This window comes from Aquarana catesbeiana, linkage group LG05 (genome assembly GCF_042186555.1).
Source record: "Aquarana catesbeiana isolate 2022-GZ linkage group LG05, ASM4218655v1, whole genome shotgun sequence".
Taxonomy (NCBI): domain Eukaryota; kingdom Metazoa; phylum Chordata; class Amphibia; order Anura; family Ranidae; genus Aquarana; species Aquarana catesbeiana.
This window is the reverse complement of record NC_133328.1, coordinates 372,350,553-372,422,641: the sequence shown is the minus strand read 5'-3', so window position 1 is coordinate 372,422,641 and position 72,089 is coordinate 372,350,553. Positions and strand designations below refer to the sequence as shown.

The following is a 72,089-nucleotide window of genomic DNA, read 5'->3' as shown; positions in this document are numbered from 1 at the left end:
CCAATAAACACCAAGACCCCCCAAATCTCCACACTAAGCAACAAGATCCCCCATTACTCCCCACTAAGCACCAGGACCCCCATCTCTCCCCACTAAGCACCAGGACCCCCATTTCTCCCCACTTAACACCAGGACCCCCCATCTGTCCCCACTAAACACAAGGACCCCCATCTCTCCCCATTAAGCACCAAGACCACCATCTCTCCCCACTAAGCACCAAGACCACCATCTCTCCCCAGTAAGCACCAAGACATCCAATCTCTCCTCACTAATTACCAGGACCCCCTATCTTCCCCCACTAAGCACCAAGACCACCCATCTCTCCCCACTAAGCACCAGGACCCCATCTCTTCCCACTAAGCACCAAGACCCCCCATCTCTCCCCACTAAGCACCAGGACCCCCGATCTACCCCCACTAATTGCCAAGACCCCTACTAAGCACCAGGACCCCCCCCCACTAAGCACCAAGACCCACATCTCTCCCCAAATAAGCACCAAGACCTTCCTATCTCTCCCCACTAAGCACCAAGACTACCCATCTCTCTCGGCTAAGCACCAAGACCTCCCCATCTCTCCCCACTAAGCACCAGGACCCCCATCTCTCCCCACTAAGAACCAGGACCCCCCATCTTTCCCCACTAAGTACCAAGACCAACATCTCTCCCCACTAAGCACCAAGACACCTGATCTCTCCTCACTAAGCACCAGGACCCCCATCTCTCCCCACTTAACACCAGGACCCCCATCTCTCCCCATTAAGCACAAGGACTCCATCTCTTCCCACTAAGTACCAAGACCCCCCATCTCTCCCTACTAAGCACCAGGACCACCCCCACTAAGCACGAAGACCCCCATCTCTCCCCAAATAAGCACCAAGACCTTCCTGTCTCTCCCCACTAAGCACCAAGACTACCCATCTCTCTCCGCTAAGCACCAAGACCTCCCCATCTCTCCCCACTAAGCACCAGGACCCCCATCTCTCGCCACTAAGCACCAAGACCTCCCCATCTCTCCCCACTAAGCACCAAGACCCCCATATCTCCACACTAAGCACCAAGATCCCCCATCTCTCCCCACTAAGCACCAGGAGCCCCATCTCTCCCCACTAAGCACCAGAACTCCCATCTCTCCCCACTAAGCAACAAGACACCCGATCTCTCCTCACTAAGCACCAGAGCCCTCATCTCTCCCCACTAAGCACCAGGGCCCTCATCTCTCCCCACTTAACACCAGGACCCCATCACTCCCCACTAAGCACAAGGACCCCCATCTCTCCCCACTAAGCACCAAGACCACCATCTCTCCCCACTAAGCACCAAGACACCTGATCTCTCCTCACTAAGCACCAGAACCCCATCTCTGCTCGCTAATTAGCAGGACCCCCTATCTCCCCCCACTAAGCACCAAGACCACTCATCTTTCCCCACTAAACACCAGGACCTCATCTCTGCCCACTAAGCACTAAGACCCCCCATCTCTCCCCACTAAGCACCAGGACCCCCTATCAACCCCCACTAATCGCCAAGACCCCTACTAAGCACCAGGACCCCCCCCCCACTAAGCACCAAGACCCCCATCTCTCCCCGAATAAGCACCAAGACCTTCCTATCTCTTCCCACTAAGCACCAAGACTACCCATCTCTCTCCGCTAAGCACCAGGACCTCCCCATCTCTCCCCACTAAGCACCAGGACCCCCATCTCTCGCCACTAAGCACCAGGGCCCCAGTATCTCCCCACTGTGCACCAAGACCCACCATCTCTCCCTACTAAGCACCAGGACCCCCCATATACCCTCACTATGCACCAAGACCCCCCATCTCTCCCCACTAAGCACCATGATCTCCCCATCTCTCCCCACTAAGCACCAATACCCCCATATCTCCCAACTAAGCACCAAAACCTCCCCATCTCTCCCCACTAAGCACTAGGACTCTCATCTCTCCCCACTAAGCACCAAGACCCCCATCTTTCCCTCCTAAGCACCAAGAGCCCCCATCTCTCCCCACTAAGTACCATGACCCCCCCATCTCCCCCCACTATGCACCAAGACCACCATCTCTCCCCACTAAGCACCAATACCCCCATCTCTCCCCACTAAGCACCAGGACCCCCATCTCTCCTCACCTTGAGCCAGGATCTACTATCTCCCCCACTAAGCACAAAGACCCCACATTTCTCCCCACTAGGTACCAAGACCACCTTATCTCCCAACTAAGCACTAAAACCTCCCCATCTCTCCCCACTAAGCACTAGGACTCCCATCTCTCCCCACTAAGCACCAAGACCCCCATCTCTCCCCACTAAGCACCAAGAGCCCTCATCTCTCCCCACTAAGTACCAGGACCCCCATCTCCCCCCACTATGCACCAAGACCACCATCTCTCCCCACTAAGCGCCAATACCCCCATCTCTCCCCACTAAGCACCAGGACCCCCATCTCTCCTCACCTTGAGCCAGGACCCCCTATCTCCCCCCACTAAGCTCCAATACCCCCATCTCTCCCCACTAAGCATCAGGACCCCCCATCTCTCCCCAATAAGCACCAGGACCCCCATCTCTCCCCACTAAGTACCAGGACCCCATCTCTCCCTACTAAGCATCAGGAACTCCCATCTCTCCCCACTAAGCACCGAGACCCCCCATCTCTCTCCACTAAGCACCAATACCCCCATCTCTCCTCACTAAGCACCAGGATCCCCATCTCTCCTCACCTTTAGCCAGGACCCCCTATCTCCCCCCACTTAGCACAAAGACCCCCCATTTCTCCCCACTAAGCACCAAGACCACCCATCTCTCCCCACTATGCTCCAATACCTCATCTCTCCCCACTAAGCATCAGGACCCCCCATCTCTCCTCACTAAGTACCAGGACCCCCCATCTCCCCCACTAAGCACCAGGACCCCCATCTCTTCCCACTAAGTACCAGGACCTCATCTCTCCCTATTAAGCATCAGGACCTCCCATCTCTCATCATTAAGCACCAGGACCCCCCCATCTCTCCCCACTAAGTATCAGGACCCCCCCCCATCTCCCCTGACTGAGCACCAGTGCTCCCCTTTGTCCCCCTGAAAGCAAAGCTTAATTCTTTTAGGCAGGTATGTGGGGTCAGGGGCGGGCTGGGGGCCCCTTCAGGTTGGCTGTAGGGGCCCTATGATTTTTAACATCGGCCCTGCATTTCTTTATTTATCGATGTCTGGGGCCCACTCTTGATCTTGCACATGGGCCCACTCATTTCATGATATGCCCCTGGCTGCTACTAATACAGGCAGACACAGGGCCCTCCCTGGAGCTATTGGCGCTGAGGGTGCTAGCTCCACACCTTCTCTGTTAGTCCGTCACTCTGCCCGCATCCCCCTGAGCTCTTCTCTCCATAGCCGTGCCTCTAATACAGCATCTGCCCCTGTTAATAGACACCGCCTGCCCCATTCTAGGATTCCCAGAGCACTGCCATCACATATAAATGGACCTCGGATGCCTGCAGCATCTCCTTCCCTGGATTCTGTCAGTAAGACACAGCTCCCTGTGCCCTTCAGGGCAGGAACTGATTTACACTGTCAGCTCCCATCCCCTCCAGCATTTCACCCAGCTCCTCTCACTGCCTGTATGAGGGATCAGGTTTCAGTACAGCAGGAGGCTCTCATGATTAAAGTCTGGTACATGCCACTAGTTTTTTTTTTTTGTTCAACCTAGGGGGCTGAATGAAAAAAAACTGACAGCTGTACTAACAATTCAATTTTAATACAGCAATCTCCCCTGCTGTTCTATTGTGTTGTAACAGTGGAAAAGCCCCCCCACCACAACACTCTGGTCAGCACTCTCAGCCATTGGCTGAGAGCATTGATCAGGAGCCGGTCAGCTGCTGGTTTTCCAGCATGCTCATCTAACAGAAGCCGGCTGAACAGCCGGCTTCTGTCGGACTAGCTGCCATACTCATGGGCCGAATGTCAGACGGTTTTTATTGAACTGGCTGATGTTGCCTGACATTCGGCCCATGTGTACTAGGCTTAACTCTTTGTACCCCTACCTCTGCCTTCATTTCGGTCAGCTCTTCTCTTCAACAGCAACAGGTGATTTCAGTGTTACAGCCTCCCCAAGTGACCTTTCCCCAGATTCTCTGACAGGGCTTCTGTGTCACTTGAGGCAGGAGGCTCCTTCCTATTAACCCTGCATGTTTCAGCCCTTCGCTCAGCGCAAGCTCTGACACACAGGGTCAACATCTGGACTTCAGACTCTCCTCCAGCTCTTTCTAAATCAATCGTCCGTCCTCCAACTCGACCTCCACTGGGTGAGTGGTCTGGGGTAGGTCAAATGTAGCTGTTTTAGAGCCACTGATACATTTTTGCAGCAGCCAAATCAATGTTTAGTTCTTTTGGGTGTCACCCCAGCTGTGGCACCCACCCCATCCCCAAGGTCTGGTTCTCATCTGGGTGGCTCTCTATGTTTGATTTTTCCTGTTGATTTGTACTTGAATAAACTTCTTGATCCCCTTCAGTCCGGTTTTCGCCCTCATCATTCCACGGAAACTGCTCTCCTTAAACTCTCAAATGACCTACTAATGGCTAAAGCCAATGGACACTATTCTGTACTACTTCTCCTGTATCTCCCTGCTGCCTTTGACACAGTGGACCACCCCCTCCTCCTCAAAAAACTCCACTCCTTTGGTCTCCGTGACTGCGCTCTTCGCTGGTTCTCATCCTACCTATCCCACCGCTCCTTCAGTGTCACTTACAACTCTACTTCCTCCTCTCCTCTTCCTTTTTCTGTTGGGGTCCCCCAAGGTTCTGTTCTTGGACCTCTCCTTTTCTCAATCTACACCACCTCCTTGGGTCAGTTGATTGCCTCCCACGGCTTTAAATATCATCTCTACGCTGATGACACCCAAATCTATCTCTCCACCCCCCAGCTCTCTCCATCTGTCTCCTCACGCATTACCAACTTACTAGCAGACATATCAGCCTGGATGTCACATCACTTTCTCAAACTCAACCTATCCAAAACCGAGCTCATGATATTTCCTCCCTCAGGCGCCACTTCCCCTGATCTCCCTGTAAAGATCAATGGCTCAACTATCAACCCATCTTCCCACGCCAAGGTCCTAGGTGTAATCCTGGACTCTGAACTAACCTTTCGACCCCACATTCTATCACTATCCAAAGCTTGCCGCCTCAGTCTTCGCAACATCTCCAAGATACGCCCCTTCCTAACCAATGACACCACAAAGCTTCTAATCCACTCCCTGTTCATCTCCCGCCTTGACTACTGCAACTCCCTCCTCATTGGTTTACCTCTAAATAGGCTATCCCCACTTCAGTCCATCATGAACGCTGCTGCCAGGCTCATCCACCACACAAACCGCTCAGCGTCTGCTACACCCCTCTGCCAATCCCTCCATTGGCTGCCACTCAGTCACCGAATTAAATTCAAGATACTAACTATAACTTACAAAGCCATCCACAACCTGACCCCAACTACATCTCTAACCTAGTCACAAAATACCAACCTAATCGTTCTCTTCGCTCCTCCCAAGACCTCCTGCTCTCAAACTCCCTTGTCACCTCATCCCATGCTCGCCTTCAGGACTTCTCCAGAGCCTCCCCCATCCTCTGGAATGCTCTACCCCAATCCGTCCGATTTCCTCCTACTTTATCCACTTTCAGACGATCCCTGAAAACTCATCTCTTCAGAGAAGCCTATCTGGCCCCCACCTAACAACTGTACACTTATCTTCTCAATCAGCACATCACCCACAGTTATTACCTCTTGTATCTCTTGACCGTCCCTCTTAGATTGTAAGCTCTAAGGAGCAGGGCCCTCTGATTCCTACTGTATCAAATTGTATTGTATTTGTACTGTCTACCCTCAAGTTGTAAAGCGCTACGTAAACTGTTGGCGCTATATAAATCCTGTATAATAATAATAATAATAATAATACTTGGCACAGGGGATTAAATATATAAATAAATTTTAAAAATGGCACAGTGAGTTCATGGTCGAACGACCCGTTTGTTCTGATGCTCGCCGAGCGACCGAAAAAACAAAAGTTCGACTGAACTCATGCTCGGGTCGAACCGTTCGCCCATCCCTAGTGTTAACCAAAAAAGAACAAAAACATTTTTCTTTTCCTGCAGTCTTGTCAGCTAATGGTGGTATTAATCAGGAAAAATCCTGGGACCAATACTCAATTTTTGATACAGCCCTTTCTGCCGATGCTTCTACCCTTCTGGTGAAGGCTGATATTGAGTCTGCCTTTCACCTCCTTCCTGTACACCTTGACTGTTCCACCCCAACAACATGGAAGGTCCTGCCCATCTTTTGTCCTTTTGGGCATTGAGATTGATATTGTGGAGATAGTCTGTTGACTTCCTGGGGTTAAATTAGCTTCTGTCCTTGGTTAAATTTGCAAGGGGCTCTGGGAAGCTCTGGCTGTAGCAGCTTTTCACTTTTTTTTTTGGGCCATCTTGTTTTCACATTTCGCGTACTTCTGATGGGTAGCACCTTCTATGGACATCTATTGTGGGCTATGAAATGCGGGGCTTTTCTTCTGCCAGGAACATGGAAGAACGCCGTTCTGGAACCTTTGACAGCCCTCTTCTCCAACCTGTCATGATGTAACACATTAGCCAGTAGAGGAAGTCTTCTGCACAACCCACTTCCTCTACTGGCTTCTCTGTACTAGTGAGCCCAGGTGAGTCGGGTCCCAGCACTGCAGCTGCTTGTGGTGATGAGACGAGAGGCAGCCTGCATCCCCGCCTGACGCTGCTACTCCGATAGTTCTGATAGGCGGAGCTCTGCGATCATCACTGTACTGTGCCAAGTTTAAAAGAAAAGAGCCGTGCATACCATATACTGTACAGCGGTGGTGGCTTTCCAGAAGAGGTAAGGGAGCTGTGAAAGGGGAGGGGGAAGAGCATTCGGGAGAATGAATTTGGGCATAGAGAACTGTGCAATGAAGAGAGCTTGGGGGGGAGGGATTTGTACAGAGGAGAACTGGGAAAGGGGGGATCTGTGCAATAAAAAGAACTGGGGGAGAATTTGTGCAAAGAGGAGACCTGGGGGAAAATTTTTTTTGGGGGGTGATTTTAGCAGGGAAGAGAGCTGGGGGGATTTTAGCAGAGAGCAGAGGTGGGGGGGTTTATTTTAGCAGAGAGGAGAGGTTGGGGGGGGGACTTTAGCAGAGAGAAGAGCTGGGTCGGATTTTAGCAGAGAAGAGGGGGGATTTTAGCAGAGAGGAGAGGTGGGGTGTTATTAGTAGAGAGGAGAGCTGGGGGGGGGGGGGTGTAGCAGAGGGGAGAGGTGGGGGATTTCACCAGAGAGGAGAGTTGGGGGGGCATTTGTTCAGAGAGGAGAGCTAGGGGGATTTTACCAGAGAGGAGAGCTGAGGGGGGTAGCAGAGAGGAGAGCTGGGGGGATTTTAGCAGAGAGGAGAGCTGGGGGGTAATTTGTGCAGAGAGGAGAGCTGGGGGGTAGCAGGCAGGAGAGTGTGTGTGTGGGGAGGGGGGGTTTATGCAGAGAGGGAAGCAGATTGTGCAGCAGAGGTGAGATTTTGACGATGGGGCAAAGGTGAGTTGTGGATGGGGGCGGGGGGGGGGGGGTGCTAAGGTTAAATGTGGATAGGAGTGCAGAGTTGAGCTGTAGATAGGGGGAAAAAAGGTGAGCTGTGAATGGGGGTTGCAGAGGCAAGCTGTGGATGGAGGACACAGAGGTAAGCAAAAAGGTGTGAAATGGTGAGAATTTCATAGTTACTTTGAGGGGAATACTTGAGGGAAGGGTTTGCTTGGGGAAGACCAGGAAAATTTGCTAGGGGACAGTAAAGCATACAGAGTTCAGTGACCAAGAGTATGTAATGTGTGGCACAGCATGCAGGGTACAGTGGTGAGAATTTTGGAACATTCCTTGTATATTACATATCAAAGAACTGCTAGACTCTGTGTGCTGTGCTGTACGTTACATATCTTTTATAATGTAGGTTACATATTAAAGGCCTCTGGATGGTACTCCTGAATGCTGTACTCTCTACTATGGGTTTTGCATTACATACTCCTGAGCCCTGCAATCTGTATGCTGGGTTGTATGTTACATATTCCTGACCCCTGCACTCTGTACATAGGGCTATATGTTGGGTGTGGTTAAGGGCGGGGAGTTGGCCGGGAGGAACAGTTCCTGCACCTATTCTCTGAGAAAAAAAGCCCTGATGAAATGTATATAAAATACACGTCATTACGTACAAATTATTAGACCTATGTGTGATGACTTGGAAGTGTGGTTATCTTTCTTGCCCTTCTCTAATGGCTATTCTTGTTGATAAATGGAGGAATTGCTGAACTCACAGCTGGAGTTTCACATGGATGCATCTGGCTCCTGTAGCTTTGGCATTTTCTTCCAGGGTGACTGGTCTTCTGAACCGTGGCTGGCCTATGGGTCCAACTCAATTTGTTATGTAACATGATGCTGTTAGTGCTCTTTTTTATTGCGGTGATAGTGGAATTATAGGTGGAAAAATTGTAGAATAGGCAAGTGTTTTTTTGGACAGATAATGAGTGTGTTGTGTTACACTATGTGATTTATTATTTTATCATTTCATCTGTGTTGCACTATTTGGTTTGTTATTGTTCTGTGTATTTAAGCTGTGTTCTCTTGTCTAAGCTGAACTCTCTCTCCCACCGTACTTCTGTATATCCCCTCCCCTTTCTTCTCTCTGGTATTATTGCTCAGTATTCCACCATGCTGTAATCCTTTTTCCATGTGGCTAACAACATCAACATTTTTCTACCTATGAATATCCTTCATTAAACTGAACATTTGAAAGGCTTCACCATCTGTCTCCTCAACAGTGAGTTTATACATTGAGTTAAGCTGTCTGAATTGATGCAAGGGATAAAAAAAGGTCACCAGGTCCTATAAGCCCTATATGAAGCTGGAGATAAAGTTTATGGCCTTGTAGTTGAGTCAGAACAGTGTGGTACAAGTTGCTAACTTGCCTCTCTGCAAACTCTCCAACTTTGTTCTCCCTGTTGTGTTTTTCTGGTGCTTGGATGTCTTCATTTGACTGTTTGGTTTCAGGTGTAGCTAATTCTATTGCTTATTTGTCCTCTTGTTCACATTTTGACTGTATCTGCTCTTTGGCTTCGACTGCTGTGGGTCTTCCTTGTCCAAGGTTTTTGTGGACTGTTGCTTCTGACTTCTTTGGACCCCGTCCGTGCCTCCCCTCCCAGAACTCTTGGGTAACCTGCCGGCAAATTTGGAATGTCACTTGGTGATGAGTTCTCCCTTTACTCCCCGCAGGACCTGGCTCTTTTCTCCTACCTCCTCTACCTGCAGGATAAAGTTTCATAGTAGTTAAAGTGATTGTAAAGGCTTGCTTTTTTTTTTTTCTAAATAACAAACACGTTATACTTACCTCCTCTGTGCAGTTGGTTTTGCACAGAGCAGCTCTCATCCTCCTCTCCTCGGGTACCTCTTTGCTGATCCTAGTCCCTCCCTCCTTTGAGTGCCCGCTTAGCCAGCAGCTTGCTACAAGGGGCACCCAAGCCGAGTCAGAGCTCCGTGTATCCATTCAGACTCGAAGCCCCGACCTGGCCCTACACCCTCTCTCCCCTGATTGGCTGACTGACTTTGATTGACAGCCGTGGGAGCCAATGGCACCGCTGCTTTGTCTCAGCCAATCAGGAGGAGAGTCCTGGATGCCTGAGGGAATCATGGACATCAATGGAGAGAGAAGGGGCTCAGGTAGGTAATTAGGGGGTGCTGGGGGGGCTGCTACACACAGAAGGTTTTTTTATCTTAATGCATAGAATGCATTAAGATAAAAAACCTTCTGTCTTTGCAAATCCTTTATGGTTGAATAAAGACAATAGACCATCCAGTTCAACCTGTGTAGGTGTATGTGTGTCAGTATTTATAATCATTTCCTATATGCCTGTTTGTTGTGTTCACTATGATGCATGTCCAAGAGTCTTTTCTATACTCCCCAGTGACACCACCAATTGTGGAAGAGAGAGTTCCACATCCTTATCGCCCTGACAGTGAAAAACGCCCTACGCAGCTTAAGGTTAAACCGCTGCTCCTCCAATCTCATTATGTGGTCCCATTTCCTCTTACACTCCCTGAAACTGAAAAGTTTTTTCCTACACTGGGCTCACTATTGTGGTATCTGTATATCGCTATCATATCTCCTCTCAAGCATCTCTTCTCTAGGGAGAATTAATTTAGTGCTTGTAGTCGTTCCTCGTAATTGAAGTCCTCCAGTCCCCTTATTCATTTTGTTGCCCTTCTCTGGACTCTCTCCAGCTCCAGCACATCCTTCCTGAGGACTGGTGACCAAAACTGGATGGAATACTCCAGATGTGGCTGAACCAGAGTTTTATAAAGTAGCAGGATTATAGTTTTATCTCTGGAGTAAATTCTCTTTTTTATGCAAACTAATAGTCTGCTGGCTTTGCTAGCTGCAGCTTGACATTGCATGCTATTGCTCAGTGTGTCTTCTACCAGGACCCCCAGATTTTTCTCCATCCTTGATTCCCCCAGAGGTTCTCCCCCTAGTGAGTAGTTTGCGTTTGTGTTTTTAGCCCCCCAAGTGCATAACTTTACATTTCTTAACATTAAACCTCATTTGCCATTTAGTTGCCCACCCCATTATTTTTTTAGGTCTTCCTGTAAAATTTCTATATCCTGATCTGAAGTTATTGGCCTGCTTATTTTTGTGTCCTCTGCAAACACTGAGATTGAGCCATTTATACCAACCTCTATATCATTTATGAATAAATTAAACATAATAGGTCCCAAGACGGAGTCTTGGGATATCCCACTTACCACTCCAGAGCAGAGCAGAGTAATCCGTAGTACAGGCAGAGGTCAGGGGTATCAGGCAGAGCAGAGTAATCCGTTGTACAGGCAGAGGTCAGGGGTATCAGGCAGAGCAGAGTAATCCGTTGTACAGGCAGAGGTTCAGCACAGGGTTAACAGGAACTTAAGAGACTTCAGTGGTACAGGGGACAGGACACAGCTGACGACAAACCAGCAACCTGACTGGGTGCTGGAGCCATCAGATGTAGCCTTCCTGGCGAGCGCGCCACGCCAGCGTGACGCACTACCGGGTACCCGCACGGGCCACGGCGCGCACACGGGGACCGCCGTGCACTCGCGCGCGCCGCACCATTGGGCCGCGAACGGGTGTGCGCCGCAGCGCGAGTCCACCGCGCATGCGCCCCGAAGCCCGGCGGACGGAGGCGACCTGCACCTCCTGACAGTGCCCCCCTCCTAAGGGCGAACACTGGACGCCCAGGCTGGACATCTATACCGGATGATCTCGATCGAAGGCTTGAATTAAGCGTGGTGCATGCAGGTTTTTTGCGGGTTCCCAAGAATTGTCCTCAGGTGGGTATCCCTTCCACTGGATCAAGTACTGCAGTTGCCTGCCCTTTTTCCTACAATTAAGGATGAACTCTACCTTGAACTCATTCTCTCCATCCACCCTAATTGGTGGAGGAGGAAATTCTCCTCTTTCTGGAAAAGCGCTGGCCACCACAGGCTTCAACAAGGATACATGGAAGACAGGATGGATCCTGTACGTCTTTGGTAGTGCTAGCTCCATAGCCACAGGGTTGATGATTCTTTTGATAGGGAAAGGACCAATGAACTTGGGTCCCAGTTTCCGAGATGGCACAGGTAATTTAAGATTGGTGGTGGACAACCAGACCTCCTCCCCTATATTAAACGTTGGATTCTCCCTCCTGCCCCGGTCATACTGTTCCTTGTAGTCCTCTTGGGCTTTCTGTAACATGTCCTGGATCTTCTGGAAATTAGATTGCAAAGAGGTTATCCTGTCGTGCACTGCAGGGACTGCTACCTCAGGAACATCGTTAAACAGAAACGTGGGGTGGAATCCGCAATTTGCCCAAAAAGGCGTTTGGTTGGTAGCTGCGTGAACGGAATTGTTATAAGCGAACTCCGCATACGGGTGAAGACTTGCCCAATCATCCTGGGATCCTGAGCAGAAACAACTGAGGTATTGCTCTAGGGTCTGGTTCGTCCTCTCCGTTTGGCCGTTGCTCTAAGGATGGTAAGCTGATGAGAGGCAGACTTTGATATCCAGGGCTTTGCAGAGCTCCCTCCAGAATTTGGACGTAAATTGCACGCCCCTATCCGACACAATACTCTTTGGTACACCATGGAGCCTGATGATTTCTTTCAAAAAAATATTGGCCGTCTCCATGGCAGAAGGGGTGCCCTTCATGGGCAAAAAATGAGCCATCTTGGAGAGACGGTCGACCACGACAAAAATAGTGGTAAAACCCCCCGAGGCTGGCGATGAAATCCATGGACAGGTCGGACCATGGCCGTTCTGGAATGGGCAGGGGTTTGAGCAGACCCCAGGACTTGGCGTTTAGGCCTTTGTTCCGCTGACACAGAGGACAGGAGGCCACATATTCCCTGCAATCCCGTCTCCACCCAGGCCACCAGAAGGAGCGAGAGATCAGCTCAGACGTCTTCCTTATCCCGAAGTGCCCTGCCAGTTTATGGTCATGGCACATTTTAAGGGTTAATGACTGTAACAAGCCCCTTGCTCGCTCGGTTCCACTCTCCCGACACTCCTCCGCAGCTACTGAATCAGATTGCAGATCGCAACGTCTGATGGTTCGGTCATCCAATGCTCCGGGATTAGAACTACAGCTCTGTGCCGTTCTAGTCCAATTGTGATAGCTCAGAACAAACACCAGGCAGGCTGTATGTAAGTTCAAACAGGAATCTATCTTTATTGACAAAATACAGGCTTTTATACACTCAAAGTGGAGGTGCAGACCTCCTGCTCATATTACTCTAACAATACAGCTGTAACCTAATTAACATGAGCTAATTAACTAATCCCTTTAGACAGCCTAGATGACTCAGACATGACTTTTAGGCCAGACTGGCCATCTTGTAGTTCAGAAAATCCAATCAACATTATCACAATCAACATAGACTCTTCTTCACACAATAACAGAGTTAATTAACACAAATAACAATGTGGATCTAATGACTCTTAGATCCCATAGTAGACTTATTTACAATACACATTTTAGCAGACAATAGACAGACAGGTGTTGGAATTTATATCAGCATCTCCTAACAGTATCTGTCCCAGCATTATGAATCAGCCACTATTCCAATATGGCAAATCCAGGGTCCCCAGACATACAGCTCACAAAGAGCACCGTTCCCCCAAATGCAAGGGCCCCCGATCGATCGGCAAGAGGCTAGCATACAGTCCCCTCCAAAAGTCTCTTTCCCGGCTAGGTCTGTCACATTTCTCCCCTTTCGGCAGGAGACTAACACAGGAGGAGACCCCAGACGGGTTGACTCCGAAGTTAGTCAGTAGTTCCAGTCCTCTAATGCCTGTACCCACACAGTACCCCAAACAAATTGTTCTAAACAAAGTATTACTCACCCAGCCAACCTCTGCCTCTCTCAGAGAACATATCTGCCGCTGGGGAGAGGCCTGAACTGGCCCTTCTTCCTGGAGTCCTTTCTGCCGCTGGAGAGAAGATAGGGTGTCTGGGCTCACTCCATCATGCTGTTGGGGATCTGGGCCGACTGCCCAGCATCCCTGGCGTATACAGGTGGAGACTGAAGTCCCATCCACCTTCACAGGACATCCATCCTCTGTTAGTTGAGGGCAGAGTCCAGCAGTACTCGGCCCTGTTGCCAGCCCTTCTGCTGGAAACCCCACACCATCTGCTCCGGCTAACTGTTGGGGAGGGATGACGAACACCTCCTCTCCCTTCGCCCCCTGTATACTGATCTGCTGCTGGGACGTGACCACCTCCTTCTCACCCTGAGCCTCCGGAACCGCCGCAGGTGTAGGGCAGAGATCTTGGACCCTCTGTCCGGTTGGCAGCGCTTCAGCTGGGGAAGTTCCTTGTGACTTTACAGATACTTCTGTTGGTGCTGGGCAGAGCATAGTGAAGTTTGGCCCTAATAACAGATCTTCTTCTGCTGGAGGCTCACCAGGTTGTTCTTCCTCAGTAGAAAAGTCTATCAAATCCCCTGTCTCTGCAACTGGTGTCTGGGGATAAAGGTTCACCATCTCCTCTCCGTGGAACCCAGAAGATGCTATCAGTGCTGGGCAGAGGTTAGCAGAGCTCTGCCCTGTTGTCAGCACTTCAGGTTTGGGGACGGCAATCGTCAGATTTTCCACTGCCGATTCTCTGGCATTATGCTGGACAGGCACATTCCTCCATCCAAGATCATCCAATGCAGAAACAGGTTCATCAAGGTCAGTCAGCACTTGCTGCATCTGCCATAAGACCTCCGCCTCCATAGCTGCGGGTACAGGTTGGCAAAGCACACCGTTACTCTGCCACATTGTCAACTCTTCAGCCAGGATTTCAGAGTTGTCAACTGGTATTTCCTGATAGTCCCAGGCAAAGGGAGCACCACCCTGCTGCTGAGCAGAGTCTAACAGCTGTTTGTAGGCGATCTCCAACTCCCATTCCTGAATGGCCAGAAACTCCAAATCTTCCAGTGCCCAGTGCACTTCTGAGACATTCAGTCTCCGCTCTCTGTGCTCCATTATTTCCTCCAAACGCCCCTCCCGATCACTTCCAAAGTCAGGGTCCCTGGACAGCCTCCAGTATAACAATCCCAGGCCATCGCAGTCAAAGCCTTCCATGGGGCTGTCATCCGCCGTCCATGGGCACACTTGGGCTACATACCACTGGAGGGCTCTGTAGCTCTCGTCCAACCGCATTTCTGCCCGGATCAGCCTGCTTAACTCGGCTGTCCACTCCTGGTTCGGCTGCTCCCCCAAAAACAGCATTCGCACTTCATACTGCGACCAGTACCTCACATGGACGGAGGGGAGAACTTTTCCCTGGTGTCGCTGCTCACGGGCTAGCGCTTCCTTCCAGAGCTCACAGCGGACAGAATCAAACCATCCTAGCAGGACCTGCTCTGATACTGGTCCTCTGTGCTGTATCTCCTCTCGCAACCTCCTTCTGAATTCCTCATCAATGGTGGCTGGTATTTCTCCTCTCCTGCTATCCTGCTACCTTGGATCCAGGTGATGGTTTGGATGTGTTCACGGCAAGGAAGCACGATCCCACCATTCCCTCCACGGCTCTCAAGTAAGTCCTTCAGCGTGGCTCTCCTGCAGGCTGGTTTGGAGTGTCCCAGTAACTGGAGAGCAAATCCCACTGCTGCCACCAATATAATGAGCCCCTTGCTCGCTCGGTTCCACTCTCCCGACACTCCTCTGCAGCTATTGAGAATCAGATTGCAGATCGCAAAGTCTGATGGTTCGGTCATCCAATGCTCCGGGATTAGAACTACAGCTCTGTGCCGTTCTAGTTCAATTGTGATAGCTCAGAACAAACACCAGGCAGGCTGTATGTAAGTTCAAACAGGAATCTATCTTTATTGACAAAATACAGGCTTTTATACACTCAAAGTGGAGGTGCAGACCTCCTGCTCATATTACTCTAACAATATAGCTGTAACCTAATTAACCTAATTAACATGCGCTAATTAACTAATCCCTTTAGACAGCCTAGATGACTCAGACATGACTTTTAGGCCAGACTGGCCGTCTTGTAGTTCAGAAAATCCAATCAACATTATCACAATCAACATAGACTCTTCTTCACACAATAGCAGAGTTAATTAACACAAATAACAATGGGGATCTAATGACTCTTAGATCCCATAGTAGACTTATTTACAATACACATTTTAGCAGACAATAGACAGACAGGTGTTGGAATTTATATCAGCATCTCCTAACAGTATCTATCCCAGCATTATGAATCAGCCACTATTCCAATATGGCAAATCCAGGGTCCCCAGACATACAGCTCACAAAGAGCACCGTTCCCCCAAATGCAAGGGCCCCCGATCGATCGGCAAGAGGCTAGCATACAGTCCCCTCCAAAAGTATCTTTCCCGGCTAGGTCTGTCACAATGACCGTGTCTCCCGAGGTACAAAAATTTTTCCACGGATCCAAAAAAAATTCCCATATTTTCTCAAGGAATGTACCTCTGGTTCCGTACATGAGTTAGACGAAGATTTGATGGATGACATCAAGTCCACCTGTGCCAGCCCAAGGAAGTTTTGAGGAGAGAGGATTGTACTTGGTTCTGAAGTCTGGGAATCTGCCGAGAACATCCGCGAGAGTGCATCTGCCTTTCCATTCTTTGCACTAGGTCTGCAGGATATGTGAAAATTGAAGCGAGAGAAGAAGAGAGCCCAACGGGCTTGTCTGGGTTTTAGCCATTTTGCTGTCCGTAGGTATTCAAGGTTCTTGTGATCTGTAAAGATCATCACTGGGTGTAGTGCACCCTCAAGCAAATACCTCCATTCCTCCAGGGCGAATTTTATGGCCAGCAGCTCCCTGTCACCCACGTCGTAGTTTAATTCCGGCGGGCTGAGTCTCCGGGATGCAAATGCAACAGGGTGTAGGATGCCTTTAGGTCCCTGTCTTTGGGAAAGAATTGCTCCTGTTGCAATTTCCGAAGCGTCCACCTCCAATACAAATGGCTGAGAAGGATCGGGGTGATGAAGAATTGGAGCGGAACTGAACAGGGTCTTCAACCTCAGGAAGGCTTCCTGTGCGGCTTGGGACCACCGGAAGGAACCGTGCTGGCGGGTTAGCTGGGTGATAGGTGCCACTATGGCAGAGAATCCAACAATAAATTTCCGGTAAAAGTTGGCGAACCCTATAAACCGCTGGACTCATCTTTTATCGGACGGGGCTGGCCACTCCTGAATAGCTTGTATCTTTTGGGGATCCATTGCGACCCCATTCGCTGATATGATGAACCCCAGGAACTGTACAACTGGTTTTTCGAATTTGCACTTTTCCACTTTCAAATAAAGCTTGTGCTGCTTCAATATGGTAAGAACCTTTTTAACGTGCCCCTTGTGTAGCTCAATCGTGGAGGAGAAAATGAGTATGTCGTCCAGATAGACAACAAGGAAATTGTCCAGGTATTCTCGGAATATATCATTTACTAGGTGCTGAAAAGTGGCTGGAGCATTACAAAGCCCGAATGGCATCACCAAGTACTCGAAGTGTCCAAATCTGGACCTGAAAGCCCTCTTCCATTCATCTCCGGCCCTGATTCTGACAAGGTTATAGGCACCCTGGAGGTCTAATTTGGAAAAGACTTTGGCGAATCGGAACCGTTGGAACAGCTCCGGAATGAGCGGCAGTGGGTACCTGTTCTTGATGGTGATATTATTAAGCTGCCGGTAGTCCACACATGGTCTAAGGGACCCGTCTTTCTTCCCAACAAAGAATATACCCGCTCCGGCAGGTGAGGACGAGGGACGGATAAACCCCTTTTCCAGGTTCTCATTGATATACTGTTTGAGAGCCTCCAGCTCAGTCTCCGAGAGGGGAAATATACGACCGAACGGGATCTCCGATCCCGGCAGCAGATCAATCGGACAGTCGTAATGCCGATGAGGTGGTAGGCGGTCGGCCATCTGTTTATTGAAGACTTCTTGGAACTCAAGATCTTCAGGGGGAACATGTTGGAGTTTATCTGACGGAACAGTAACCGTAGCACAAACTTTTGGGACCGAAGGGAGGCAATGTTGAGAGCAATACGGAGAGTAGAATTATACCGCCTTAGTATCCATTGGATTTGTGGATCATGAGCCTGTAACCAGGGCAGGCCTAAAATGACTGGGAAAATGGGAGAGTGAATGAAGTCTAGTCGTAGGAGCTCTTGATGCCCGGAATCGGTGGTTACTAGAATAGGCTGGGTCTCCTGGGTGATTGGACCCGAACTAGGGAGAGACCCATCAGCCGGATGCACTTGTAGACCTTGAGCTTTAGTTTGCAAGGGGATACGCAGGTTGTGAGCCAAGGCAGCATCCATGAAGCAACTACAAGCACCCGAATCAATGATGGGGGGTAAGCGGGACTACCCTTCCGGTAGCTGTAGAGAAACAAACAACATCACGTAAGATTTTGGAGCATTGTTGTCTTGGCAAGTCATCAATTTTGGCTGAAAAAACTTACTGGGCCTTATTGGGCAGTTGCGCAGGAAGTGTCCGGCTCCCCCGCAATAGAGACACAAGTTGGACTGCTGTCTGCGTTGCCTCTCTTCTGAGGTCAGTGGAGCTCGGACCAGGCCAAGCTGCATGGGTTCAGCCTCTGGAGGTGTCGTAGAAACGGCTGCCGTAGGAGATGGTGACTGTATGGGTAAGGCTCTGGACGGCGTCCACGCAGGGCGTGGACCTTGGAACCGCTCTGAGCGACGTTCCTGCAAGCGCTGTCCAGTTTCGTGGCTGCCTGAATTAACTCTTCCAAGGAAGCGGGAGTCTCCATCCTGGCTAACTCGTCCTTGAGGAGTTCGGACAAGCCTTGACGGTACTGATAGCGCAGGGCCGGCTCGTTCCAATTTGTGTCGGCCGCCCATTTACGGAATTCCACCGTATAATCCTCAATTGGTCTCCTTCCTTGGGACAGGTGGTGCAGGATGGCTTCGGCTGTAGCCATCCGCTGTGGGTCATCATAGAGCTGGGACATACTCTCGAAGAAGGTATCTATGGTATTTAGCACAGAACTTCCCTGTTCCATTAAGCCGTGGGCCCAGGCCTGAGGTTCTTCCGACAGCAGTGAGATCGCAAATCCTACCTTGACGACTTCTGATGCGAAAGTCCGGGGCTGAAAGGCAAAGTAGAGAGAGCATGCGTTCTTAAAAGCCCTAAACTTTTTACGGTCCCCTGAGAACCGTTCGGGTGTAGGGACCCTAGGTTCTGGAAGCGCCATGACAACTGTGGGACCGGTGGTAGACTGGGGAAGCGGACCTTCACTGCTGGGTGCGGGAGCTGCAGCGGCAGGAGGGAGTGCCCCCGTAATTTGTTGGAGGCGGTTGTCAATCTGAGTGTACCCCTCTTGTAGTTTCTGAACGGAGTCAGCCAGAGTGGAAACCTGCTGACACAGGATCTCCAAAGGAGAGCTCGCTCTGTCGGCCTCGGACATCTGGCTGGTTTGCACTGTCACGACTAATACTCACCGAGGCCAAGATACCGAGAGCGGCTCGCCCTTACGACCACGCGCACCCGAGCCCCTGGAAGTGATACAGGGAGTTGGGGACACCCAGAGGCACGGGCCTCCGGTAACTGCAGAATTCCCGGAAGGCCTGATGGAAGTCCTGGTTGCCATACGGTACCGGGGAACTGTAGAACAGGAAGTCCGTTAGATAAGCAGAGGTCAGAACCAGGGTATCAGGCAGAGCAGAGTCCGTTAAGCAAGCAGAGGTCAGAACCGGGGTATCAGGCAGAGCAGAGTCCGTTAAGCAAGCAGAGATCAGAACCGGGGTATCAGGCAGAGCAGAGCAGGGCGCGCACACGGGGACCGCCGTGCACCCGCGCGTGCCGCACCATTGGGCCGCGAATGGGTGTGCGCCACAGCGGGAGTCCACCGCGCATGCGCCCCGAAGCCCGGCGGACGGAGGCGACCTGCGCCTCCTGACAGTACACGTTATTTATCACCACCCGTTAGACACGTCCCTGTAACCAGTTTTCTATCCAAGCACGAACCCTATGGTCCATGTCTACAGACCTCAGTTTGTAGATTAAGCATTTATGGTTTATGGGGAACTGTATTGAATGTTTTTGCAAAATCCAGATACACCACATCCACAGGCCTTCCCCTATCTAGATGGCAGCTCACTTCCTCATAGAATGTTAACAGATTGGTCTGGCAGGAACGACCCTTCATAAACCCATGCTGATTACTGCTAATGATAATATTTTCATCAGCAAATTCTTGGATATAGTCCCTTATCATCCCCTTCGATATTTTACACACTCCAGGTATATGTTCCTGCCCTTTTTTGATGGTATATCGATACCGCATGAGCTTTTCTCCTATCAGCTGGTACCATTCCTGTTAATATGCTGACTCTCGGGTGTACGCCATTCGGTTCTGGTGATTAATTTGTGTTGAGCTTTTGTTAGCCATAAGGGTACTTCTTGTGATGTGTTACTAACAATAGAGTTGTCTTTTATGTGGGCAATGCGTTTTGATCTCACTTTTTTCTGTTGATATATTTATAAAACCTCTTGGGATTTGTTTTACTCTCCTCTGCTATGTGTCTCTCAGTCTTTTTTTAGCAGCCCTGATTGCGCTCTTACACTTCTTATTGCATTCCTTATAGTGTTAAAAAGCTGACAATGACCCATCCCTTTTATATTTTTTACCAGCCAGTTGTGGCTGGTTCAACAGTGGGTGCTGCTCTCTGCTATATTGTTTTGGTTTAGACTATTCAGCTGGAAGGAATAGCTAAGAGGACATCTCCAGGGTTTTCTTATTCGGAGGGCTTTGAAGGGTTGGAAACATCTGACTTGATTCCCTGATTCTCAGCACCTGTTTTCTGTGCACAAGTTAACCGGCATCCTCTACATTTTGCCCGTTGTCTGTTTCTGCATTTAGGGCTCTCTTGCTTTGAGTTGCCTTTTCTTTGGCATTCTTTGACACGTTTAGAATTAGTGAACTTGTTGCCGAGGACAAACGCTCAGTTGGTGGTAACTTGGCAGAGGATGTGCTGATCAGAGATCCTTTGTATTGATCTCACACTGATTCTTTCAACCTCAGCAAATTCCATTTTTTATGGGTCTTCCGCCTTTTCCTTTCCCAGCTGGTCTTACCTCCTACCCAGCATTCTGATGCCTGTAGTTTTTGCAATGTCCAAATAAAGAGGATTTTGATCTACAGTAGTGTGCGGCCATTTCTTCTAATTTCATTGTGTGCGGAGGTGAGCCGAGGCGAGCATCTACTGATCATTAGGCTTCCTGGTCTCACCTGGAGCGGCGGGTTTTCCTTTTACCATAGTATTACCTCCTACTGATTTCTATCACGTACTCTTTCCTCATTGGTGAGTTTTTTTTTTTGGATGAGACATATGGCATTTAGGTAGATGGAAATCATTAATTTTTTTGCTGTTCGTCCTCACCTTTTGTTCTGATTTCTTGTTCCTGCCCAGCATTACTTTGGATCATCGTTGACTCCTTTGTTTATTGGGCCTCTTGCCATGCTGAATTTTTGACACTGTGGGGAGAACCTTGGATTTTCCTTTGCAGTTGGCAGAATTAATTGTCTCAGTTTTCGTGGCCTCTGCTGGTTGCTGGTATTACCTGAGATGTTAAGCCTCAGACAACTTGTTTTAGGTCCCTTAATTCTGATCATTCATGTATGGGGTAACGATGTAGGACTTTTCCGGTCTGTAGATTCAATCTACTCCATTAGGCGTGTTATTGCTCAATGTTGTGCCACTTTTACCAATCTATCCTTTGGTCCAACACTGTTCCTTTTCTGGTTTGTTTTTGTTTCTGGTTAAAATTAGTGCACTGTGCCTATTATATATATATATAGTGTTTTATAGTTTGTAGCCCCCCCTTTTTTGGGAGAGGGACCATTCCATGTAACATACATAAAATAGTCCGCTATTGCAGGGTACGGGGGGCTCTCCCTGGTATTTACCTCATTTTTTTTACTGTTTCTGGCTCTTGTTTGAAGTGGTTTCACCACAGGGTGAATGCCCAGGTTTCCAAATTTGTCCACAGAATTGGTGGTATTGTTGTCCGCCACAGGGGTCTTAAGGGGGATAACAGAATTTATTGAGGCCTTATGGGGTTAATTTAAATGATTAGCCCAAATATGTTTAATCTTGGCCTACGCTCTGGTGTTGAGCAGGTGCTGGCTGCGGTGGGGCGCTCGTCAGTGAATTGCAGTGGCAATGGCAGTTTTGTCCTTGCCAGCAATTGATGTTGCTTTATGGGCTATGCCCTCAAGTTAAATTCTGGGGTCAGTCTAATGCCTGTCTGGCACTGGGGCAGGCCTCTTAGACTATGTGAGTTCATGTTTTATGGGTGCTCACAGTATAATGTGGCTGGCATTGTTTGGTGCATTTAGAAAGTTGTTACGTTTGCAAAGTTCAATAAAGCTGTGGCCTTGCCCTATTTCCAACTCAATCAGCTTCCGTGTCTTTTTGGGGGCCAAGGTATCGGTTTATTAGTTGATCATAAATGAGCCTATGCTTCTCAGCAGTCATGTATTTACACAGGATACAGTTGGGGTGGACAGAGAGTCAGGACAGAGAGGACACCTTTTGATACCAATGGGGGAGAATCAAGCATGCCTGAATGAACAGCAAAGGTGAGAACCCTTTGAGGGGCTGAGGCGCAGAGTCTAAGGAACTGCTTTGCCTTGTCCAGAGCTCCTGAAGGTGGAGAAGGGTTGTGCTGCAGATGATTCCCAGGTCGCAGACCTCTGGCCTACCTGAGCAGGCAGCTACTGGGGACTAAAGCAAGCGATAAGTTATACATCACTTGAGTCACGGTCAGTGTTGATGGGGGAATCTGCAGCGCTATTGTGTTCTGCCAGTGGGGAGTGCGGAGGGTCTTTCCTGCCGGCAGCACACAATGGCCACTGCTAGCAGTTATAGCTACCGGCAGTGAGCACATGCAAAAATCCGAGAGGCTGGTTGTACTGTAGCTGATCAATGGATCGACTTGCGTACAACTGATGAGGAGGCACTAATATTCTACACTGATGAGCACTGATAGGCGGCACTGATGAGTGGCACTGGTGGGCATTGATAGGTGATGATCAGTGCCCTGATTACATTAGAGCGCCACCAGTGCCAGCAACCCATGCTAACCAGTGCCAGCATTCAATACCCACCAGTGCCCATCAGTGCCCACTACAGCCAGAAATCAGTGCCCATTAGTGATCCCAGTCAGTGCTGGCTTTCATTGCCGCCTATCAATGATGCCCATCAGTAAAGCCCATCAATGTCCATCAGTGCCACCCATTAATGCCCATCAGTGCCTATTAGAGCCGCCCATCAGTGACGCTTATCCATGGCGCCTATCAGTGCTGGCTATAAGGGCCCTTCAGTGCCACCTATCAGTGCCCACCAGTGCCACCTATCAATGCCCACCAGTGCCACTCATCAGTGCCGCCTACCAGTGCTCATCAGTGTAGAATATTAGTGCCTCCTCATCGGTGCCACCTAATCAGTGCCCATAAGTGTCGCCTCATCAGTGCCCATAAGTGCCACCTCATCAGTGCAGCCTATTAGTGCCCATCAGTGCCGCCTTATCAGCGCACATCAGTGAAGGATAAAAATTACTTATTCACAAAATTTACTGACAGAAATGAAGAAAAACTTTTTTTTAATCAACATTTTCGGTAAAAATTTCACATGGTTACATTGCAGCATGACCGTGCAATTGTCATTCAAAGTGTGACAGCGCTGAAAGCTGAAAAATGGCGTACACAGGAAGAGGGTGAAAGTGCCCGGTAAATAAGTGGTTAAAGTGGTTCTGAAGGCTCAAGGTTTTTTTGCGTGAAGGTAAAAAACTTTGTGCAACAGCCCCCCCCCCTCCCCCCGAATACTTACCTGAGCCTGATCTTCCTCCAGCGCTGTGCACGAGAGTCATTGGCTCCCACTGCTGTCAATCATAGCCAGTGAGCCAATGAGGAGAGAGAGAGGGGCGGAGCAGAGCCACAGCTCTGTTTGTGAATGGACAGACAGAGCAGCGGCCTGTGTGTCCATATAGTAGGCTGCTAGCTCTTGGGGCACTCGGCAGGAGGGAGGGGTCAGGAGTGCCGACGGGGAACCAGAGAAGAGGAGGATTGTAGCTGCTCTGCGCAAAACCACTGCACAGAGCATTTAAGTATGACATGTTTATTATTGTAATGTAAACAATTCAAAGCTTTAATATCACCTAACTCTCTCTCTTAATTATTTTGTTATGAGATTTTACATGTACTAGAAAAACGATATCCTGCCGTGTTTAACGTTTAAACAGGCTGATACCAGAACAAACTGGACCAGCTTTTGTTGCTTCAACCACACTTACATTGCATATACTATTCTGTATACTTTTATAACACAAGCAACAAGAGTTTGTCAATAGCTGCATTGCTGTGAGCAGTTGTTGGTTTAGAAAGATAAGCTAATTTTTTGCATAGCAGATATTCTTCCATCTCAGAGATCTTGAATCTAACAGAAATACCAAGATGGGGTACAGTCTATAGGAGATTCCTCCCAGATGTTCTCCAGTCTTTGAGCCCAGTTCATTAGCATTTCTTTCCTTTTTGCTTCTGTCACATATTCTGGTGCATAAGATATCTGAGGGGCAAGAACTTGGAATCCACAGAAGTGCATGATGCCATGCTGAGAAATGAACAAAAACAGATTTTATCAATACAGATTTTTTACAGCAAAGAATTTTTTGTAGAAAACAATTATTCATCACAATTTAAAAGATACCCAAATCTTTCCTCACTTTAAAATGGATCTATCAGTAATTTTAGAAGCCTGTTGTGTCATAGAATACAGAAACTACAAGAAAATGCTGCAGTTTTTTTTAAATATTAAGGGAGAAGTCCAGCCTGAGCTCATTTGGCTGGGCTTCTCCTATGGGCTGGGCTGGGCCGGCCCTAACATGGGACCCAGTGGGCCCATGGTCCCAGGAGGCATTTTAAGAGGGGCGGCAGCCAGCAGTGACAAGTTGTACTGTACAGTTACCCATGCCGGCTGTCTCCTGAGATCTGCCTGTGGGACTGCTGTGAAGTCTGCATCCAATGAGTGTTTAGTCCGTCCTGCCTGTGAGACAGTTTCACACTGAGCCAATATTGATGCTTGCCAGAGCCGCCGAGTGTGTGAAACTGACATGTAATGTAACTGAATGGAGAGAGCGAGCAGCTGTCAAAATTGAGCGTTGATGTCAGGGATGGGCGGGACCCAGCAGCTATCAAACACCAGCCAATGGGATGGGGTCTGGGCGGGCTGCTACATGTATGTGGCCCCACTCCCTTTCTTAAGCAGCCCAATCATTGGCTGGTGTTTGATAGCTGCTGGGTCCCGCCCACCCCCGACATCAACGCTGAATTTTGACAGCTGGTCTCTCTCTGCATGCAGTTACATTACATACATGACAGTGTCACACACAGTTTCACTAAGCGTCAATATTGGCTCAGTGTGAAACTCCCTCTCCTCTGTCAGTGCCAATCAGTGCCACCTGGCAGTGCCAATCAGTGTTTCCAGTCGATGCCACCTGTCAGTGCCAATCAGTGCTTCCACTCAGTGCCATCTGTCAGTGCCAATCAGTGCCATCTGTCAGTGCTAACCAGTGTTTCCAATCAGTGCCACCTGTCAGTGCCAATCAGTGCTTCCAATCAGTGCCACATGTCAGTGACGCCTAATATCAGTGCCAACCAATGCCACCAATTAGTGCCAGTCAGTGTTTCCAATCAGTGCCACCTACCAGTGCCAATAAGTGCTGCCAATCAATGCCCATGAGTGCCACCTATCAGCGCCCATCAGTGCTGACTATCAGTGCCCATAAGTGCTGCCAATTAGTGCCCATCAGTGCTGCCAATCAGTGCCACTAAATGCTGCCAATTAGTGCCCATCAGTGCTGCCAATCAGTGCCACTAAATGCTGCCAATCAGTGCTGCCTATCAGTGCTGCCTAACAGTACCAATCAGTGCTGCCCAACAGTGCCAATCAGTGCTGCCTATTAATGGCGATCAGTGCTGCCTATTAGTGCCAATCAGTGCAGCCTATCAGTGCCATTAAGGGCCCATCAGTGCCAATCAGTGGTGCCAATAATTGCTGCCTGTCAGTGTTAATCATTGCTACCTGTCAGTGCTGCCAATCAGTGCCAATCTGCCAAACTGAGTACAGGGATAGGGCGATGAACTCAGCAGACAGGCACATTGTCCATGGGGGGCCGGCCTGGTGGGGCACAACTGAAATCTGTTGATGTTTATTAATTCCACATGCCGATCTTTAGTATAACAGGTAATCACCACACTACTATTTACAATAAACTACTGGAGGTAAAATAAAAAAAGTGTCAGCAAAAGGCCTGCAGTTAATGTGTTCCCACAGCACAAGAAAAAAAATTGCAACGCTAACTTACTGACAATAACTTAACAATAATGGTGGAATCCTCTAATGTATGGAAATCTCAATAGGCTTCATTATTACGACAATACCGGTCTCTGATATGCAACTTCACATATAATACACGTCAAACTGAAAATAAGACATACTGTATAAAATGAAACTTAGCAGGGATGATGGAAACCCAGTTTAGGCCAATATGTATTCTGCTACATATTTTTGGTAAAAAAAAAAAAATCGCAAAAAGCGTATATTGATTGGTTTGCGTAAAAGTTATAGCATCTACAAAATAGGGATTATGGGATAGATAGATAGATAGATAGAGATAGATTTGTGGCATTTTTAATCTGATTTTCTGTTAAATTAAATTTTAGTTATCGTGATATAAAATAATGAATGTGGGGGGCCTTTTGGTGGGCGTGATTTTTTATTTTTTTTGGGGGGGAAGCAGCATTTCATTCTTGGGCCCAGGCAGCATAATGTCTTGGGTCGGCCCTGCCTATGGGTCACAGGAGTGCAATTTGTTTTGCACTCCTGTGAGCCGTTTTCAGCAGAGATCAGTCTAAATTCTGATCTCTGCTGACGTCACTGGAATCGGTCCAGGCACCGTGACATCATGACAATAAAGTCTGGATCCTCCAAGTGCCTGGACTGATGGCCATCTCAGGCTCTCAGTGAGCCGCTGAGAGCCTGAGATGGCCACTCCCTTTCCCTCCACTACTCAGTGCTCCAGTGAGCACTGGGGGGGGGGGTTAGAGCGGAGAGCTGCTGACAGTCAGCAGCTCTCTGTTTGGGGAGCTGAGAGAACCGAGCCATCGGCGGTGTTCGATCGCTTGGTTCTCAGTGCAGAGGCGGCGGGGGACAGATGCAGCATCGGACCGATTCTGTATCCACCTAGGTTACTATGGTTAGGGGGAAGAAAAAAAATTCCATACTTCTCTTTTAATGTAGATCGAAACCGTAAGTGGGTGACAGTTTGCTAAAGCACTATCATAAAGAGATACAACTATTTCATAAAATACTTTTACATTTCAGCCACTTCCTGTCTACATGCACTCACCCCAGTATTGGCTGCACATCACTGCTTTTGACCAGGGGTCTCCACACTTTTCAGTATGAGGGCCATATTGTATATTTTACAGATACTGGCAGGCCAAAAAAAATCCCCATCAGGGTCTACATTAGATTATCTGCTACGTCAAGGTCCCCAATAGAGTCCCTCCTTATGTCAGTGTCCAACAGAGTACCCCTTACATCAGGGTACCCATTAAAGTCCCCTGCTACATCAGGGTCCCTATTAGGAGTCCCACCTTATTTCAGGGTCCCCGTCAGATGCCCCCCTTACATCAGGGTCCCCATCAGAGTTCCTTCTTACATCATGGTCCCCACCACTTTTCAGTATGAGGGACATATTGTATATTTTACAGATACTCGCAGGCCAAAAAAAATCCCCATCAGGGCCCCCCTTACATCAGGATGTACATTGGATTCTCTTTTACATCAGGGTCCTCTCTACATCACAATCCCCATCAAAGTCCCCCTTACATCAGGATACCCTTGATAGCGCCCCCCCCCCCTTACATCAGTGTAACCATTCGAGTCCCCTGCTATGTCAAGGTCCCCATCAGAGTCCACCCTTACATCGGGGTAACTATTAATATCCCCTGCTACGTCAAGGTCCCTATTAGAGTAACTCCTTATGTCAGAGTCCCCATTAGAGTCCCCCCTTACATCTGGGTCCCTTCTTACATCATGGTCCCCATCAGAGTCCCTTCTTACATTACAGTCACCATCAGAGTCCCCTCTTACATCAGGGTACCCATCAGTGTCCCCGTCAGAGTTCCCCCCTACAGAGTCTGGGTGCAAGTTGGGGAGGGTTTGAAGCAGAGAACATAGGCAGCCTCTGCTGAACCTAATCTATAATCTATGCACATTGGGGATACACCATTGACCCTAGCTGTGGGCTAGATAAAATCCAGTAGAAGGCCATATGTGACCCGAGGGTTGTAGTAGACCTCCTGCTTTAGACCATCTTCCTGACAGTAACAACAGTGGACCATGCCTGCATAATGTCTGATCACTTGTAGTCTCCACCAGAGTCTCATGTGACAAGATGGTAATGCACAATTGGAAGACAGACTTCACACCAATTGTCCTAACAGAAAGTGAGAGACAATCTCCTGAACACAGCAATAACAATAAAATAGCAATATCAACCTGACAGGGGTTCTACCCCTTTACTGCTCTATACATAATAAAATAAAATATTTTGGCTAGAGTTGTACTTAAAAAGCAGTATGCATTCTGGGAGAACAGTGTCATCACTCTGCTACATGCAAATTGAGAGCATTTGCCCAGTCTCCCTTAACCCCGTGATCACTCACTTGAACTGTTGTAAAACTGCAATTTTCTGGCACAGCAGCAGAATTATTTGAGACATGTACTGTATACACAAAGAAAACAAAGACCATTCTGCAGTTATAAGAATTTATATAACCGTGTCATTTCTGAGCCAGCATCTTAGACCAGAAACTATATGCTGATTCTAGATGATGCCTGAACAAAAATAGTGCTGGAGTTCTGTAAGAAAAGAGGCATCTGGGAAGATAAAGTCTGTTAATGGGAGTTAATGTCCGATCAATGTCTGACCGTGTGTACAGGGCATTAGTATTACGCTGACCAAATCTGATTGTACAATTTCCCTAAGTTCGATCATGAACTATGTAGTGCAAGAGTCTGCCTGATTTGATAGAAATTGAATAGTTTATATGTCCTCATAATAAAGAGTTCTGGTAAATCTAAAAGAGGCTGTATAAAGTGTGTTCAATTAGATTGTATTGTGTATAACCAGCTTTATACTTGTACATATTACATAGCATGCATGTAGCATGAAGAAAACATATTTGAGGCTCAGCATTTCTTTTAGGAAAAAACAAGTTTTTAATCTTTACTTTTGGGTTGCTTGCAAACAGCTCAAATGTAAGCTTTCTTGTCCGGCATTCCAGAAATAGCAATCTGAGTATTTATCACTTTTTTATAGATTAGCATGGCACAGGGGGTGGTCTAAAAATGCGGGGCCTATAGCAAGTATGAAATGTAGTTACTGAATTATATGGTTATTGCACTTCTATTAGTTACAAAGTAGGTGAGGTTGAAAAAAGACACAAGTCCATCAAGTCCAACCTATGTGTGTGATTATATGTCAGTATTACATTGTATATCCCTGTATGTTGCAGTCGTTCAGGTGCTTATCTAATAGTTGTTTGAAACTATCAATGCTCCCCGCTGAAACCACCGCCTGTGGAAGGGAATTCCACATTCTTGCCGCTCTTACAGTAAAGAACCCTTTACGTAGTATAAGGTTAATCCTCTTTTCTTCTAATTTTAATGAGTGGCCACGTGTCTTATTAAACTCCCTTCCGAAAAAACGTTTTATCCCTATTGTGGGGTCACAAGTACAGTATTTATAGATTGAAATTATATCCCCTCTCAAGCGTCTCTTCTCCAGAGGTCTCCATGGTCATTACCTCCCTCTGGTGTCAGGAGAAGGACATGTCAGCACCTGGTATGACAGTACATACATGATAGCGGCAAATGAGCCCTGAGTAGCACAGATACCAAAGACTTGCACTGAGTATATACTGCATTCACTGTAAACTGCTAACCTCAGAAGATGAGATATATGTAAAAGCGTACTAGACGACGCTGGTGACATAATGCACTGCTGGCCTCTGTTGTCTGTAAAGTTTTATTTGCAACTTACAACCAAGTATCATAACAGTGACCAGTTCTTTACAGACTATGAGGTTCAGACAAAGTACTTGCATACATTTCTCCCCCCCCCCCTTCCTGTTGTTGTAGTAGTCAACTATTTTGCCTATGGTTTTCCTCTAGAAGTCCTTAAATGGTGAAATACAAAATCGCAAGCATTGAATCAGGATGCAGGTCACTCAAAATGGTGAGCAGCTCTAGCAACCAGTTCTATCTTCCAGGGAAGACAGCAGAAGTGAAACTCGGTGATAGTAACTTGCAAGACCCAGGTCAACTAGCAGTGATAAAAGAAAAAAACCTTATATGTTTATTGGGCCATGCTGACTTTTTTTTAGTCAAAGCAACCACCTTACCCACCCTGCTAATAGATGACTATTATTTTTTTAATTTTTAAGTATTTCTTCTTTTTATTTAGCTATAATATTTAACAGGAACTGAGGCCGTGATGAAGCGGGTTGACCCACGAAATGCATTGGCTAGACAAAAAAATAATCAGATCTCAAGTCCAGGACAACATCATACTGGACAAACCATTTGCTAATTTGTTTTTTAAAACAAGCCTCTTCTTTAAAGAATTGTAGAATGTTTTGAATAAAGATATGTAAAAATTATTTTATAACTATTTGGTCAAGTGGTTATTAAACCCAAGAAGGTACATGGAAAGTCCCAAAACAATTCTGTAGTTTTATATTTGTCTTTTAGGGGATGGTACCTTCTTAGGCCACTTTCACACGGGGCGGATCCGCTCAGCGGACTCCGCCAGCTCAGCAGGGGATCGCTCCGTTGATCCCTGCTGAGCAGGCGGATGACAGGTCCATCTTGGCTCACTGTGCAGGGACGGACCTGTCAGAGCCCCGTTGTTCTCTATGGGAAGATCGGATGAAAACGGACAGCATCCAATCTGCTGGACGGATGGCGAACGTATCGCCATCTGTCGGTTTTCAGCAGATCTTGATGGATCGGATGGCAGCCGAGTGTCAGCGGACACATCTCTGCTGACATCCACCTGCCAATACAAGTCAATAGGTGGCCCGTTTAGATCCGCCTGAAAAATGGACAGGCGGATCTTTGTGGGCTAATCATGTGAAAGGGGCCTTAGGGGAATTTAAGTAGTTCACGCTTTACCTCCACACAGAACATTTTGATTATTTTTAAAAGAAAGCCAGCAATGACAAGCTCCACATTTCTATCATGAGAGGTTTACTTTAGGATTGTCCAGCCAGTGCCCATAATCTGTCCCCAAAGCACAATCAATTCGGAGAAAATGCAACCCTGATTATGAATATATAAAGTTTGAATTTGTTAACCAGATTTGTTTCATTCATATTCAAAATACTTAACCTAACATTAAAATAAGCAGGGTCTGCTCAATCTCTATATGACTTCACATTTATATCAGTCTCAGTATTTCTCCAACATATATTCATTCTGGGTTTCCCATATGCTGTTGAATCTCATAACATTACTTGTTTGTACATGCAGTGTCACTATAAAATATAATATTCTCCTCAATTGTTCTGGCTTCCTCTGTATGCCAATTCCACACATGCAACACCTATGTATATAATCCCATGTAATGACCTATTTGTCTGCTATTCACATCCACATACCGTATATACTCGAGTATAGGTCGACCCGAATGTAAGCCGAGGCACCTAATTTTACCACAAAAAACTGGGAAAACATATTGACTCGAGTATAAGTCGAGGGTGGGAAAATGCAGCAGCTACTGGGTAAACAATGCCCATCTGCAGCCTCACTGTGCCCATTTGCAGTCTAATTGTGCCCATCTCTAGTGTCACTGTGCCCATCTCTAGTGTCACTGTGCCAATCTGCAGCTGTACCTTCCATTAGTAAAACAGCGTGTGTCTCCCACTGTGTATGCAGTCTGCTCCACCGTCCATTGTAAGAAAGCTCCGCCTCCTCCTTGTCCGTGCTAGAGGAACACTGATACAATGCTGGGAAACTGTATCAGCGTTCCGTCTATCAGAGACGAGGAGGAGGCGGGGCTTTCTTACAATGAACAGCGGAACAGACTGCATACACAGCATGGAGCCACACACTGTTTTACTAATGGAAGGTACGGCTCACTCGAGTATAAGCCGCGGGGGGGGTTTTCAGCCAAAAAATGGGCTGAAAAACTCGGCTTATACTCGAGTATATACGGTATATTGTTTTTTTGGCATAAGTACCTCGCGATATAACAACATATAATAGGGTAGATGACTAATCCTTAGTCATAAATCTTATAATGGCATAAACATATTTTTTACACACACACACATATATTATATATATATATACACACACACACACACACACACACACACACACACACACACACACACACACACACATCAGGGAGGCATGTGATTGGCCTTAAATTTATTCTGCAGCAGCTCAATGACCCCAAACATACAGCCAATGTCATTAGGAACTATCTTAAGAACAAAGAGTACTGGAAATGATGGTTTGACCCTTAAAGACCCCTGATCTCAACATCATTGAGTCTGGGATTACATGAAGAGACAGATGAATTTGAAGCAGCCTACTGTACATCCACAGAAGATCTGTGGTTAGTTCTCCAAGAAGTTTGGAGCAACCTACGTGCCGAGTTCCTTCAGAAACTGTGTGCAAGTGTTTCTGAATGAATTGATGCCGTTTTGAAGGCAAAGGATAGTCACACCAAATACTGATTTGATTTAGATTTCTCGTCTGTTAATTTACGTTCCATTTTTTTAATTGATAAAAAATAAACTATTAACACTTCTATTTCTGAAAGCATTCTTAATTTACAGCATTTTTTCACACCTGCCTACAAATGTTGCACAGTAGTGTATTTATCTGTATTTTTTAACTTTGGTTAGAGTAGGAAAGATTAAATATACTGTACTATAGAAAATGGGTAGTGCTGCGCTAATCCTAGGTTTTTATCAAAAAGGTGTATATTCAGTGGTATACATACAGAACTTGAATGCGTGACTGTTTGTTAAAGTCAGATAAGCGTAAGGTGGTATTAATTAAAAGTGTGATGACTAAAATAATAATATATACAATAAGAGTACCCCCTGGGATCTGGGCAGGGGTCTATATCCAGCATAAGGGGGCGGCGATAATTTTTGAGTGGAATCAATAAGATTGAGTGGGATCAGATGATAAACAATATAAAAACAGTACTAATAAAAGATAATATATAGCATAAGTGACTGTCAATAAAAAATATAGTGCATAACAATTGGGAGTAAACATAAAAACAGTACTAGTAAAAGATGATAATATAGCTTAAGTGACTATCAATAGTAAATAAATATGGTGCATAACCATTGGGAGTAAATACATCCACAGTGGGGGGTAACCAATGCTAATTGTGCTAGTATAAAGTGCAGCATGACAAGCCTATTTAAGGCAGTGAGGTAGTAATGGACTGCTAATTCATACAGTGCGTATGTGCAAAAATTGAATATAAAAAAATAAATAATAGAGTGTCTCAAATCCTTGTAAAAGGTTTGGCAGGGAGAAAGTCTTATAAAACCAAAAAAAACACAAAGGTCCATAAAAATTCAGCAAAATGTGACGACAACGTCTTGGCATGCACACGTTGCAGTTAAAGTGCTCAAGTGCAACACATCCAGTGCTTCTTCGTGTGACACCACTCTGGTTAGGTAGTGGCCCCTTACCTTTAGGTAATAGGGCAACAGCATGTAGCCAAAATGACTCTTTGGGATCCTCCTATTAGCTCCAGCGCGTCCCTCACCAACCTACGTCCTCCATGCTGTCCTCCTCAGAACACAGGCTCAGTTGAGATCAGGAAAGTCTAGGCTCAGCCATGCTGTGTCAGCTGACCCAGCATGGCTGAGCCTAGACTTTCCTGATCTCAACTGAGCCTGTGTTCTGAGGAGGACAGCATGGAGGACGTAGGTTGGTGAGGGACGCGCTGGAGCTAATAGGAGGATCCCAAAGAGTCATTTTGGCTACATGCTGTTGCCCTATTACCTAAAGGTAAGGGGCCACTACCTAACCAGAGTGGTGTCACACGAAGAAGCACTGGATGTGTTGCACTTGAGCACTTTAACTGCAACGTGTGCATGCCAAGACGTTGTCGTCACATTTTGCTGAATTTTTATGGACCTTTGTGTTTTTTTGGTTTTATAAGACTTTCTCCCTGCCAAACCTTTTACAAGGATTTGAGACACTCTATTATTTATTTTTTATATTCAATTTTTGCACATACGCACTGTATGAATTAGCAGTCCATTACTACCTCACTGCCTTAAATAGGCTTGTCACGCTGCACTTTATACTAGCACAATTAGCATTGGTTACCCCCCACTGTGGATGTATTTACTCCCAATGGTTATGCACCATATTTATTTACTATTGATAGTCACTTAAGCTATATTATCATCTTTTACTAGTACTGTTTTTATGTTTACTCCCAATTGTTATGCACTATATTTTTTATTGACAGTCACTTATGCTATATATTATCTTTTATTAGTACTGTTTTTATATTGTTTATCATCTGATCCCACTCAATCTTATTGATTCCACTCAAAAATTATCGCCGCCCCCTTATGCTGGATATAGACCCCTGCCCAGATCCCAGGGGGTACTCTTATTGTATATATTATTATTTTAGTCATCACACTTTTAATTAATACCACCTTACGCTTATCTGACTTTAACAAACAGTCACGCATTCAAGTTCTGTATGTATACCACTGAATATACACCTTTTTGATAAAAACCTAGGATTAGCGCAGCACTACCCATTTTCTAGATTTATTTACGAGGTCAGGTGTCTACCTTTAACAGTGCATGCAGCTTTTCTATTTTTAGCCGATTCCATATATGATAGCGCGGGAATAACCCATCTCTTTTATACTGTACTATATGTTAGGTTTTTATTTCTGTTTGTGATCCCATTGACGAGCTTTTCCTTCACATTCCTCCGTTGTGACGCCGTGCAAGAAACGAGAGCCTTTGTCCTTGCTGGAGAGATTACATGATTCTCACCAGCACACCATTATAGTCATCAAAGACAGTTCAGTGCTTTTAGAATGTGTAGAAGTCACATAGGGTCCAGTTATAATTATGGGCTTTTACCAAGAGGTATCTGACTGATGGAAGCACTTTGGACTTGTTGGAAAGATTTGCCATCATGAGAAAAGGTCATTTAGAGAAATTTCCCCAGCAGAGACAGATACAGCAATAAAAACCTGACCAAGGCATTAACTCTTCTCTCCAAAATAAAAGATCCCCTTTTCAGATGGTACTAATATAAGGCAATTGTTTTGTTGGTTATTTTGAAATTGAAAAAAGGACAAATATGGGGTAACAACATAATAGAGAGATATGTGGCTTAGTGGTGTGTTCCTGTAAATCATGAAATACCATATTTGCTGCATAGGTTGCTAGCCAGTTTTCATTTTGTTTACACAGTTTATTCCTGCTATCCTTATATTTTTTGGTATTGAGTTCTACACGTCATGTGCATGACAAACTCAGACATTTAGCATCCAGTAATGCAGACAGATATAACACACCAGAAACAGGGGTGTTTTATGAAAACAGTAGGTCTATGTGCAAGATCATAAGTTGGGCCCCTTTGCTTGATAAAAAAAAATGTGGTGTGCTTAGTGCACCACAGTAAAGAGTGGGCATGGTTTTCATTGTGCTAGGATTGTAAAGTCAGTGGCAAACAGTGGGTGTGGCCAAATGGTGTTAAGGGTGGGGTGTTAAAGTGGAAATAAACTTGATTTATAAACAAATGGTTGACAGGCAGGCAGGGTAATAATGAAAGAAGAGACCCTATTGGTCTCTTCTGCCAAAAATGCATCCTTCTGTCTGTCACCTGTCATGCCACGCATGTGTAGCTCAACGAACATTTACAGCCCCGATTCGTGCAACAGTGATGTGACTCTTGTGCGCATGCATGGGGGGTGACATCATCATGGCCTGTCCTATCAAATAGCCAAAGGCACGTGACCAGGGATGAAGACAGGGTGCAGATGGAAGTGCCGAGGCCCGGCGGATCAATCCCACTGCAGCGGTGAAGTACACCATATGACAGGTACGTCTGCCATAATGTACTAATATGCTGTGTATACTAGCACTTTATGACATAACCCACCTGGTGGGCCCTAAAGAACTAACTTTATAGCGGACTTTACTTCTGCTTTAAGGAGTGTGGTTAAATAAAACAAGGTCAGTCTGTCCCATAGAACAATCCCCCCAGGTCAGCCTGGCCCCTGTATCATCCTTCCACCCCAGGTCAATCCAGACAGAATAACCCCCCCCCCCTCCAGGTCAGTCTGTTCCCCAGTATAATCCTGCCCAATTCAAACTGTCCCCAGTATAATCCTCCCCAGGTCAATCTGTTCCCCAGTATATTTCCCCCCAGATCAGTTTGTCCCCTGGTATAATCCTTCCCCCACCTCCCTTCCAGGCCAATCTGTCCCCTAGTATAATCCCACCCATGTCAGTCTTTCCCTCAGTATATTCCAACCCCAGGTCAATTTGTCGCCCAGTATAATCTATAGACCCCAGGTCAATCTGTCCCCCAATATAATTCTCCCCAGGTCAGTTTGTCCCCAGTAAAATCCCCCAGGTAAGTCAGACTGACTTAAATTCCTGTTAAATTCCTACTAAGGCCTCATTCACATGAGCCATACTAAAGTGTACGCCCATGTGAGGACTGTGTTTATATGCACAAAAATGCAAAGATGTTCCGTGCATCCCTGTGCAGGCAGACCCGTTCATTTCAATTGGGATGCAGCTGGACACAGTCACTGCTCATAATCTGACATTTGTCAAATCGAGAACAATGGCTGTGTCCATGCAGCCACAGTTGACATGAATGGGACTGCCTACACAGGGATGCATTGAACACCTGTTTATTGTCAGAGTGAAATCCCCCTGTGACAACCCCTGCAGGACCCGAGGCCGGTGGGAGGGGAGAGAAGAAGAAGCTGGCAGCTGCAGGAGAGCCAGAGAGGATCGGTGCTGCTGGGGGGCCACATAAGTGCAGAGCGCGGAGCATTTTGAAGGATAGATGGAGTGGCGGCAGCTCCTTCATGTGTGCACTGTGTGTTTTTTTCACATGGCTGAAAAAAAGTTCTTATCCTTGTGAAATGAGCTTATTATCTGGCAGTTTAAAGAGACTTTTTCATTTTTAAACAAAAAAAAGATATCCAATTCAGACTCCCTGATGTTGTAAAAACAGATCACTCTTGGATGCATCATACCAGTGTCCCTTATCAGTGGCAACAGTAAACCGCCCTTCTTGTTTACATTACAAGTAGGAAATATTCAGATATCATTGCCATACATCAGTGCTCATAGGAATCCACTATATCAGTGTAAACTAGAAATGGAGACTGTTCTACTACAACAGATGTGGAAGTTTGGAAGTACAGCTGTCAAATGTATATGATCCTTCTGTACCAGAGACATTTTTCTCATTTTCAAAAACAAATGTTTTTAAAATTAATTTAAAAACACTTACTTGCATAGGCCAGAGAATATACCGGACATCTCCACTTGCTCCTTCTTTGCTAAACATCTCTTTTGTTCCTCCGGTTGTAAAGGAGAGAAGTGCTTTTTTATCCTGTCGAGCAAATAAGAAAGATTATATATCTTCAATAGGAGGAAGAAATGTGAACTTCTACTCATTTACTTTACTTTGCCTACAATTCTATTTTCTAACATTCTAGGAACTGCTACAGAAACTAAACAGGACACACAGTAGAAAAACCACTGTGCCATCTGTGTTGTATTGAGCACCATGATATGTACTCTGACCTTTGTAAGTCAATGATGATGCTTCAGCACACATAACACTTTGTGGAAAATTTCTCCAATGGTGAAACCTTGGGATAGTGGTGAAAGTGATGAACATAGTGGTTTACATGAGTACAGGGGGATACTCACTTCTTTGACAGGTTGTACACCTCATCTGCGTCTTCCCAACCAAGGGAAAATTCTGAGTTTTTATGCTATGCCTATATATATCCATGTGCATGAGGCCTAAGTTTCCTAAAAACCTACTAAATTCTACAAAAAAGTTTTTAGAACTTTGTAATTTAGCAATAAAGTTGCAATAGCAGCCTAGAACTTTTTATGCCAGAGAAAGGGATCTCAGAACACATTCTGAAGCATTAGGACTCCTTCACACGGAGGTGTCCATGTACGGAGTCCGCTCTGCTCAGCAGGGGATCGCTCCGTCGATCCCCGCTGAGCAGGAAGATGACAGGTCCGTCTCTGCACACCGTGCAGAGATGGACCTGTCAGAGTGCCGCTCTCCTCTATGGGGGATCGGATGAGGACGTACCATAGAGTCCGTCGTCACCCATCCGATCCACAGACGGATGGAAAAGTAGGTTTTTCCTCTGTCACACTTTTTTGGATCAGAGCGGGTCGGATGTCAGCGAGACATGTCACCGCTGACATCCGACGCTCCATAGAGGTCTATGGAGCGTCCGTTTAGGTCCGCCTAAAAAACTGACAGGCGGACCTGAACGGACAGTCCGTGTGAAAGAGGCCTTAGGTTGATTAATTCCTCGTACACACGGTCGGACTTTTCGACCAGACTGGTCCGACAGACTTTCGACGGACGTTTAACGGACTTCCGATGGAGTTTTTAACGAACGGACTTGCCTACATATGATCACACCAAAGTCTGACAGATTTGTACGTGATGACGTACACCGGACTAAAGTAAGGAAGTTGATAGCCAGTAGCTAATAGCTGCCATAGCGTCGTTTTTTGTCCGTCGGACTAGCATACAGACGAGCGGATTTCTGGGTCTGGCGGAGTTATGACGTAAAGATTTGAAGCATATTCCAAATCTAAAGTCCGTCAGATTTGCGACTGGAAAAGTCAGCTGAAGGTCCGGTGAAGCCCACGCATGATTGGATCGTCCACCGGATTTGGTCCGTTGGCGTCTGTCGGACAAGTCTGGTCGAAAAGTCCGACCGTGTGTACGCTGCATAAAAAAAAAAAAAAAATCACAAATTGTTGCATCTGGGTTAGAACATATGTCAGGTTATTCTTGCGGTCAGTCAGTGTTGTCCCAGAGACACACATTTACTACTTTTGCAAAACATCACAAAAACAAAATCTGAACGGCAATCTTTCTAGTGGGGTCACAGACTAATAAAACTCTTATGCCCCGTACACACGGTCGGATTTTCCGATGGAAAATGTCCGATCGGAGCGTGTTGTCGGAAATTCCGACCGTGTGTGGGCTCCATCGGACATTTTCCATCGGATTTTCCAACACACAAAGTTGGAGAGCAGGAGATAAAATTTCCCGACAACAAAATCTGTTGTCGGAAATTCCGATCGTGTGTACACAAATCCGACGGACAAAGTGCCACGCATGCTCAGAATAAATAAAGAGATGAAAGCTATTGGCCACTGCCCCGTTTATAGTCCCGACGTACGTGTTTTACGTCACCGCGTTTAGAACGATCGGATTTTCCGACAACTTTGTGTGACCGTGTGTATGCAAGACAAGTTTGAGCCAACATCCGTCGGAAAAAATCCTAGGATTTTGTTGTCGGAATGTCCGGACAAAGTCCGACCGTGTGTACGGGGCATTACAGAGATTCTAACCCTAATTTAAAAAAGTGTTTTAGATGAAGATCTACTTTAAACTAAACCTGTAGAGGTTTTAAAATATTATTTCAGGGCGTTATGGACTTCAAGTATTGCTGCATGTAGGCAACAATTAAAGTCTATTCAAAACGGAAAATAATTCCTTATGTAGAACAAAATGTTTAAACAACCCCTTTAGAAAACAGTGCAAATAACAAAAATCTGAATTAGCTTTAGTTGCATATAACATGTTTCCAAACCAACAACTGGTTTTGCACTCCTGTGTGTCCATATACAGTACTATGCCATGCAGTATATATCCACCTTCAAGAGTCCAGTCTCATAGCAGCCTGGGAAGTCAAACGCAAACCCTTGTACAAAAACTCGATCTATCCAGCCCTTCATGATAGCAGGAAAGCTGAACCAGTATAAAGGAAACTAAAAAAAAAAAAAAGTACACAAGCAAAACATTATTATTATTATTATTATAGTATTTTATTGCGTGTGTATATATACACAGTATCTCACAGTGAGTATCTCAAAGTGAGTACACCCCTCACATTTTTTAAAATATTTTATTATATCTTTTCATGTGACAACACTGAAGAAATGACTCTTTGCTACAATGTAAAGTAGTGAGTGTACAGTTTGTATAACAGTGTAAATTTGCTGTCCCCTCAAAATAACTCAACACGCAGCCATTAATGTCTTAACCGCTGGCAACAAAAGTGAGTACACCCCTAAGTGAAAATGTCTAAATTGGGCCCAAAGTATCAAAATTTTGTGTAGCCATCATTATTTTCCAGCACTGCCTTAACCCTCTTGGGCATGGAGTTCACCAGAGCTTCACAGGTTGCCACTGGAGTCCTCTTCCACTCCTCCATGACGACATAACGGAGCTGGTGGATGTTAGAGACCTTGCGCTACTCCACCTTCCATTTGAGGATGCCCCACAAATGCTCAATAGGGTTTAGGTCTGGAGACATGCTTGGCCAGTCCATCACCTTTACCCTCAGCTTCTTTAGCAAGGCAATTGTCGTATTGGAGGTGTGTTTGGGGTCATTATCATGTTGGCATACTGCCCTGCAGCCCAGTCTCCAAAGGGAGGGGATCATGCTCGGCTTCAGTATGTCACAGTACATGTTGGCATTCATGGTTCCCTCAATGAACTGTAGCTCAATAGTGCCGGAAGCACTCATGCAGCCCCAGACCATGACACTCCCACCACCATGCTTGACTGTAGGCAAGATACACTTGTCTTTATACTCGCCTGGTTGCCGCCACACATGCTTGACACCATCTAAACCAAATAAGTTTATCTTGGTCTCATAAGACCACAGGACATGGTTCCAGTAATCCATGTCCTTAGTCTGCTTGTCTTTAGCAAACTGTTTGCAGGCTTTCTTGTGCATTATCTTCAGAGGCTTCCTTCTGGGACGACAGCCAGGCAGACCAATTTGATGCAGTGTGCGGCATATGGTCTGAGCCCTGACAGGCTGACCCCCCCACCCCTTCAAACTCTGCAGTAATGCTGGCAGCACTCACACGTTTATTTCCCAAAGACAACCTCTGAATGTGATGCTGTGCACGTGCACTTAAATTCTTTGGTCAACCATGGCAAGGCCTGTTCTGAGTGGAACCTGTCCTGTTAAACCGCTGTATGATCTTGGCCACCATGCTGCAGCTCAGTTTCAGGATCTTGGCAATCTTCTTATAGACTAGGCCATCTTTATGTAGAGCAACAATTCTTTTTTTCAGATCCCCAGAGAGTTCTTTGCCATGAGGTGCCATGTTGAACTTCCAGTGACCAGTATCAGACAGTGAGAGCGATAACACCAAATTTAACACACCTGCTCCCCATTCACACCTGAGACCTTGTAACACTAACGAGTCACATGACACCGGGGAGAGAAAATGGCTAATTGGGCCCAATTTGGACATTTTCACTTGGGGTGTACTCACTTTTGTTGCCAGCGGTTTAGACATTAATGGCTGTGTATAAAAATTGATCGACACAATAATGTGAATATATAAATATGTGATTGTAAGTAAGCTGCTGTCGCTTTAAGTGATTCCACTTTCACCCCTAAAGCAATATTAATACAAAATACAGTGCTGCGCTACTAATCCTTAAAACAATATAATCAACAAATATTGTGTATATTCAAAATAAATGTGCATTATCCAAAAAAAAAAAAAAACGGTATAAATATATGTCTCAAAAGTTCTTGCATAAAGTGACTGATTGAAGATAAAGGTAAGTGCTCTCCACCAGCGGTATCACAAGCCGCTCACCTCAGACAAGTAAAATCAGCAGTTGTCCCCTCTGGGGATAATTTCAGTCAATCAGTCACTTTATGCATGAACTTTTGAGACATATATTTCTACTGTTTTTTTGGGGGGGATAATACACATTTATTTTGAATATACACAATATTTGTTGATTATATTGTTCTGAGGATTAGTAGCAAAGCACTGTATTTTGTATTATTAATGGCTGTGTGTTGAGTTATTTTGAGGGGACAGCAAATTTACACTGTTATACAAGCTGTACACTCACTACTTTACATTGTAGCAACAAAGTATCATTTCTTCCGTGTTGCCACATGAAAAGATATTATAAAATATTTACAAAAATGTGAGGGGTGTACTCACTTTTGTGAGATACTATTTATATATATATATATATATATATATATATATATATATATATATATATATATATAATGCGTACACGCAGACAAATGTACGTCTAAATCCACTAAAAATAATTGGGGCATAAACTTTTTAATTTATTGAAGATATTTGATTAATATTTTGATCATAATATGTTGAACATAGGTTTTTGGAAAATGTGTATATTTTTGCATACTCACAGAATATTTAAAGTTAAATGTTGGCAGATGTAACAACACAATTTTGTCCAATTTAGTTTATAAACTAAAACATCATTATTACATGGCCAAGCTATTTTACCTAAATGAAGTACAAAAAACTTAGTTTACAGACCTGGCTGCTCTTTCTGTAAGGGGTGCTTGGATCACAACCAAGGACATTACTAGATTAAAAAAAAGCTTGGGGTACCCTGGGACAAAACTGCAAGTAGTAAATAGGGGGTGTAGCCAAACTGTCTCACTAATGGCCTAAGGACTATTAAGTCCTTGGTAATTAAAAGAGTACTCTTTATCCAACATGAAAACATTAGGTCAATGACCAATTGCATTCAGAAGCATGGCTAAACTGTACTTTAGTTATACATATATGCATATGTTAACTTATAAAAGTGAACAAAAATATTTTTGTAAGCTTCAGCTCAGATACCTGAAAGATGACCAAGTCAGCTTTATGAACCTTTCTCTGCTCTTCAAGAATGTCCTCACATAAACAGCCTTTCTTGAATGCTTCCTTTGTTTCTGTTCCATAGCTAAAGTGTTGAGGATTGCACAGGTCTCCTAGAAAAAACAGATATAAAAAATTCAAAAAAATGTAGTCATGTATGGCTTGCTGACCATCTTGAACCCTAAAGCAACCCTAAAAAAGGCAAGTAGCAAGGGTATAAGATAAAAAACCTTTTGCCTTATCAACTCCTTTAATTCCGAGTGTATGTAAAAGGTACAACTGTTATTTAAAGTTTTAGATAGAGTGGGGACATTTTTATTGCTGTTTGTATCCCAACAAGGGAATTCACTCTTCTATTTGTCTTGGTGACCATTGTCACCAAGAGAAAAAAAAAGTGGGAAATCCTACAGTTTAGAGATGTAATCAAAGCAAGAGCTGAGGGGAAATCTTCAAATGGGGACATATGTTCTGGTGACAATTTTCTAAGATGGGCATTCCTCTCACTTTGGGGAGATTTCCTTACCAAAAGTGTCTCCAAGACAGTAAGTAAAAGGAAGTTTCCACAGTAGGACAAAGACAGTAAAAAAAAAAATAGCCTGATAGGGGTTTGACCCTTCCGGACTCTATCCAAACTGAATAGAAGGTGAAAAATGCATGCATTACCTTCAATGAAAACCAAATTCCAAAACACAATTTTAGAGATATAGACATGTGCAAATATATATGGAAGTCTTGACTGTGCCTGCAAAGGTTAAAAATGACTTCTCCACCCTATCCCACACCTTATCTCCAAAGCCTTCCTTTGAAACTGAACTCTGATTTAAAAAGAAATAAATCCATTCAAGTATGTATTAACTCAAAAAAGCACCTTTTTTTGCTCTCATCCTTCTCCAAATCTCTGTTTTTGCTGCTGTTATTTGATTTTCTGTTAGAGGGTGGCTATGTTTGTTCTCCATGGTCCCACTGTATGCAGGAGCATAGCCACCTTCTCTTCTCTTCTACTCCTGAGATGGACTGAACTATGGACTATGAGATTTGTAGTGTGCATAGAGCAGTGCACATGACCGAAACTAATGTGGAGGTAGGTGCAGTTTGTCCTCCATCCTCTAGATAGCACTGTGTTACTGTGCCACTGTGCAGATGGAACAGAGGCTGGGGGGAACATTGTTCCTCTGCAAACCCCTTCATCGGGGAAGTAGTGGTCCAATTAGATACCGCAACATTGAGTGACCTTTGACGTCCATCTTTAGTATGGGCAGTGGTAATATATATCAGTGCCCTGCTGCATTTGGCATGCAGTTGTGAGTGGCTAGGTAAGGGAAAGGAACCCTGCATGTTAGGGACAGTGAATTAGCTCAGGGAAAGGTTCCTGTTCTAGGAGGGACACATTGGAAAAACTGCTGTCTGCTCTGCTATCCACTGGACTTCAATACTTCATAAGATTAGCACCACTCCACTCAGTGCCGCCACTCTGCCCGTCAGCCACCCCCACACAGATGCTGCTCCAGAAATGTAGGCTATGCCATGTGACAACCTTTATGCTGAAGATATAACTCTGTACTGTACTACTGGCATTACTGCACCTGTCCTACCAGTGATATTGTGTTTGCAAATATAATAGTGTCTGGAATGTTTATGTCAAGTGTTCAGCCACAGTTGCAACAGCCACATACTATCGCTAAGTGATTTCTGATTGTTGTTCAATTTATGTTAAACAAATGTTGGTGTCAAACTGTACCAGTCCCCGTCCTGCTTCTTCTTTCATAGGAAAACAACCACCCACCTGCTGGTAGCTGTATGCATTCACCAAATTGTGCCAAACTCCTGGCCATAGGCCCACTCACAACATCCTTGGCCATAGGCTTTAAAATATGAATAAATAATATCCAAACAAATTTTATATTTTCCACACTTTACTGTAACTTTCCAAGATGGTCGGGACATCTAGCAGCACATTGACATTCTGACAGAACTCTTGACGCGAAACGCCAAACACAGGAACATGTAGCAATAATTTGGGCACAGAACTCCAGCATGTATCTTTTAAGCCATCCTACCTTGCTCCTACTCACTCCCAGGGAGCACTACAGGGTTGAGACATTACAAAGAAGAGAAGGCCGAGTCTAGTCAATAGGTCCAAGAAATACTTAGAGACAATCATGTGTCTCTGGTACATACATGAACTTGTGTCTTTTTTCAACCAGACTATGTAAATCAGGGGTAGGCAACTTTAGGGTGGAGATCTACCTGAACAACATGGGGTGAAGTCAAATATCACCGGGCAGTGTTGCCCCCTCACACCTGATTTAAATCTCTAATTGACATACTACCCTGTCGCAATCACATGTATTGCATGGCAATCATAGGTTAAAATCAGGTGGTGAGGAGGCAACCTTTATGCCCCGTACACACGATCAGAATTTCCGACAATAAATGTTCGATGGGAGCTTATTGTCAGAAATTCCGACCATGTGTAGATTCCATCGGATATTTTCCGTCGGAATTTCTGACAAACAAAATTTGAGATCTGGATCTCAAGCTTTCCGACAACAAAATCCGTTGTCGTAAATTCCGATCGTGTATACATGATTCCAACGCACAAAGTTCCATGCATGCTTGGAATCAAGCAGAAGAGCCGCATTGGCTATTGAATGTCATTTTTCTCGGCTTGTCGTACGTGTTGTACGTCACAGCGTTCTTGACGTTCGGAATTTCCGACAAGATTTGTGTGACCGTGTGTATGCAAGACAAGTTTGAGCCAACATCCGTTGGAAAAAAAAACATGGATTTTGTTGTCGGAAAATCCTATCGTGTGTACAGGGCATTAGTACTCATTCACACGTAAAGTTGGGGGGGGTAAAACCCTGCTATTGAGTCATGGTTTTATCGCCGTAATCCCATCCTCCTTTAGTTGCTGGGGCAGCAGCCAAAGGTGTACACATGCCGCAGAAGGAATTAAAGGGATTGTAAACCTTCGAGTTTTTTCACCCTAATGCATCCTATGCACTAAGGTGAAAAAACACCTGGCAGTGACCGGCCCCCCAGCCCCCCGTTTTACTTACCTAAGCCCTGGAACTTGACCCGCCGGGGTTGCACTGTCTCTCTGCAGGGGGTTCTCGGCTCTTGATTGGATAGATTGATAGCAGCGCAGCCATTGGCTCCCGCTGCTGTCAATCAAATCCAATGACGCAGGCGGGGGGCGGGGCTGAGTCATACATTCGGCGTCTTTGGATGCCAAATGCTGGACTCGGAAGCACGCCCGCAAGGTGACCCCCTTAGGGGAAGAACTTCCCGAGGGGTTATCTGATGCGAGGAGGAGCCGCGAGAGCCGCCGGTTGACCCCAGAAGAGCAGGTTCGGGGCCACTCTGTGCAAAACGAGCTGCACAGTGGAGATAAGTATGATATGTTTATTATTTAAAAAAAAATAACCCTTACAATCACTTTAAGCCCTCTGTTTCTTTTGGTGGGTGCTACCGCCTGCTGATCATGACCCATTTAGATGGGTGAGACCCATCTGCAAGTGCCCTGCAACTGCATGCTTCTGTGGGGTCCTAGGGGCTGGGGCAGGTGGTGAGAAAGCAACAGGGTTGGGACGACTTCTCCATGTATAATAGATCCCCAGCATTCAGCCTCTGTCACTGAGTCTATCCAAGGTGTTATTCTTCATTATACCAGTTTCTCTGTCCATGTCCCGTTCTATAGCTCTGCCCAGCCGGGACCACTCCCAGATGTTACTCTCACTCCCAGGTGTATTAATACTCATCATCGGTGGGTACAGCTAACTAAAGTCCCGGCCAGCATACACCAGTCAATGACGTCACGGGGGGGGGGGGGGGGGCTGCCACCAGGTGATGTCGCCGTGTGGCCCTGGCCCTAGGCTATTAAAGAACTGTCACACCGTGGAGCAGGCTGACAGTGTTTTTTTTATTTTTAATAAAGGAATTGTCAAAAACTGTGTCTTTTTTTATTTGTGCCACTTTTTTTGGTGAATGAGTAGGGGTACAATATGCCCCCTGCTTGCAGACTCTCACAGCCACCACCCAGGTGCTCCCCTTCCCCCCTAGTCTCTACTATGAAATAACCTGAAGTGATTTTAAACACTGTTCGTCTTAGGGCTCTTTCTCACGGGGCGGATCAGTGATGATCCGCCCCGTGAACACCCGCTTGCTCAGCGGGGATCGCTCCGCCGATCCCCGCTGAGCAGGAAGATGACAGGTCCATCGCTGCATGCTGTGCAGCTACGGACCTGTCAGAGCGCCGCTCTCCCCTATGGGGGGATCGGATGATCCCATCCGAAAACGGATGGAAAAGTAGGTTTTTCCTCCGTTACACTTTTCGGAATGGAGCGGGGTCGGATGTCAGCGGACATGTCACCGCTGACATCCGACGCTCCATAGGGATGAATGTATGTCCGTTTTTCATCCGAAAACGGAAGGATGAAAAACGGACATACGGATCCCTCGTGTGAAAGAGGCCTTATACTTCTTGTGAATATTGTTTATGTGTTTCCAATTCAGACAGACAATTTCCTTGTAGTCATATAAATACAGGACTTCCTGTGAATGGCTGAGCAACACTCAGCCCCACTCAATTTTGTTTTGTGAACTAGATGGGAAATCCCCATACTGCTGCTGGAGCATAGTGCTGAACATAATATGTAGCTGATTCTACACACAGTTTATACAATGCTGACAGCCACTGCATGTACTAGCAAAGGAAATAGTTTGTTTGTGCCAACTTGGTCCAAACTATCTATTTAAAGTGATAGCAAAGCTGAAGTTAAGCTTTGAAATAGAACTATAGGCAAAACCTTTTTTACATTTTGGCTAGAGTAAGAGAGAGTTTTAACTCCTGTCATTTCTTTTGCTATCTGTGTCCCATTGGGGAGATTTCCCTTCGCTTCCTGTCCCATAGCCAACACAGGAAGTGAGAGGAAATCCCTGTAAATTAAAGTGGTTGCAAACCCTTCCATATACTCAAAGAGGTGACTGGCTTCAGGTGATACACAGATTTTAAATAAATTCTCCTACAGAAGTTGTACCTGTTTATCTGCAGTATTCTATGTGCTACGTCTGTTAAAACCGCAGAATTTATAAATCTTGCCTGGGCTGTGAGAAAAAAGGGGTTGGAGAGCTGATGTTACACTCTGCAGGGCTCAGTGGGAAAAGAAACCCCCCCCCCCCCCCCCATTCACACAGCACACAGGAACATACTGAGGCTGTCAATCTGCTGGAGCTCCCTCCCCTGTCACCATTTTTCTCTTGGTGTCAGGAAAACTTGCCAGAAGTGATTCATGCTGATAGCAGAGGAATGAAGCAGCAGACAGAAAAGACACTTAGTGCTCTTAATTGAGTCAAGTACACACTATATAGGGATATGATTTGTTCATATGTTGGCAGGTTGAATTGTGTATAGTTATGCTGAGAGAGTATCTGGCCCAGGCTGGAGGAAAGTGTTAAATGTTACAAGCTCAGTTCCCGGACTTTTGGTCCTAGTCAGTCCACCTGTGCTATCAAACGGGGGTACAGCTGAGGTCCAGGAGCCTCCTCGGTTCGGTGGGTTCCAGCATCACCTGTGAGCACAGTTATTGGCACTGCTTAAGGAACCAGGGTTTTCAGAAGACATCCAGCCATGGACGATGCCGTTATGGACTCTCACCTCACAGAGGTATGCCTGGGCCACTATACCAACTCTAGTTAGGATTAGGGGAAGGACGTTGTTCATATTCAACTCTTGTGCCACAGTTGTTCAGTTAAGTTATAATGACAGTTATAAGCCTAGTCTGAAGTTATCCAAAGGGGTTCATGTTGGTTCTAGGATCTGTAATGAACAGTGGGGTATGAAGAAACACCACTACAAAGGGTTAGCTCTGCAATACAAGGAAGAGGAGTGTAGTTGCTAAGTAACCAAGTACAAGTCAAGACACAAGCAACCAGTCATTAGACATAGTTTTAGGTCCTCTGGTAAAGAGGAATTTGTTGTCTGGCTTCCTCCCTAGTGGTCAGTATCCAATAGCTACCGGACTTGAACCCACGTTACTGAGATCTATAGCATGGTCATAAGGTACAGGAAGGTAGGAGTTAATGAGCATGCATGAGGTCCACACTAGGTGCTCGGAGGGATCCCATTCTGTTACTGTGTGTGAGGTAACAGAGGTATGCTAGACTGGTGGAGTAGGCACGGGCTCAGCATGTCCCTGCTAATGCAACATATACCAAATTACAGTGTGTAGCGACATGGGACAAGTCGTTTTTCAGGGAAACTCTGTATTTTATCACTGCACACAGTGAAGGCTCATCTCTAAAGCAAGAAAATGCCTTAATGTTAGATTCTTCACATGACCGCAGTCTCCACCTGGTCCCGGACATTATTGAGCGTGATCCACACGAAAAGTACCCCCAAATGCATGGGTACAGATGACCCCGCCCACACATATTTCATGTCTGGGGTTTACAACCACTTTGGAAGATTACTTTACTCTATTACTTTTCTGGGGACAACCCAAAATTTGGGATTATCTTTTACTTTTTAACTATAATGATAACCTTGACAAATTATGAGGGTGAATCTCCCTAACGAGGACACAAACAGCAATAAAAACCTGCCCGGTGCTCTAATCCCCCTCCACTCTTTCAAAACGAAGCTTTGTAAAATATTGACTGACTCATGTTTACCTGTGATGTCATTTCTGGTTGCCGATGCAATAAATTTCATAGTGTACAAATCAGAGACTGTAACACTATATCCCTGCTTGCTCAGGACATCTACTGCAATATCCTTTAGAGATCCATTCATTGATTTCGGCTCCTGGTGAGCATACACGATGAGAATGTTTCTGCCTATTAAAAAAAAAGGACATGATTTATTTATTATAGAAAACTAAGCAACACTTTCCCAGTTTGCTTAGTGTTTTTATATTTGTAGAAAAAAAACGCTGATCAGAGTTAGGATGCCCAGTTGCCCACAGAGATTACACCGGGCTCATCAGACAATAATGGTGGTTTCTGCCTACAAAATGCACAAACCACAGATAGACAATATAAAACCTATATAATGAACAATTGTGGTGCCAAAGTTGTAAAACCAAATTATATGTAATTATTATTATATGTAATTATATATCACCAGCCCCTGATGATGTCTGATGAAATGCGTTGGATGAGTTGCGCACACTGATGTCACACGCTGCTGTCTTGGAAGGCAGCAGCATTCATGTAAATGATTGAACTTGCTTTTATATGGTTTTATTATGATTCTATAGTCCATGCATGAATAAAACATTTTAAAAACCTTACAGCCTTCCCTTTGTCCCTTATGGATTATTTGAGACAGATTGGCATATATTGAGCACAGAGAGGTTATATATTTAGGGCTGCACTGTTTTTTTTTAAATAACCAATGCAATTGTTTAGTAGCTTGGTCAAGGTTTAGTGTAGTATACCACCTAGGGGTATATACATAAAACACTCACAGAGCTATGCATCCTGTGTTTTTTTATTCATAAATACTTTTTTACTTTGTAGCCTTGGTCCATGGGCTGCAGCCACATAAACTGGGCTGTCACTGCTGCCCTTACACGGCAGCTCTTTTCCCGGCCACAAGTGAACTGTGTGGTGTGGCTTCACGTGTCATTTATTTATTACAGGAATTTATATAGCGCTCACAAGTTATACAGTGCTTTACATATATATTGTACATCAGTCCTAGTCCCCAAGGAGCTTACAAGCCAATGTCCTGATGTCTCATTCATACACACATTAAGGCCAATTTATTATTTATTATTAATAGCATGTCTTTGGTGTGTGGGAGGAAACATGCACAGGGAGAATGTGCAAACTCCAGGCAGGTAGTGCTAACCACCTAGCCACTGTGCTACTACCCACATTGCCATTAAAAGAATTGAAGAACTGAAGGAATCACTTGCCCTCACTGGCCCAAAATATTCAAGATTCTCATTCACTTGCGCAAAAACAGCAAGAGACAGATATCTTGCGATTCTTGCTAATGAGGGAGAGACTCCGTAAGAATAGGTAAGAGGTCTTTTAGTTATCCTGTCACTGGAGATTTGTCACCAGCTACACAATCCCTTGTGTGATATACTGTAAGTTAAAATATTAATGCAAGCTTGGCCAAACTGAGCTTTCATTTAGTAACACCACCTGCTAACATTTTCACCTGTCAGTTAGTCAGTGTCTTCTTGTCCAACTATGGCCATCTGGTCACTATCTGATGTCTATGACCAGCCTTACATTGCTTTTTTTTCATGAATTTCTTAGGTCATTTGTGGCCCAGGCTGGAAATAACCAAAAAGATAAATAATATAACCTCAGTTTTTTGCCTGGGAAACACTGAAAACAAACCCCATACAAGAATATAAAAGAAATAAAAAAAAAACTTCTATAAATCTGCTTATCGAAGCTCCATATACATAGTTGACTATAAAATATAAAATATTTTTAAAGCACAAGAGTAACATATTAATGATATCATGTGCAGCAGGGGTAGGCAACCTTTTGAGCACAGTGTGCTGAAAAATGTTTTCAAAGAAATTGAGCGTGACGATTTTATAACAAAATAATGTAAACACTGAACCCCCCGCTCATCTTTCCTGCCACTGTAACCCCCTTTTCATCTGACCCAACACTGAACCCCCCTACTCTTCTGTCCCACTACTGTAACCCCCTGCTCATCTGCCCCATTACTGTACCCCCTACTTTTTTGTCCCACCGCTGAACCCCCTTCTCATCCCTCCCACCACTGTACACCCTTGCTCTTCTGTCCCACCACTGTAACCCCCCTCCTCATCTGCCCCATCAATGTACCCCTTTTCTCATCTGCCCCACCACTGTACCTCCCTGAACATCTGCTCCACCGCCGTATCCTCATGCTCTTCTGTCTCACTACTGAATCACCTTCTCATCTGTCCTAGCACTGAACCCATCTGCTTATGTGCCCCACCACTGTAACATGCTTTCTCATCTGCCCCACTAATGTACCTCCTGCACATCTGTCTCACCTTTGCACCCCCCTGCTCTTCTGCCCCACCTCTGTTCCCCCTGCTCTCCTGCCCCACCACTGTAACCCCCTGCTCATCTGTCCCACCCATGCACCACCTTTGACATCTGCTACGCTGCTCTACCCCCCTGCTTTTCTTTCCCAACACTGAACGCCCTTCTCAACTGCCCCAACACTGTACCCCCCTGCTCATCTGTCCCACCACTGTACCCCCTTCTCATCTGGCCCAACACTGAACCCCCCTGCTCACCTGTCCCACCACTATAACCCCCTTCTCATCTGGCCCAACACTGAACCCCCCTGCTCATCTGCCCCATCACTGTACCCCCCTGCTCTTGTCCCATTGCTGAACCCCCTTCTCATCTCTTTGACCACTGTACCTCCCTGCACATCTGCCCCACCAATGTACCCTCCTGCTCTTCTGTCCCACCTCTGAACCCCTCCTGCTCATCTTTCCCACCGCTGTACCCCCTGCTCATCTGCTCCACCGCTGTACCCTCTTCTCATCTATGATATGCATGATATGCAGAGTGGTGAAAGGAAGCAGAGATGAGACACATCTACCTGTCCTGGCACACTCATCCTGCTGATTTACCTCTAGCATCCAGCTCACGTGCTTGTATGTGATGTCACATACCAGCATCTGGAACAGATGCGCAATGATGAGCTCAGGTCAGGGGCATTTTCTGAAAGCAGTGGGCCTGTGTGCAGGATCATGAGTTGGGCCCTCGCAGCTGAGAAAAAGTGCAGTGCTCTGCGCCGCAGAAAATACTGGCTGTGGCTTAAAGGGACACAGAGTGCAGGGGTTCAGTAGTAAGGGACGCAAAGGTTCAGGAATAATTTCAACAAAGTTTCCAGAAGCTCAATAGTAATTCTACAAACTGTCACCTGATTGTGGTTTTCGCAATCACAGTGAAATCCCTTCTTTTAGAGATTGGTAGTGGCAACCAATCAACCAAGCGAGTCACCTTCCTCCAGATGGTGGGCGAGGCTAGTAGGACTATGATTGGCTTTAGCAGTGGCCAATGACAGTCCTCCTCCTCCTGGAAACAGGGACCGCCCCCCCCCCCCCCCCAGCAGAACTGCACCCAATCTCTTCCCCATCACAAAAGCTGACGATCGCAGCTACAGCAAAGTTAGAGAACCAAACAATGTTTCCCATCTTTTACACTGTGTGGGGGCACAGTGCTTCCCCCTCAGTGCAGAGGTGGTGTGGGAAATCCTGAAATTGGAATGCATTAGAGTCTCACTGACACTTTCCTGCGCTGCTCTGCTGATGGGGAGGGAGTTGGGTGCCGGCAAAAGAAACTTTGCATGCCGCTTGCGGCACCCATGCCGGGGGTTGCTACCCCTGCTGTGCAGCATTAAGAATATTAAAAACAAGAAAAAAAAAACATCTCCTACAGACACCAGTAGAAAATTTCTATCAATCTTCATATGCAAGGACTTCAGAAGAGGTCCTCTGCGCATAATTCCTTGTCTCCACTGGGCAAGTATGCACTAAGCCAATTGTAGGTTCAAAGCAAACATAGCAAGTAGTCTTCAGGCTGTGCCTGACTCTGCATGCTTATTCATTAACACTACTCCCCTAGTCTAGAAGAAAGAGGGTGGTCATTATCGTTGGCGCATGCGTGATCGGGTATCGGGCCCTGTGATATCATCAGCCAGCTGCTGGGCTGGCTGAGCATGTGGGGTTGGAGCATTCTACGAGGCTCCAATTTAGCACACATTTTTTTGACACATGACGGTGAATGCCAGCGACTGGATCTTCTCCTTCAAGTAGATCTTAATGTTTGGGTGTATGCTGGTTTACATGTTGTGTGCATTTATAGGACTCTTTGTGAAGTATGTTTTTCTGATATTATACATCTATTTTACTAAGGACCTACCCTAGGATGATTATAGCTGTCCTATCGTGAACACTATTTTCACCTGCTGGACCATGTTTTTAGATTACTCAACTTTGGTAAGTTACACATATACCTTGTTCACTGCGCTTTAGGCGCCATCTAGTGATTACTTGTAATATTATATGCCTGAACGGTTGTTAGTTTTCATTTACATACTTGCTTATATATTCAGTTTTAGATATCACAACAGTGTCTTTTTTGTCGTTGTTGACTTTATTGAAGATATACAAATTGGACTTAATAATTCAATATAACTAGACTCCGCCATGTCCCATCAGAGCCACTACTTATATATAATTTATGATCTTGCTGAAGTTCGTTGTTCATTTATTGGAAACAGCAAGTTTGGTATGTATGTTTTAAGCTGCCATCTTTATTGGTCATCTATCCTGGCTAATAGTTGGATTGATGGTAATTAAATTAAACTTTACTATATATTAAGTATAATAATACCACCTAGTTTCCACAGGATCCCTCTGGACATGCTCCCATGCTCTCCCAGGGTTGTCTTTGACCTTGATGCCTCATTAGTTTGCCAGTTCAGCTTCTAAGGTAGTTATCCTATCTACAATGCTTATAACACCCATAGAATATATGTGATATGTATCACTGCTTTTAATAGTTGTTATTTGTATATTCACATATTCTACCATTCTTTTCAGTTTAATTCTCCTGTTTTCCTATTTTGCTCTCCTGAAGAAGCGGGGAACCCGCAAAACATGTTGAGAGTCTGATCTGTAATGTGCATATGGTGACCGGAGATAATTGTCATTCTTAGTAGAACCCCAATAGAGGTAGTATGACCACTTAGAATGAAATTAATATGCAATAACTAGTGTTTTTAAATGATTGCTTAAAATCAATAAAGTTTATTTTACATAATATGTTGTTGTAATGTCCTGTGATGGTACCGGGAAAATCCTACTTACCCCACCCTCTTTCTTCTAGACTTCGATAGTAGTTGGGATGTTGGTACCGTTATCTTCCTATATATAGACAAACCTAAGTAGTTATTGTTTAACACTACTCCCCTGATGGGTCTCCTGGAGTCCCCCAAAGAATTTCGAAGACTAGTGAAGCATTGACCTTCGAAGGAGCTGCTGATATTTGATCGGGCCTGTACTCTGCTTTAACACCCCCAATGACTTGACTCAATCCCCTTGACACAGCTGTGGTGCAGTGTTAGTGTGAAGTTAATAATGAAGGATAACCCCACAATGTACAATATAATAACAGTATACCTTTGTTATTATCTGGGTATCCGATGTTCCACCTGCTAGGGAAAGGAACAACACTCCACACAAGTTGTACTTAACCAGGAACGTAACTTTTACTGGAATCAGTATAAAAGTATTATTACAATATTTGGTCTGTCACACAAACATAATGCAACAGCTCAATAAGTACACACAATAATTGGTACACATAAAGTTATATTAAATGGTCCCTGGAAGTGCCTCTCCAAGTGGGACTAATGCCAGAATGGGAAACACTTTAATTCTGGGCACCTTCCCACTTCCAGTGCACCCTTGTCACTACAAGAAGACAACGTTATTAAATAAAGCACAAATGCAATCCGTAGGGAGCTCCCCCTGCTTTAGAGTGTAAACTCTCTATTAACCAGAAATAGGATGCAAGGCCTTGTAATGAAAGAGGCAGTCTTTTCTTTGTCTTCTGTCTTCTGCCAGCTATTTATGAACTGTAATCCAATGGTTAAATAAACCAGGGTTAGATAAAGTAGATGCTGAAGATTATTCTTGTAGTGTAGTAACCTGTAACTGTCTCCGATGCAATTAACTTTGTGTAACACAATGTTATTAGTGCAGTGAAAGGTAGGCTTGAGGCCTATTTGAACTCAGTCTCTAGTTCCTTCAATCCTCCTGTGTGGGACTACAGGTCCCAGCACACTGTGTCACAGATTCAGGTGTATAAAAGTGTGTTAGGAAAACTTTGGGCAGCAGCCCTCTCACCCAACCAGGTCTGTGTAGTAAGACAGCTCCGCTCCGGTGCACTTGGTCTTGCTTCTCGCCGGCCGGCGCCGGTACACTGCTCCGCTCAACAAGATGAACCAGGACCCTCTGATGGCTCCGACAGTCGTATCTGGATCCTTCTCAGTTCTGTCCCAGCGTCTCTCCAGCTCACTGGTGCACAGCAGAGTCGCTGATTGGGGCACTCCACAGTAGGTGTAGGCCGCGCTCTCTGGAACACCTCCACACAGGTCCTCACAGGCAGGCCATGCGTCCAGAAGAGACCTAAGATGGTCGCGTGGGGTCCTTTTATAACCTACCCAGCATGCATTTCTGTACTGAGTGTTGCTGGGTAAAATCACTCGGCATTCTGGGTAAGTAGGTTAATGTGAAAAGTAAATAAACAGTCACTTCCTGTTATATTTTCTCACATTCTTGAAAGAGTAAAATAAAATAAAGTCCATTCACCAATTTGACCACTAGATGGTGCCACATACTAAATTATGATACGGTTCATAGACTAACATTGTATTACATTAATAGGTAAAAATGCTGGCGCTACACTAGCATGACCTGGGGTTGGATGAATATCTACAGTACATCATCTTAGCCTGTATACACAAGGGTTAAAAGTGAGTTGCAGCTGTATTTTGTTTCACGTTTGAATAGTTTTTCTGTGTGAACATTAGAAAAATCTCCCCCTCCTTCCATTTCTGATGACAAAAATTAAATCTTACCAATGGGCACAGTAAATCCTGTTTTTTTTTTTTTTTTTGCTCTATTGGTTTGAGAAGTTCTTCTCATTTTCTGTCCTAGTGACAAAACAGAAAGTTTCCTAAACAAGGTTACAGACAACTGATGGAGATTATAATCCTTCCTCAATTTATCAACAACTAAAGAAATGATTTGGTTGAAATTCTACTTTAAACCAACCCAGTAGTAGTTGTAAAATATAAACCCAAAAGCCTGGGGTTTACATAGAAGGCATCATCATGTGACATACCTTTAGTGTATCAGAGTTGTCCTCTCCAAAGTGCTTGTTGTATCCCACAGAAAATCCCAGCTTCTGACTATGGGGATTATCCACACCTGCTCTTTCATCTCCCAATTCAGTTTTTAGAGCCTGAGTGACCTATCACCAGGTCTAGACATTTATATCTGGGTCAGAAATGTGTCTTGAGATGGGTTAATACCAACCCTCTTACATTTAGTAGTGGCACATAAACTTTGTTTCCGAGCATGCGTAGGAATTTTGCGCGTCGGAATTTGTACAGACAATCACATTATCGGATAGGAACTTTTTCCGACCGAAAAATTGAGAACCTGCTCTCAATCTTTTGCTGGCGGGAATTCCCGCCAGCAAAAGTCCGATGGAGCATACACACGGTCGCATTTTCCGACCAAAAGCTCTCATCAGTCTTTTGTTGGCTGAATTTCCGATCGTGTGTACGCGGCATTAGAGGTTAAATCTGGTAAATATCATCAGACTCAGATCACATTTTTAATTAAAAAAAAAATTAAAAGACTGTTTTGCCGATTTTCAGACAGAACTGTAATATATGTACGACAGACTCCCTTGTCATAGGCAGATGGCTTGGTAAAAGCTCCCTGCGCCTGCTGTAACTTATGCTGGCCATACAAAAACAATGTCTTCCTTCAAAAAAATTTTCATTTAAAGAACGTTTGTTTGATTTTCCTTTTGTTAGTGAGGTCAAATCGATGCTCATTTTCGACCACGTGATGGGAAAATTCAATGGAACAAAACAGAAAACTTCTTGGTCAAAGGAGTTTTCAGACAGTATATGTGGTTTTCATTCAGAAATTACATTCATTTTAAAACTGAATGTTAAAAGCAAGTGTAATTTTTAAATGACATTCTTTCATTCAGTGAATGTACAAAGATTTTCCGGATAAATATTCTCGTTCGAAAATCGATACGTGTATGGCAAGCATAAGGCTCGGTTCACACCTATGCTACACCTATGCTGCGATTTGCGTTTTGCATTATTTATGCTTTTTTTTTGCCAAATTGTTGTTGGGCAGATTAAAAACCGCAAATCGCTGGAAAAACGCACTGCATGCATTTTTGCAGCTTCTCCATTGAAGTCTATTGAACCAAACAAGCAAAAAAAGCACCGTTTTGTGTTGAAAAAATTCCCTGACCCTTTCCAAATACGCAATGGTTTCTCACAGAGCAGCCCTGATTCTCCTCTTCTGGGGTCCCCCGCTGACGCTTCTGGCTCCTCCTGCCATCAGAGTGGATCAATAGCAAGCTGCAAAGTATAGTATAGAGTTCCCCTTTAGCAAGGTAAAAAAGCTTCTGCCTTTAGAACCACTCACTTCCTGCCCACGACTACATGTCCCATGAGGCATTTCTCCCCACACATTTACAAGTTCTCAGGCACTTACTGACATGTATGGATGGGGTACTGAGCTGTATGTGTGCTTCACTGTATTTCCTGATATGTAAACAAATAATGCATTCTGTATGCAGGCCAACTAATCAGCTGGCCGATTAATCGATTATGAAAATAGTTGACAACTATTTTCATAATCGATTAGTTGTTTCAGCCCTAGTGAGAACCTTAGGCGAGGGAATGCCAACAATGGATACAATTTAGGAAACTGGCAGGTGACATCTCTGCTGTTTGAATATAGCATCCTTATTGGGTTTGCACAGCTACACGGAGAAACCAGAGCTGTGCAGTCATGTGACCGCATTGAAGAAGAGTAAAAAATATATTTACATTTTTTTAAATTTTTTTTATACATTTCTTCAGTTGCTTTCTGCTTTCTGGACTAAGCCAAAATGATGTCATACATCCCAGAAGTCTTCATGTGCAATTTTTACTTTCATTTGGAGGAGGGGCTTTCACAGCTAAACAAACCCTCCTGCCTGCATGAACAAATGAATTGCAGGAAGTAAATGCTACCTGAATCATCTGCCCTTACTCAAGATGGCCATGGCAACTCATTCTTAACAAAATAAAGCATGGAGACATGGATGGATGAGTGAGTTTGCTTTGAATATTAAAACGGAATTAAACAGCGTTTTTGGTTTGTAGTGCTCAGATACAGTAGTTTTCCAACAAGTACAATGTGCTTGTATATGAGGATGTAAATGTCATATGCCTCTTGTGGTAATGACAAAGCAAATGATTTTACTGCTCAATGTCGTCCAATTTACCTTTTCAGGGTAGACCTTCTGGAGCAAGTTATTAAGAAAAAAGAATGTGTACATGCTGAAAAAAACAGTTTACATACCTGGCATTACTGAGATTTCTTTTTCAGTGTGCTTATAGGATGCAAACCTCCTGAATAATCTCTGCACTCAAATAACAGCTTCAAATGATGTTTTATGAAATGTAATAATGCCTTTAAATATGTCTTCTCTCCGCAATAGCTGACCAACAATCCAGGTTAAACTTCACATAAAATGAGCTTCATCGGTAGAGCATCAGTAGTACAGACAAAGTCGCGAGGCATTGGCTGAGTCACTCATTCAGTTCAAAGGAGTACCATACCATCAGGATTTTCTTTAGTGCTGTCCACTTGCTGAAACATACTCCCTAGGAAACAAGAGCAGCATTCATACGTTCCCCTCCTTTATGTGAGAACTTCTGTGAGTAGCTGGTGGTGATCATGGAAACTAGCAAAGACAGGGCAGAGCTTAAAATTGTGCAAGCCTTTCACGGCCCAAGAGGTTAACAGCTCAGGGTTGTACAATCCTTTGTAATACAAAGCAGCAGCAAAAAAAGGTTAAGGGTCTAATATAATCCCTGAAGCGAACACTTCTATTCAGTCAATGGGAATTTTCAGCTTTTTGGAATGTATTAAATAAACACTTAAAATAGCATAATCCCTCAAAACAAAAGAATGAGGCCAAAGGCTTTTCAACTACATTTTGTGCTCACATTGTTTTGTAATAAGATGATGAACCAGCGAAAGAGTCGTGTTGCCGCTTTTTTGTACTAACCAAATTTTAGCACAGACTACAGCTCATAGCACAACCTGACACATCTGCATTCAACTGAACAAACAGGATTCCCACCTGACCGGCAGATATAGGACTAGAGCTGTATGGAGTCGCCATGTGGTCCTAGACACCCATGAATGATGGCGCCTTTTGAGCTCTAATATGCAATGATGTTTGTAAAAACAAAAAGAATATACTACTGAAGAAAGAACAAGATCTGTTTTACATTCAGTAAATCACACTACAAATTTCAGCTACAAAACCTACAGTTTACATTTGTCAAATGTTGCAGGTGCTTGTCGTGATTAACTGCTTGCCGCCCGGCCATCGTCAAATGACGGAGGGGCGGTGCGGCTCTCGTTCTGGGATGACGTCATTTGACGTTGTCCCAGAACGACCACTCTTGCGTGCCCCCAGAGCCGCGCCGTGTTGCTAAGACATGGCGCGACCCCGATCTCTGTAAAGAGCCGCTACTGCGGCTTTTTTACCATGTGATCCGCTGTGTCCAATCACATCCGGTCACATGTAAACACGGAAATGCCGGTAATTGTCTCTCCTCGCCTCACACTCACAGAGTGTGGCGAGGAGAGCCAATCAATGGCATCTCCTCGCAGGGGACATCGAGACATGTAATCAGGGCACTGATCATCAGTGCCCTAATTACAATAAAGCGCCACCAGTGCCACCAATCAGTGTCCACCAGTGTCAGCAATCGGTGCACACAAGTGCCACCAATCAGTGCCCATTAGTGATGCCAGTCAGTGCTGGTTATTAGTACCACCTATCAGTGCTACCCATCATTGCTGCCCATCAGTGTCCATCAGTGCCACCCATCAGTGCTGTCTATCCGAGCTCAGTAGTGCCGGCCATCAGTGTTGCCTATCAGTGCCCACCAGTGCCACCTATCAGTGCCCACTAGTGCCATACGTCCGTGCCCACCAGTGCCACCCATCAGTGCTGCCTATCAGTGCTCAGTGCCACCTTTTAGTGCCCATAAGTGTGGCATATTAGTGCCTCCTCATCACTGCCACCTAATCAGTGCCCATAAGTGCCGCCTCATCAGTGCCCATAAGTGCCACCTCATCAGTGCCCATCAGTACAGCCTATCAGTGCCCATCAGTGCTGCCTCATCAGTGAAGGAGAAAAATTTACTTATTTACAAAATTTACTGACACTTTTTTGTAAAAAATAAAAAATCCAGCAGTGATTAAATACCACCAAAAGAAAGCTCCATTTGTGTGAAAAAAATTATAAAAATTTCACATAGTTACAGTGTAGCATGACTACGGAATTGTCATTCAAAGTGTGACAGCGCTGAAAGCTGAAAATTAGCCTGGCAGTGAAGGTGCCCTGTAGGCAAGTGGTTAAACAACAGTGCTGACAAATATCCAACAATCATGCAAAACTCACCAGCATTCAATTGAATATTTGTTAAACATGTGTGATTCGTTTTGTTACAATTCAGACAAAATCTTTGTTATTCAGAGATTCAGATGTATCCGAATCACAATAGTAATGAAATTCAATGAAATCAAAATAAATTAAAGCAAAACAAATGATCCGAATTTGAATTCAAAAGTGAATTTGAATTAGAAGTAGAAACATATTGCAATTAATACAGTAAAGTATAAAAGTGAAATAAGATGATGATTTCCACTTAGACTGCTTTATAGAATAGAATAGAATAGAATAGAATAGAGTAGAAAATAAAGGAATAGAAAAGAATAAAACAGAATAGAAAAGAAAACATTAGAATAAAATAGAATAGAAAATAAAGGAAAAGAATAGAATAGAGTACAATAGGATGGGAAAGAACAGAATACATTAGAAAATAATGGAAAAGAATAAAATAAAAGGAATAGTGCTGTCTTCTAAAATTTGAATTTCGAATTTCAAATTGATTTGAAAATAATGACTATATGAAACAAATTCCAAAAACAAATCACTCCAACATAACAAATATGACAAAACAAAATTAGTACCTTAACGAACGAATCCAAAATGAAACAAAATACATTTTTTCTTCATGCACATCTCTAATATCGTTCTGACTTTAATGTAATGCCGCGTACACACGAGCGGACTTCTCGTCCGCCTGAACACCGAAGGACTTTTTGAGGGAGTTCCAACTAAACGGACTTGCCTACACACGACCACACCAAAGTCTGATTGTTTCGAACGTGATGACGTACGACCGGACTAGAATAAGGAAGTTCATAGCCAGTAGCCAATAGCTGCCCTTGTGTCCTTTTTTTGTCCATCGTACTAGCATACAGACGAACGGATTTTTTGATCGGACCCGAGTCCGTCGGAAAGATTTTAAACATGTTCTATTTCTAGGCCCGTCGGAATTTTCGACAGAAAAGGTCCGATGAAGGTCCGATGAAGCCCACAAACGATCGGAATGTCCGACAGAATCGTTCAGTCGGACCATTTCTGCCGGACAGTCCGCTCGTGTGTAGGCGGCATAAGAGTAGGGAACCATACACCAATATGTGAACATTACAGGGCCATGTAGGGTCCCATCTTCAGTGACAGTCCACAACACCTGATGTCATACCATGAACCATATTCTACAGTCTTTTAGCAATTTTTGCTTGACTGCTCTATACTCAGAATTACTTCTTAACTGTATAAACCAACAAACAAGAGAAAAGAAAACTCGTTTGATGTTTTTTTTTTAACTACTGTATAGTTAGTTTTCACAGTACCCTTTTTGCTAAACTCAAAACATTTTTTTTTTGTTAATTTTTAATTTATAGTGTAGCACCCCCTAGCTGTGTTGCTAGAGTGCTAAAGTTTTTGTGTTAGTGTAGGTAAATTTTCAGGCTTGGTTGGCAGCCAAGCCTGTGTATTTTTCTGGGTCAGGGTTTGAGTGACTCAGGTAGGCTGGATGACTCATCAGCGGCTTCTCTGGTGACTCGCCCTGCTATCTGGAAACTGGGAGAAGATTCCAGAAGCAGTTTGGAGGAGTCTAGGAAGAGCTAGCTGGAGTGTTCCGAGGGCCCTGACCAATCCCCAACAGAAGGGCTGGCAGGGGACAGGCCCCCCTAAATACTCTGGGTCAGCCCAGCAGGGGCAGTGTGGAGTTCGGTTGGAAGATGGTGATGGAGTTTTAGGCTGTAGGACCTTTGAGCGTAGCTCCCCAGTTTGGGGGGGGGTGAACTCAGGCCTGGTCTCGGGTGTGGAAGGGACCCCTCTTTGGACACACAGGGATCCTGACCAAGAGGCAAAGGAAGCAAGGTGAGGACAGCAGGATAACACTGCCAGGCAAATCTCTAGGGAGGAAGACAGCCACGTGGTTGGTGAGTGTTGCAGTCAGGGGACTGAAAGGCATGCCCGAAGGGACTGGGTGCAAGCAGTATGGGGTGGATGCAGAGTCAGTCTGGGAGGACTGTGGAAAAGTAGCCAGGAGGGCTAGTGAAAGTGGTAGTGGCAGCCAGGTGGGCTGGCAGTGCCTGAAGAGGTGGTACTGGGAGCAGTAGCCACCAGGGCCATCTTAATAGCATAATGGGCCCCTGGGCAAAGTAATGCACTTGGCCCCTGCCAGTATGCACCTACTCTCATAGTTGAAGGAAATAATTCAGGACTATGGGCCCCACCCCAAACTCACCAAAAGAAAAACGGCAAGTGGACTATTGCGGTACATGTACAGGAGGTATAGCAAATAGTACAAATAACTGGTAAAATTTCACAAAAATTATTCATACAAAGATATCAAAAAGACAACACAAAAACACATGTAATTAAAAAAGGTTCAGATGACATGGAATTTCAACATGTTTTGTGGATTTACCGTTTCATCAGGACAAAACATCTGTAAATATAAATCAAGATACAAAGATAAATACCATATAGGGGATTTTTACACAATTTAGAAAATGTGGAGGGTGACATGAAGTAGTGGAGCTGCTTACCCAAGCCTCGAGGGGTATATGGCAGCGAGGTAGCCCGGCTGGGTCTCCCCCGGCGATCAGGAAGGGGATATAAACCACCGGCCAAGGTCTAGATAAGGTGATATAGGGATGAAAGATCATATAATCAATGCAAGTGCCCATCATAGAAAATAAAGTGATAAGTGAACAACAAAAGTGAAGGGAACATGCCGACGTGTGGGAACTCGTGTGGGGTGAAGGAAGAGAACAGTCAAGATAAGGGGGATGAGGAAAGGGTAGGAGAAAAAAAGGGAAGAGAAAAGGGGGAGAGGGGGGAAAAAGAAGAAGGGAGGGAAGGTAAAAGAGAGGGGGGGGGGAAGGGAAGGGAAGGAAGGAGTGAATGTCAGCGGGGTGTGGAAAAAACTGGGGTGCAGGAAAAAAGATTGGAAATGATCACCAGGGAAAGGACAAAAAAGGGGATGGAGTAGGACATAGACCATGAAAGCTCAAAACCAATATGCAATGGAGATGAAATAGCTAATGATTATGGAAAACAAACGTGAAGTGTAGAGGTAATTCCCATGAAAACTATGTGAGAACCAAATAGTGAGTGAGGTCCGTGAACCAGTGGTTCACGGACCTCACTCACTATTTGGTTCTCACATAGTTTTCATGGGAATTACCTCTACACTACAGAGAGAGATATGAAACTTCGAAAACATCTTGAAATTTTCAATAAAAATATTCTAATCAAGAAAGATGGGAAATATAGTAGGAATAAGTTAGCTTTTCAGGAAAACAGGGCATACAAATGGAATATTGGTCAACAACAGCGGACCAATAGATTCAAAAATCAAAAAGAACACTATGATGCCATCTCACATTCATCCTCTAGTCTGTCCTCTGTTTCATCACAGGCGTCAACCTAGAACAAGAAAGCTCCTCGCACTAATCGGACCCGTGACCCCACACAAGGAACAAGGGCTGGTGCTGGTCTCCCGCCTGAATGTCCTCCAGGAACCTCAGGGGAATCAGGTAGAGTTACCATAGCAGCGACAGGCCCTTTGGCACCCCCTTCTACCCAGCCCCATGCAGGCAGCTCTGTCACCTGCCCACTCACTAGATCAAGGACCATACAGGGAGTTGAGAAATTGAACCCTCCCCCTTTTGTGGAGGAGCTTTTAGTCAGTACCAAAGCAACCCATCTTACCTAGATGGTTCCTTTGATCTACCACCTGCACCAGACCCCCACACTACTATGGATATTATTAATCTTTCATCCCACACTCTCTCTTTGGAGGAGACCCAGATACTTCAGAGAGGTTTGGGGTTCTGTCCAAATGAGAACATTGACAAGTTCGAATTCACAAAAGACCTCCAATTGTTTGCATGCAGACTCCTTCTCAAGAACATGTACAACAAACCCCGAGGAAGAACTGATCTTACACCTAGTGAAAACCGAGCCATCGATCAGCTAGTTTCACTGTTGGAGGAGAGTGACACCACTGACTTGATCGAACCCCAACATTGCTACCTTTTTCGATTGGTCAATGGTGACATCGATAAACTTTGTGTAAAATCCCCCAAATTTACCAACATCAGCTCCTCTGAAAAGCTGGCCCTTAGATCTCTGAGTGATAACACTTCCGTTGTAATTAAACCTGCGGATAAAGGGGGTAATATTGTCCTCATGGACAATTCCCAATATGTCACTATGTGCTCTAAAAATGTGAGAAATAAAGACTGGTATTGAAAAATTAGTCCTAATATTATTCATAAATTTAATTCAGAATACTACCAGTTAGTCGACCAGGCATACTTTAATAACATCATCAATAAAACCACCTGGGACTACATCAGGACACCTTTTCCCAAAGTACCAACTTTCTATTCATTGCCCAAGGTCCACAAGGATGTACATAATCCCTCAGGTAGACCCATTATATCAGGCAAGGGGTCAATAAGTGAAAATGCCAGTCGCCTCATAGATGAGCACTTAAAACTATTTGTGGCCAGCTTACAGTCATATGTAAAAGACACTATCCATTTTTTGAGGATCATCAAGAATTTGGGGGCACACCTTGTCACCATCGATGTAGAGATGCTTTACAGCTCCATCCCAATCACAAGGGGGTGGCAGCTGTGAGGCACACATCTTCCATCTTCCATCTTCAAAATACAATCGCTAAACTCAAACCTCTCAATGGAACAAACACTCAACTCCCTAAACAAGGTACTATTACAAACAGCAGACTCAGTAGCGCCAAAACGCAGAACACTCATCCGCAAAAAAAACTCAAGATGGTGTAATGGCACTCTCACCCTACTCAAGCAGGAACGTAGAAATGCTGAAAGAGCGTGGAGAAGGAATCCTACCAAGGAAAACCATACAAACTACAAAGTACTCACGGTGAAATACCACAAAGCAATCTTCACAGCCAAAAAAGAACATTTTCGAATATCATCTCAACTGCAATAAACCGGCCACGGGAACTTTTCAAAATAGTCGCCCAGTCAATGAACCCGTCCTGCTTAGAGCCCCCAGCAAACGATACTCAAGAATTCTGCAATGAGTTATCAAATGTCTTCATCGACAAAATCGACAACATCCGAAAATCTATCTAACAGAAAAAAACAACCAACCTCACTCAACCAAAGCAAAAAGAGGACATCAACACGAACATCACACAACCGCCGGACTTCTTCTTGACCCCGATCACCACTGACACGACTAAAACCATTATGAGAAGCCTTCGAGACAGCACATCACCAAATGACATAATTCCCACGAAACTCCTGAAAGAATGCTCCAACATCCTGGCTCCCACCATAACACACCTCATAAATCAGTCGTTCAAAGAAGGGATTGTGCCAACCTCCCTCAAGCAGGGCACCGTCAAACCCCTGCTAAAGAAACCCATTCTCGACCCCAAGGACCCTAACCACCGCAGACCGATAACAAGCCTTAACACCATCTCCAAGATTATGGAGAAAGCGGTAGTACAACAGTTAGAACACCACCTGGACACACATCAACTTCTGGACACTCTACAATCAGGCTTCCGCCCAGGCCATGGCACAGAAACGGCACTTCTAAAAATATGGGATGATGCCCTCGAAGCTGCAGATGACGGAGAATCATGTCTCCTGATACTGCTAGACCTTAGTGCAGCATTTGATACAGTGGACCACAATACTCTACTTGTCCGCCTCACAGAAGTTGCAGGAGCCACAGATTCGAGTCTAAAATGGTTTGCATCCTTCTTAGAGAATCGCTCTCAGACAGTGAAACTTGGAGCATTCACCTCTGACACCCAGACAATTTCCTGTGGAGTCCCCCAGGGTTCACCTTTGTTGCCAGTGCTATTCAACATCTACATCCGCCCACTCCTTAAAATCATAAAAAAATCAGACCTCTGCTTCCACTCATACACTGACGATACCCAAATCTACTTTCGCATCACCGGACAAAAAGACCACCATCATCAACTAGAGCAATGTCTCACTTTGATAGATGACTGGATGACCATCAGTTCCCTCAAACTCAACGGGTCAAAAACAGAACTTCTTCTCCTAAACGCTAACTAAAATTCCAAAACCAAGACTCCATGGATACCTCCCACCATCTTTGGACAGACCATCTCCCCGAGCACCAAAGCCAAGAGTCTCTGAGTTATCTTTGACTCAGAAATGACAATGGATGCACAAATAGGATCAGTAGTTAGCGGATCTCACCATATCCTCTGCCTGCTACGCAGACTCATTCCCTTTATCCCAGAAAAGGACAAAGCAGCAGTATTTGGAACAATCATCAATTCCCGTCTTGACTACGCAAACTCACTCTACATAGGCTTACCCCAATATCAGCTTGCGTGCCTACAGGCCATTCAAAACGCGACGGCAAGACTGCTATCAGGAAAAAAACCCTGGGAGTCCATTTCCCCATCCCTGAGGAGCCTACATTGGCTAACGGTAAAGAATCGGATCACATTCAAGATCCTCTGCCTCACCCACAAATGCATACAAGGAAACGCCCCTCAATACCTCCGAGAGAAAATAAAACACTACACACCCAATCGCAATCTGCGATCATCCAACCAAAACCTCCTCATTCCCAAATACTGCTACAAAGCAAGGGGAGAACGCAGATTCGCAGTCCAGGGACCTCGGCTATGGAATACTCTTCCGACTCACATCCGCATGGAAGAAAACCATCGGGCCTTCAGGAAAAAACTAAAAACCTTCCTCTTCTAAGAAGCTGCTCAGACACAAAACGCAAAGCGCCTTGAGGCAATTCAGTTCACATTTGCAGCACTTTACAAATCATTCATTCATCTTCAAGTGTAGTGATACAGACTAGGGGTACAATGAATTTATCCTGTCGCTCCTCGAATTTATTCTCCAACACAATGTTTTTACGTTTCATGGCTCCCACTTCCTCCAGGTACAGGGGGTAGCGATGGGGACTTGTTGTGCCCCATCCTACGCCAACCTGTACCTGGGGGAGTGGGAGAACATGTTCCTCAATGATGAGACCTTGTCGTTGTACACAGACCACTTTTTAGTGTGGTTTAGGTACATCGATGATGTTTTCACCATTTGGGATGGCCCCTTGGAGTTACTGGATCAATGTCTCATGAGGATGAATCGTAATGAATTTAATCTTACTTTTACAATGTCTTCTGACACCAATACCATTTTATTCCTGGACATACAGGTTTCTAGGAATGATGACGGCACACTCAGCAGCAGCCTGTACCGTAAATCCACTGCAGGCAATAACATTTTACACGCCTCTAGTTTCCATCCTGAGACCTTGATCAGATCTATACCATATAGTCAATACCTAAGGGTCAGACACAACTGTACCAATGAGGAGGTTTTTCGATGTGAGGCTGAGAAGCTGCGTGACAGGCTGCTGCTGAGAGGTTACTCCAAAACCTCTCTGAAAGTAGCATTCCGACGGGCAACAACCCGCACTAGACACGACCTTCTCTATTCACAACAGCCAAAAGAATCAGACAACTCTTTGCGAAAAATAACTAAATACTGTAACCAACATACCCAAATCCGTAAAATTATTTCTAAATATTGGCACACACTCACAATGGACCCCAGTTTGAGAGACTTATTGCCAGAGACACCTCTCTTCACCTTCAGGTGAGCCAATTCTTGCTTCTAGATTGGTTAAAAGTGAATATAGGGATGACAAGGGACTAGTCCACTGAAAATATAGAGGTACATATATGTGCGGTGCCTGTGGCTACTGCAGGTACATGGACACCAGTAAAAATCCAGCCCTACCTAATGGCCAGACATTCAAACCCCGCCACTTCGCTAACTGTCAAACCTTCGGGGTTGTCTATCTCCTTAAATGTGACTGCGGATGCTTTTACATAGGGAAGACGAAACTCCCTTTTTGGAAGAGAGCTTACCGCCATATTCTTAGTATGCAGGTCTGCGATCTGGATCTGCCTCTTGGCAGACACACTAGTTTGGTCCATTCGGGGGTCTTCCCCAAAATTAAGTTCTTGATTCTTGACCGTATCCACCCCAGCTCGAGCTGCAGTGGATATACACCTTGAAAGCCACTTGTCCCCCTGGACTAAATGATGCAGTATGCTTTAAGCCATTTTTGGATGGCTTTAGTTCAGGGGGTATGGAAAAATAACATCATATCAACCTTTTGTTTGCTTCCCAAATCCTTTACGGTCTGGCCTGTTCCCTCTCCCTTTCCCTTTCTTTTCCCCCCCACCTCCTTTCTGCTTGAAATAATTGGTTTGCTTCTGATTCTCATTTTTTATTTTCATGCCTTATTTATTTTTCATTTTTATTTTTCCAATTTTCCATTCATTTCATTTTTTCTACAATGTCAGCTTCACTTATCTCTATTGACATATATCTACATTGTGATATTTGCCCATGTACAGTATTCTTCACTTAGTTGATTTTTTGTTTCCCCCATTGCCCTTTTGTCAGCCATGTTATATTTGCTCCTAAGGAGTGGGGACGCTCCCTGGGGCAGGGATCCCCCCACCGGCTCTTTTTTACACTCAAGATGTTCTATCTGTCTTTTATCTGTTTTGTATCTGATCATTACACATATGGGTTATTTTTACCTTGGTATTTCCTGCCAGCAAATTTATATATTCATTTTTTATTTTTCACATTCCCTCCCCCCCTCTACACATGTACCCAGCGCGGCCGGATAGCCTCCTTTTTGAGGCTTCCGGGGACGGTGGGTTCTGCTACTTCATTGCGGACATTCGCCGCCCTTGATGATCTCTGATGAGGTCACCTTTCCGCGCTGGGGGGGACGCCGCTGCGTCGTGCCCCTCCGTGGCGCTTGCGCTGTGGGGCTGTGCTCATGCGCCGCCCGGCCTGCTCCCATTTTTTTGCGGCCTGTGCGGCGCATGCACCTGGCGTTCTCGGCGCCTGCGCCGTGTGAGGATGTGGCGCAGCGATGTCCCAGGGGGCCCGCCTTTGGAGGCTGGGCTGAAGCAACTCTCACCCAGCTGGTTGACTTGCTAATCAGCTGGGTGGGGGAGTATTTGATGGGGCCATAGTATTTATATCCTTCTACACAAAGGCCAGTTAGGACCAGGGACCTGCCGCTCTCTGGAGACTCTTTGTATACTTTACTGAGACCTGTTGCACTGGTAAGACGCTGTCTTTACTTTTTTATCTTTTAAGGTCATACCTATTGATATAGGTACCCTTACCCACCAGTCTATGCCAATATTGTTTTGAGGCTTTACAAGTTACTAATACTAGTCCTACTTCACAGTGACCACTTGCAATTTTGGCTCTCCAGACTGTGTAGCAGAACTGTTCTCCTGTTTCCACCGACTGTCTGATTGTTTCAGTCAACCTAGGTAGGTTTTTTCAACTTTCAATATTATTTAAGTGGGATCTTCCCCTTTTTGACATCCATATCCATACTCATAGGTGTATTTTTATACTTACGGTGTGATTTTTCTTTTCTCTTCCCCCCCCTCTTTTGCTTCCCCTCCAGATCCTCCAATTCATTTTTGGGCCTCAGTACATGTGTCAGCCTGTCGCTGATCTGGTTCTACAGATCCGGCGGGGCTGTTGGGTGTTTGGAGGGGGAAAGTTTTCTCTCCCCCCTCCTTTTCCTTTTCCATACCATTTTTTTGTTTACAACAATTGCCTTTCGGTGGATTGAGCTTGTTGGGGACCCCCTGCTCCGGTTCTTCCTCACATTCTTTTAAAATTGTGGATGCATTTTTTGTACCTGTCCAATCACTGTGATGTAACTACCATATATGAACTATTTGATTATCATGTAACTGTATGCTTCTGGACAACCTCATTGATTATTGTACATTTAACATCTTATAGACACTGTGCCTCCTAGAAAAACCCCTGATGAAGGAGACTACAGTCCATCTCCGAAACGTAGGGTTACTGGATTGTGTATCCTATGTCGCATGTCTGTACAGTTTATATGCATCCTTTTGTTTTGTATATTTCTTTCTTGTACTACTTATATTTTTTATGATTGATAAACTTTATATAACTTTTATATTGTTGTTTTGGTAGTGCCTTTAAAATCCCACCCTAGGGGGTTTCTCTAGTTCTACCTCTACACTTCATGTTTGTTTTCCATAATCATTAGCTATTTCATCTCCATTGCATACTGGTTTTGAGCTTTCATGGTCTATGTCCTACTCCATCCCCTTTTGTCCTTTCCCTGGGTGATCATTCCAATCTTTTTTCCTGCACCCCAGTTTTTTCCACACCCCACTGACATTCACTCCTTCCTTCCCTTCCCTTCCCCCCCCCCCCCCCTTTTCCCTTTCCTCCCTTCTTCTTTTTCCCCCCTCTCCCCCTTTTCTCTCCCCCTTTTTTTCTCCTACCCTTTCCCTCACCCCCTTATCTTGACTGCTCTCTTCCTTCCCCCCATCCTTCACCCTACACGAGTTCCCACACGTTGGCATGTTCCCTTCACTTTTGTTGTTCACTTATCACTTATTTTCTATGATGGGCACTTGCATTGATTATATGATCTTTCATCCCTATATCACCTTATCTAGATCTTGGCCGGTGGGTGGTTTATATCCCCTTCCCAGTCGCCGGGGGAGACCGAGCTGGGCTACCTCGCTGCCATATACCCCTCGAGGCTCGGGTAAGCAGTTCCACTACTCATGTCACCCTCCACATTTTCTAAATTGTGTAAAAATCCCCTATATGGTATTTATCTTTTGTATCTTGATTTATATTTACAGATGTTTTGTCCTGACGAAGCATTAATTCCGCGAAACATGTTGAAATTCCATGTCATCTGAACCATTTGTAATTACATTGTGTTTTTGTGTTGTCTTTTTGATATTTTTGTATGAATACATTTTGTGAAATTTTACCAGTTATTTGTACTATTAGCTATACCCTCCTGTACATGTACCGCAATAGTCCACTTGCCGTTTTTCCTTTTGGTGAGTTTGGGGTGGGGCAATTAATTTCCTTCAATTAATTTGGACGATGGTACATTTCATTGAGATACACCCTGCTTATTTTGCATTGTGAGGCCACATATTGTTCTACTCTCATAGTTGATGGAATTAAGCATGTATTTGTTTGTTCGTTCAATAAAATTGATTTTAAACAATACAAAAAGCATTAAATAAATCAAAGACTAATCAAATCACAAAGGGCACAGTACAGGGGTGGAGGTAGAAGGGCACAGTACAGGGTGGT

The 72,089-nt window shown here is 45.0% G+C and overlaps 1 protein-coding gene across 1 annotated transcript; it reads right to left on the bottom strand.

Annotated features, from left to right (window-relative positions):
- Window positions 1-23,156: 23,156 nt before the first annotated feature.
- NQO2 (N-ribosyldihydronicotinamide:quinone dehydrogenase 2) lies at window positions 23,157-59,164 on the bottom strand. Its single transcript, XM_073630967.1, has 6 exons — window positions 58,785-59,164; window positions 49,303-49,467; window positions 42,610-42,740; window positions 39,613-39,726; window positions 37,196-37,297; window positions 23,157-24,180 (listed from the first exon to the last, which is right to left on the bottom strand). The coding sequence occupies exons 1-6, from the start codon at window positions 58,789-58,791 to the stop codon at window positions 24,007-24,009; spliced, it is 693 nt and encodes a 230-aa protein (XP_073487068.1). The 5' UTR covers window positions 58,792-59,164; the 3' UTR covers window positions 23,157-24,006.
- Window positions 59,165-72,089: the final 12,925 nt, after the last annotated feature.

What these genes read in the sequence shown, in the direction of transcription:
- NQO2 (XM_073630967.1), bottom strand. An exon ending in CTGACTTGGTCATCTTTCAG is followed by an intron (nt 39,727 to 42,609) that starts GTATCTGAGCTG and finishes TTTTTTTTTTAG; the next exon opens with TTTCCTTTATACTGGTTCAG. An exon ending in ATATTCTCTGGCCTATGCAA is followed by an intron (nt 24,181 to 37,195) that starts GTAAGTGTTTTT and finishes TTCATTTCTCAG; the next exon opens with CATGGCATCATGCACTTCTG.